Below are 72,089 nucleotides of genomic sequence, written 5' to 3' on the forward strand. Positions count from 1 at the left end.
GCTGCCTCTACTACAGCACCTTCTAGTACAAGCGCTACAACAGCTGCCTCTACTACAGCACCTTCTAGTACAAGCGCTACAACAGCTGCCTCTACTACAGCACCTTCTAGTACAAGCGCTACAACAGCTGCCTCTACTACAGCACCTTCTAGTACAAGCGCTACAACAGCTGCCTCTACTACAGCACCTTCGAGTACAAGCGCTACAACAGCTGCCTCTACTACAGCACCTTCTAGTACAAGCGCTACAACAGCTGCCTCTACTACAGCACCTTCGAGTACAAGCGCTACAACAGCTGCCTCTACTACAGCACCTTCTAGTACAAGCGCTACAACAGCTGCCTCTACTACAGCACCTTCGAGTACAAGCGCTACAACAGCTGCCTCTACTACAGCACCTTCGAGTACAAGCGCTACAACAGCTGCCTCTACTACAGCACCTTCGAGTACAAGCGCTACAACAGCTGCCTCTACTACAGCACCTTCTAGTACAAGCTCTACAACAGCTGCCTCTACTACAGCACCTTCGAGTACAAGCGCTACAACAGCTGCCTCTACTACAGTACCTTCTAGTACAAGCGCTACAACAGCTGCCTCTACTACAGCACCTTCAAGTACAAGCGCCACAACAGCTGCCTCTACTACAGCACCTTCGAGTACAAGCGCTACAACAGCTGCCTCTACTACAGCACCTTCTAGTACAAGCTCTACAACAGCTGCCTCTACTACAGCACCTTCGAGTACAAGCGCTACAACAGCTGCCGCTACTACAGCACCTTCTAGTACAAGTGCTACAACAGCTGCCTCTACTACAGCACCTTCTAGTACAAGCGCTACAACAGCTGCCTCTACTACAGCACCTTCGAGTACAAGCGCTACAACAGCTGCCTCTACTACAGCACCTTCGAGTACAAGCGCTACAACAGCTGCCTCTACTACAGCACCTTCTAGTACAAGCGCTACAACAGCTGCCTCTACTACAGCACCTTCGAGTACAAGCTCTACAACAGCTGCCTCTACTACAGCACCTTCGAGTACAAGCTCTACAACAGCTGCCTCTACTACAGCACCTTCTAGTACAAGCGCTACAACAGCTGCCTCTACTACAGCACCTTCTAGTACAAGCGCTACAACAGCTGCCTCTACTACAGCACCTTCTAGTACAAGCGCTACAACAGCTGCCGCTACTACAGCACCTTCTAGTACAAGCGCTACAACAGCTGCCTCTACTACAGCACCTTCTAGTACAAGCGCTACAACAGCTGCCTCTACTAAAGCACCTTCGAGTACAAGCGCTACAACAGCTGCCTCTACTACAGCACCTTCGAGTACAAGCTCTACAACAGCTGCCTCTACTACAGCACCTTCGAGTACAAGCTCTACAACAGCTGCCTCTACTACAGCACCTTCTAGTACAAGCGCTACAACAGCTGCCTCTACTACAGCACCTTCGAGTACAAGCGCTACAACAGCTGCCTCTACTACAGCACCTTCTAGTACAAGCGCTACAACAGCTGCCTCTACTACAGCACCTTCGAGTACAAGCTCTACAACAGCTGCCTCTACTACAGCATCTTCGAGTACAAGCTCTACAACAGCTGCCTCTACTACAGCACCTTCTAGTACAAGCGCTACAACAGCTGCCTCTACTACAGCACCTTCGAGTACAAGCGCTACAACAGCTGCCTCTACTACAGCACCTTCTAGTACAAGTGCTACAACAGCTGCCTCTACTACAGCACCTTCTAGTACAAGCGCTACAACAGCTGCCTCTACTACAGCATCTATGAGTACAACCTCTACAACAGCTGCCTCTACTACAGCACCTTCTAGTACAAGCGCTACAACAGCTGCCTCTACTACAGCACCTTCGAGTACAAGCGCTACAACAGCTGCCTCTACTACAGCACCTTCTAGTACAAGCGCTACAACAGCTGCCTCTACTACAGCACCTTCGAGTACAAGCGCTACAACAGCTGCCTCTACTACAGCACCTTCGAGTACAAGCGCTGTAACAGCTGCCTCTACTACAGCACCTTCGAGTACAAGCGCTACAACAGCTGCCTCTACTACAGCACCTTCTAGTACAAGCGCTACAACAGCTGCCTCTACTACAGCACCTTCTAGTACAAGCGCTACAACAGTTGCCTCTACTACAGCACCTTCTAGTACAAGCGCTACAACAGCTGCCTCTACTACAGCACCTTCGAGTACAAGCGCTACAACAGCTGCCTCTACTACAGCACCTTCTAGTACAAGCGCTACAACAGCTGCCTCTACTACAGCACCTTCGAGTACAAGCGCCACAACAGCTGCCTCTACTACAGCACCTTCGAGTACAAGCGCTACAACAGCTGCCTCTACTACAGCACCTTCTAGTACAAGCGCTACAACAGCTGCCTCTACTACAGCACCTTCGAGTACAAGCGCTACAACAGCTGCCTCTACTACAGCACCTTCTAGTACAAGCGCTACAACAGCTGCCTCTACTACAGCACCTTCGAGTACAAGCGCTACAACAGCTGCCTCTACTACAGCACCTTCGAGTACAAGCGCTACAACAGCTGCCTCTACTACAGCACCTTCGAGTACAAGCGCTACAACAGCTGCCTCTACTACAGCACCTTCTAGTACAAGCTCTACAACAGCTGCCTCTACTACAGCACCTTCGAGTACAAGCGCTACAACAGCTGCCTCTACTACAGTACCTTCTAGTACAAGCGCTACAACAGCTGCCTCTACTACAGCACCTTCGAGTACAAGCGCCACAACAGCTGCCTCTACTAAAGCACCTTCGAGTACAAGCGCTACAACAGCTGCCTCTACTACAGCACCTTCTAGTACAAGCTCTACAACAGCTGCCTCTACTACAGCACCTTCGAGTACAAGCGCTACAACAGCTGCCGCTACTACAGCACCTTCTAGTACAAGTGCTACAACAGCTGCCTCTACTACAGCACCTTCTAGTACAAGCGCTACAACAGCTGCCTCTACTACAGCACCTTCGAGTACAAGCGCTACAACAGCTGCCTCTACTACAGCACCTTCGAGTACAAGCGCTATAACAGCTGCCTCTACTACAGCACCTTCGAGTACAAGCGCCACAACAGCTGCCTCTACTACAGCACCTTCGAGTACAAGCGCTACAACAGCTGCCTCTACTACAGCACCTTCTAGTACAAGCTCTACAACAGCTGCCTCTACTACAGCACCTTCGAGTACAAGCGCTACAACAGCTGCCTCTACTACAGCACCTTCTAGTACAAGCGCTACAACAGCTGCCTCTACTACAGCACCTTCGAGTACAAGCTCTACAACAGCTGCCTCTACTACAGCATCTTCGAGTACAAGCTCTACAACAGCTGCCTCTACTACAGCACCTTCTAGTACAAGCGCTACAACAGCTGCCTCTACTACAGCACCTTCTAGTACAAGCGCTACAACAGCTGCCTCTACTACAGCACCTTCTAGTACAAGCGCTACAACAGCTGCCGCTACTACAGCACCTTCTAGTACAAGCGCTACAACAGCTGCCTCTACTACAGCACCTTCTAGTACAAGCGCTACAACAGCTGCCTCTACTACAGCACCTTCGAGTACAAGTGCTACAACAGCTGCCTCTACTACAGCACCTTCGAGTACAAGCGCTACAACAGCTGCCTCTACTACAGCACCTTCTAGTACAAGCTCTACAACAGCTGCCTCTACTACAGCACCTTCGAGTACAAGCTCTACAACAGCTGCCTCTACTACAGCACCTTCTAGTACAAGCGCTACAACAGCTGCCTCTACTACAGCACCTTCGAGTACAAGCTCTACAACAGCTGCCTCTACTACAGCACCTTCTAGTACAAGCGCTACAACAGCTGCCTCTACTACAGCACCTTCTAGTACAAGCGCTGCAACAGCTGCCTCTACTACAGCACCTTCTAGTACAAGCGCTACAACAGCTGCCTCTACTACAGCACCTTCGAGAACAAGCGCTACAACAGCTGCCTCTACTACAGCACCTTCTAGTACAAGCGCTACAACAGCTGCCTCTACTACAGCACCTTCTAGTACAAGCGCTACAACAGCTGCCTCTACTACAGCACCTTCTAGTACAAGCGCTACAACAGCTGCCTCTACTACAGCACCTTCTAGTACAAGCGCTACAACAGCTGCCTCTACTACAGCACCTTCGAGTACAAGCGCTACAACAGCTGCCTCTACTACAGCACCTTCTAGTACAAGCGCTACAACAGCTGCCTCTACTACAGCACCTTCGAGTACAAGCGCCACAACAGCTGCCTCTACTACAGCACCTTCGAGTACAAGCGCTACAAAAGCTGCCTCTACTACAGCACCTTCTAGTACAAGCGCTACAACAGCTGCCTCTACTACAGCACCTTCGAGTACAAGCGCTACAACAGCTGCCTCTACTACAGCACCTTCTAGTACAAGCGCTACAACAGCTGCCTCTACTACAGCACCTTCGAGTACAAGCGCTACAACAGCTGCCTCTACTACAGCACCTTCGAGTACAAGCGCTACAACAGCTGCCTCTACTACAGCACCTTCGAGTACAAGCGCTACAACAGCTGCCTCTACTACAGCACCTTCTAGTACAAGCTCTACAACAGCTGCCTCTACTACAGCACCTTCGAGTACAAGCGCTACAACAGCTGCCTCTACTACAGTACCTTCTAGTACAAGCGCTACAACAGCTGCCTCTACTACAGCACCTTCAAGTACAAGCGCCACAACAGCTGCCTCTACTACAGCACCTTCGAGTACAAGCGCTACAACAGCTGCCTCTACTACAGCACCTTCTAGTACAAGCTCTACAACAGCTGCCTCTACTACAGCACCTTCGAGTACAAGCGCTACAACAGCTGCCGCTACTACAGCACCTTCTAGTACAAGTGCTACAACAGCTGCCTCTACTACAGCACCTTCTAGTACAAGCGCTACAACAGCTGCCTCTACTACAGCACCTTCGAGTACAAGCGCTACAACAGCTGCCTCTACTACAGCACCTTCGAGTACAAGCGCTACAACAGCTGCCTCTACTACAGCACCTTCTAGTACAAGCGCTACAACAGCTGCCTCTACTACAGCACCTTCGAGTACAAGCGCTACAACAGCTGCCTCTACTACAGCACCTTCGAGTACAAGCTCTACAACAGCTGCCTCTACTACAGCACCTTCTAGTACAAGCGCTACAACAGCTGCCTCTACTACAGCACCTTCTAGTACAAGCGCTACAACAGCTGCCTCTACTACAGCACCTTCTAGTACAAGCGCTACAACAGCTGCCGCTACTACAGCACCTTCTAGTACAAGCGCTACAACAGCTGCCTCTACTACAGCACCTTCTAGTACAAGCGCTACAACAGCTGCCTCTACTAAAGCACCTTCGAGTACAAGCGCTACAACAGCTGCCTCTACTACTGCACCTTCGAGTACAAGCTCTACAACAGCTGCCTCTACTACAGCACCTTCGAGTACAAGCTCTACAACAGCTGCCTCTACTACAGCACCTTCTAGTACAAGCGCTACAACAGCTGCCTCTACTACAGCACCTTCTAGTACAAGCGCTACAACAGCTGCCTCTACTACAGCACCTTCTAGTACAAGCGCTACAACAGCTGCCGCTACTACAGCACCTTCTAGTACAAGCGCTACAACAGCTGCCTCTACTACAGCACCTTCTAGTACAAGCGCTACAACAGCTGCCTCTACTAAAGCACCTTCGAGTACAAGCGCTACAACAGCTGCCTCTACTACAGCACCTTCGAGTACAAGCGCTACAACAGCTGCCTCTACTACAGCACCTTCTAGTACAAGCTCTACAACAGCTGCCTCTACTACAGCACCTTCGAGTACAAGCTCTACAACAGCTGCCTCTACTACAGCACCTTCTAGTACAAGCGCTACAACAGCTGCCTCTACTACAGCACCTTCGAGTACAAGCTCTACAACAGCTTCCTCTACTACAGCACCTTCTAGTACAAGCGCTACAACAGCTGCCTCTACTACAGCACCTTCTAGTACAAGCGCTACAACAGCTGCCTCTACTACAGCACCTTCGAGTACAAGCGCTACAACAGCTGCCTCTACTACAGCACCTTCGAGTACAAGCGCTACAACAGCTGCCTCTACTACAGCACCTTCTAGTACAAGCGCTACAACAGCTGCCTCTACTACAGCACCTTCTAGTACAAGCGCTACAACAGCTGCCTCTACTACAGCACCTTCTAGTACAAGCTCTACAACAGCTGCCTCTACTACAGCACCTTCGAGTACAAGCGCTACAACAGCTGCCTCTACTACAGCACCTTCTAGTACAAGCGCTACAACAGCTGCCTCTACTACAGCACCTTCGAGTACAAGCGCTACAACAGCTGCCTCTACTACAGCACCTTCGAGTACAAGCGCTACAACAGCTGCCTCTACTACAGCACCTTCGAGTACAAGCGCTACAACAGCTGCCTCTACTACAGCACCTTCTAGTACAAGCGCTACAACAGCTGCCTCTACTACAGCACCTTCTAGTACAAGCGCTACAACAGCTGCCTCTACTACAGCACCTTCGAGTACAAGCTCTACAACAGCTGCCTCTACTACAGCATCTTCGAGTACAAGCTCTACAACAGCTGCCTCTACTACAGCACCTTCTAGTACAAGCGCTACAACAGCTGCCTCTACTACAGCACCTTCTTGTACAAGCGCTACAACAGCTGCCTTTACTACAGCACCTTCTAGTACAAGCGCTACAACAGCTGCCTCTACTACAGCACCTTCTAGTACAAGCGCTACAACAGCTGCCTCTACTACAGCACCTTCTAGTACAAGCGCTACAACAGCTGCCTCTACTACAGCACCTTCGAGTACAAGCGCTATAACAGCTGCCTCTACTACAGCACCTTCGAGTACAAGCACTACAACAGCTGCCTCTACTACAGCACCTTCTAGTACAAGCTCTACAACAGCTGCCTCTACTACAGCACCTTCGAGTACAAGCTCTACAACAGCTGCCTCTACTACAGCACCTTCTAGTACAAGCGCTACAACAGCTCCCTCTACTACAGCACCTTCGAGTACAAGCTCTACAACAGCTGCCTCTACTACAGCACCTTCTAGTACAAGCGCTACAACAGCTGCCTCTACTACAGCACCTTCTAGTACAAGCGCTACAACAGCTGCCTCTACTACAGCACCTTCTAGTACAAGCGCTACAACAGCTGCCTCTACTACAGCACCTTCGAGTACAAGCGCTACAACAGCTGCCTCTACTACAGCACCTTCTAGTACAAGCGCTACAACAGCTGCCTCTACTACAGCACCTTCTAGTACAAGCGCTACAACAGCTGCCTCTACTACAGCACCTTCTAGTACAAGTGCTACAACAGCTGCCTCTACTACAGCACCTTCTAGTACAAGCGCTACAACAGCTGCCTCTACTACAGCATCTATGAGTACAACCTCTACAACAGCTGCCTCTACTACAGCACCTTCTAGTACAAGCGCTACAACAGCTGCCTCTACTACAGCACCTTCGAGTACAAGCGCTACAACAGCTGCCTCTACTACAGCACCTTCTAGTACAAGCGCTACAACAGCTGCCTCTACTACAGCACCTTCGAGTACAAGCGCTACAACAGCTGCCTCTACTACAGCACCTTCGAGTACAAGCGCTGTAACAGCTGCCTCTACTACAGCACCTTCGAGTACAAGCGCTACAACAGCTGCCTCTACTACAGCACCTTCTAGTACAAGCGCTACAACAGCTGCCTCTACTACAGCACCTTCTAGTACAAGCGCTACAACAGTTGCCTCTACTACAGCACCTTCTAGTACAAGCGCTACAACAGCTGCCTCTACTACAGCACCTTCGAGTACAAGCGCTACAACAGCTGCCTCTACTACAGCACCTTCTAGTACAAGCGCTACAACAGCTGCCTCTACTACAGCACCTTCGAGTACAAGCGCCACAACAGCTGCCTCTACTACAGCACCTTCGAGTACAAGCGCTACAACAGCTGCCTCTACTACAGCACCTTCTAGTACAAGCGCTACAACAGCTGCCTCTACTACAGCACCTTCGAGTACAAGCGCTACAACAGCTGCCTCTACTACAGCACCTTCTAGTACAAGCGCTACAACAGCTGCCTCTACTACAGCACCTTCGAGTACAAGCGCTACAACAGCTGCCTCTACTACAGCACCTTCGAGTACAAGCGCTACAACAGCTGCCTCTACTACAGCACCTTCGAGTACAAGCGCTACAACAGCTGCCTCTACTACAGCACCTTCTAGTACAAGCTCTACAACAGCTGCCTCTACTACAGCACCTTCGAGTACAAGCGCTACAACAGCTGCCTCTACTACAGTACCTTCTAGTACAAGCGCTACAACAGCTGCCTCTACTACAGCACCTTCGAGTACAAGCGCCACAACAGCTGCCTCTACTACAGCACCTTCGAGTACAAGCGCTACAACAGCTGCCTCTACTACAGCACCTTCTAGTACAAGCTCTACAACAGCTGCCTCTACTACAGCACGTTCGAGTACAAGCGCTACAACAGCTGCCGCTACTACAGCACCTTCTAGTACAAGTGCTACAACAGCTGCCTCTACTACAGCACCTTCTAGTACAAGCGCTACAACAGCTGCCTCTACTACAGCACCTTCGAGTACAAGCGCTACAACAGCTGCCTCTACTACAGCACCTTCGAGTACAAGCGCTACAACAGCTGCCTCTACTACAGCACCTTCGAGTACAAGCGCCACAACAGCTGCCTCTACTACAGCACCTTCGAGTACAAGCGCTACAACAGCTGCCTCTACTACAGCACCTTCGAGTACAAGCGCTACAACAGCTGCCTCTACTACAGCACCTTCGAGTACAAGCGCTACAACAGCTGCCTCTACTACAGCACCTTCGAGTACAAGCGCCACAACAGCTGCCTCTACTACAGCACCTTCGAGTACAAGCGCTACAACAGCTGCCTCTACTACAGCACCTTCTAGTACAAGCTCTACAACAGCTGCCTCTACTACAGCACCTTCTAGTACAAGCGCTACAACAGCTGCCTCTACTACAGCACCTTCTAGTACAAGCGCTACAACAGCTGCCGCTACTACAGCACCTTCTAGTACAAGCGCTACAACAGCTGCCTCTACTACAGCACCTTCTAGTACAAGCGCTACAACAGCTGCCTCTACTACAGCACCTTCGAGTACAAGTGCTACAACAGCTGCCTCTACTACAGCACCTTCGAGTACAAGCGCTAAAACAGCTGCCTCTACTACAGCACCTTCTAGTACAAGCTCTACAACAGCTGCCTCTACTACAGCACCTTCGAGTACAAGCTCTACAACAGCTGCCTCTACTACAGCACCTTCTAGTACAAGCGCTACAACAGCTGCCTCTACTACAGCACCTTCGAGTACAAGCTCTACAACAGCTGCCTCTACTACAGCACCTTCTAGTACAAGCGCTACAACAGCTGCCTCTACTACAGCACCTTCTAGTACAAGCGCTACAACAGCTGCCTCTACTACAGCACCTTCTAGTACAAGCGCTACAACAGCTGCCTCTACTACAGCACCTTCGAGAACAAGCGCTACAACAGCTGCCTCTACTACAGCACCTTCTAGTACAAGCGCTACAACAGCTGCCTCTACTACAGCACCTTCTAGTACAAGCGCTACAACAGCTGCCTCTACTACAGCACCTTCTAGTACAAGCGCTACAACAGCTGCCTCTACTACAGCACCTTCTAGTACAAGCGCTACAACAGCTGCTTCTACTACAGCACCTTCGAGTACAAGCGCTACAACAGCTGCCTCTACTACAGCACCTTCTAGTACAAGAGCTACAACAGCTGCCTCTACTACAGCACCTTCGAGTACAAGCGCCACAACAGCTGCCTCTACTACAGCACCTTCGAGTACAAGCGCTACAACAGCTGCCTCTACTACAGCACCTTCTAGTACAAGCGCTACAACAGCTGCCTCTACTACAGCACCTTCGAGTACAAGCGCTTCAACAGCTGCCTCTACTACAGCACCTTCTAGTACAAGCGCTACAACAGCTGCCTCTACTACAGCACCTTCTAGTACAAGTGCTACAACAGCTGCCTCTACTACAGCACCTTCTAGTACAAGCGCTACAACAGCTGCCTCTACTACAGCATCTATGAGTACAACCTCTACAACAGCTGCCTCTACTACAGCACCTTCTAGTACAAGCGCTACAACAGCTGCCTCTACTACAGCACCTTCGAGTACAAGCGCTACAACAGCTGCCTCTACTACAGCACCTTCTAGTACAAGCGCTACAACAGCTGCCTCTACTACAGCACCTTCGAGTACAAGCGCTACAACAGCTGCCTCTACTACAGCACCTTCGAGTACAAGCGCTGTAACAGCTGCCTCTACTACAGCACCTTCGAGTACAAGCGCTACAACAGCTGCCTCTACTACAGCACCTTCTAGTACAAGCGCTACAACAGCTGCCTCTACTACAGCACCTTCTAGTACAAGCGCTACAACAGTTGCCTCTACTACAGCACCTTCTAGTACAAGCGCTACAACAGCTGCCTCTACTACAGCACCTTCGAGTACAAGCGCTACAACAGCTGCCTCTACTACAGCACCTTCTAGTACAAGCGCTACAACAGCTGCCTCTACTACAGCACCTTCGAGTACAAGCGCTACAACAGCTGCCTCTACTACAGCACCTTCGAGTACAAGCTCTACAACAGCTGCCTCTACTACAGCACCTTCTAGTACAAGCGCTACAACAGCTGCCTCTACTACAGCACCTTCTAGTACAAGCGCTACAACAGCTGCCTCTACTACAGCACCTTCTAGTACAAGCGCTACAACAGCTGCCGCTACTACAGCACCTTCTAGTACAAGCGCTACAACAGCTGCCTCTACTACAGCACCTTCTAGTACAAGCGCTACAACAGCTGCCTCTACTAAAGCACCTTCGAGTACAAGCGCTACAACAGCTGCCTCTACTACTGCACCTTCGAGTACAAGCTCTACAACAGCTGCCTCTACTACAGCACCTTCGAGTACAAGCTCTACAACAGCTGCCTCTACTACAGCACCTTCTAGTACAAGCGCTACAACAGCTGCCTCTACTACAGCACCTTCTAGTACAAGCGCTACAACAGCTGCCTCTACTACAGCACCTTCTAGTACAAGCGCTACAACAGCTGCCGCTACTACAGCACCTTCTAGTACAAGCGCTACAACAGCTGCCTCTACTACAGCACCTTCTAGTACAAGCGCTACAACAGCTGCCTCTACTAAAGCACCTTCGAGTACAAGCGCTACAACAGCTGCCTCTACTACAGCACCTTCGAGTACAAGCGCTACAACAGCTGCCTCTACTACAGCACCTTCTAGTACAAGCTCTACAACAGCTGCCTCTACTACAGCACCTTCGAGTACAAGCTCTACAACAGCTGCCTCTACTACAGCACCTTCTAGTACAAGCGCTACAACAGCTGCCTCTACTACAGCACCTTCGAGTACAAGCTCTACAACAGCTTCCTCTACTACAGCACCTTCTAGTACAAGCGCTACAACAGCTGCCTCTACTACAGCACCTTCTAGTACAAGCGCTACAACAGCTGCCTCTACTACAGCACCTTCGAGTACAAGCGCTACAACAGCTGCCTCTACTACAGCACCTTCGAGTACAAGCGCTACAACAGCTGCCTCTACTACAGCACCTTCTAGTACAAGCGCTACAACAGCTGCCTCTACTACAGCACCTTCTAGTACAAGCGCTACAACAGCTGCCTCTACTACAGCACCTTCTAGTACAAGCTCTACAACAGCTGCCTCTACTACAGCACCTTCGAGTACAAGCGCTACAACAGCTGCCTCTACTACAGCACCTTCTAGTACAAGCGCTACAACAGCTGCCTCTACTACAGCACCTTCGAGTACAAGCGCTACAACAGCTGCCTCTACTACAGCACCTTCGAGTACAAGCGCTACAACAGCTGCCTCTACTACAGCACCTTCGAGTACAAGCGCTACAACAGCTGCCTCTACTACAGCACCTTCTAGTACAAGCGCTACAACAGCTGCCTCTACTACAGCACCTTCTAGTACAAGCGCTACAACAGCTGCCTCTACTACAGCACCTTCGAGTACAAGCTCTACAACAGCTGCCTCTACTACAGCATCTTCGAGTACAAGCTCTACAACAGCTGCCTCTACTACAGCACCTTCTAGTACAAGCGCTACAACAGCTGCCTCTACTACAGCACCTTCTTGTACAAGCGCTACAACAGCTGCCTTTACTACAGCACCTTCTAGTACAAGCGCTACAACAGCTGCCTCTACTACAGCACCTTCTAGTACAAGCGCTACAACAGCTGCCTCTACTACAGCACCTTCTAGTACAAGCGCTACAACAGCTGCCTCTACTACAGCACCTTCGAGTACAAGCGCTATAACAGCTGCCTCTACTACAGCACCTTCGAGTACAAGCACTACAACAGCTGCCTCTACTACAGCACCTTCTAGTACAAGCTCTACAACAGCTGCCTCTACTACAGCACCTTCGAGTACAAGCTCTACAACAGCTGCCTCTACTACAGCACCTTCTAGTACAAGCGCTACAACAGCTCCCTCTACTACAGCACCTTCGAGTACAAGCTCTACAACAGCTGCCTCTACTACAGCACCTTCTAGTACAAGCGCTACAACAGCTGCCTCTACTACAGCACCTTCTAGTACAAGCGCTACAACAGCTGCCTCTACTACAGCACCTTCTAGTACAAGCGCTACAACAGCTGCCTCTACTACAGCACCTTCGAGTACAAGCGCTACAACAGCTGCCTCTACTACAGCACCTTCTAGTACAAGCGCTACAACAGCTGCCTCTACTACAGCACCTTCTAGTACAAGCGCTACAACAGCTGCCTCTACTACAGCACCTTCTAGTACAAGTGCTACAACAGCTGCCTCTACTACAGCACCTTCTAGTACAAGCGCTACAACAGCTGCCTCTACTACAGCATCTATGAGTACAACCTCTACAACAGCTGCCTCTACTACAGCACCTTCTAGTACAAGCGCTACAACAGCTGCCTCTACTACAGCACCTTCGAGTACAAGCGCTACAACAGCTGCCTCTACTACAGCACCTTCTAGTACAAGCGCTACAACAGCTGCCTCTACTACAGCACCTTCGAGTACAAGCGCTACAACAGCTGCCTCTACTACAGCACCTTCGAGTACAAGCGCTGTAACAGCTGCCTCTACTACAGCACCTTCGAGTACAAGCGCTACAACAGCTGCCTCTACTACAGCACCTTCTAGTACAAGCGCTACAACAGCTGCCTCTACTACAGCACCTTCTAGTACAAGCGCTACAACAGTTGCCTCTACTACAGCACCTTCTAGTACAAGCGCTACAACAGCTGCCTCTACTACAGCACCTTCGAGTACAAGCGCTACAACAGCTGCCTCTACTACAGCACCTTCTAGTACAAGCGCTACAACAGCTGCCTCTACTACAGCACCTTCGAGTACAAGCGCCACAACAGCTGCCTCTACTACAGCACCTTCGAGTACAAGCGCTACAACAGCTGCCTCTACTACAGCACCTTCTAGTACAAGCGCTACAACAGCTGCCTCTACTACAGCACCTTCGAGTACAAGCGCTACAACAGCTGCCTCTACTACAGCACCTTCTAGTACAAGCGCTACAACAGCTGCCTCTACTACAGCACCTTCGAGTACAAGCGCTACAACAGCTGCCTCTACTACAGCACCTTCGAGTACAAGCGCTACAACAGCTGCCTCTACTACAGCACCTTCGAGTACAAGCGCTACAACAGCTGCCTCTACTACAGCACCTTCTAGTACAAGCTCTACAACAGCTGCCTCTACTACAGCACCTTCGAGTACAAGCGCTACAACAGCTGCCTCTACTACAGTACCTTCTAGTACAAGCGCTACAACAGCTGCCTCTACTACAGCACCTTCGAGTACAAGCGCCACAACAGCTGCCTCTACTACAGCACCTTCGAGTACAAGCGCTACAACAGCTGCCTCTACTACAGCACCTTCTAGTACAAGCTCTACAACAGCTGCCTCTACTACAGCACGTTCGAGTACAAGCGCTACAACAGCTGCCGCTACTACAGCACCTTCTAGTACAAGTGCTACAACAGCTGCCTCTACTACAGCACCTTCTAGTACAAGCGCTACAACAGCTGCCTCTACTACAGCACCTTCGAGTACAAGCGCTACAACAGCTGCCTCTACTACAGCACCTTCGAGTACAAGCGCTACAACAGCTGCCTCTACTACAGCACCTTCGAGTACAAGCGCCACAACAGCTGCCTCTACTACAGCACCTTCGAGTACAAGCGCTACAACAGCTGCCTCTACTACAGCACCTTCGAGTACAAGCGCTACAACAGCTGCCTCTACTACAGCACCTTCGAGTACAAGCGCTACAACAGCTGCCTCTACTACAGCACCTTCGAGTACAAGCGCCACAACAGCTGCCTCTACTACAGCACCTTCGAGTACAAGCGCTACAACAGCTGCCTCTACTACAGCACCTTCTAGTACAAGCTCTACAACAGCTGCCTCTACTACAGCACCTTCTAGTACAAGCGCTACAACAGCTGCCTCTACTACAGCACCTTCTAGTACAAGCGCTACAACAGCTGCCGCTACTACAGCACCTTCTAGTACAAGCGCTACAACAGCTGCCTCTACTACAGCACCTTCTAGTACAAGCGCTACAACAGCTGCCTCTACTACAGCACCTTCGAGTACAAGTGCTACAACAGCTGCCTCTACTACAGCACCTTCGAGTACAAGCGCTAAAACAGCTGCCTCTACTACAGCACCTTCTAGTACAAGCTCTACAACAGCTGCCTCTACTACAGCACCTTCGAGTACAAGCTCTACAACAGCTGCCTCTACTACAGCACCTTCTAGTACAAGCGCTACAACAGCTGCCTCTACTACAGCACCTTCGAGTACAAGCTCTACAACAGCTGCCTCTACTACAGCACCTTCTAGTACAAGCGCTACAACAGCTGCCTCTACTACAGCACCTTCTAGTACAAGCGCTACAACAGCTGCCTCTACTACAGCACCTTCTAGTACAAGCGCTACAACAGCTGCCTCTACTACAGCACCTTCGAGAACAAGCGCTACAACAGCTGCCTCTACTACAGCACCTTCTAGTACAAGCGCTACAACAGCTGCCTCTACTACAGCACCTTCTAGTACAAGCGCTACAACAGCTGCCTCTACTACAGCACCTTCTAGTACAAGCGCTACAACAGCTGCCTCTACTACAGCACCTTCTAGTACAAGCGCTACAACAGCTGCTTCTACTACAGCACCTTCGAGTACAAGCGCTACAACAGCTGCCTCTACTACAGCACCTTCTAGTACAAGCGCTACAACAGCTGCCTCTACTACAGCACCTTCGAGTACAAGCGCCACAACAGCTGCCTCTACTACAGCACCTTCGAGTACAAGCGCTACAACAGCTGCCTCTACTACAGCACCTTCTAGTACAAGCGCTACAACAGCTGCCTCTACTACAGCACCTTCGAGTACAAGCGCTACAACAGCTGCCTCTACTACAGCACCTTCTAGTACAAGCGCTACAACAGCTGCCTCTACTACAGCACCTTCTAGTACAAGTGCTACAACAGCTGCCTCTACTACAGCACCTTCTAGTACAAGCGCTACAACAGCTGCCTCTACTACAGCATCTATGAGTACAACCTCTACAACAGCTGCCTCTACTACAGCACCTTCTAGTACAAGCGCTACAACAGCTGCCTCTACTACAGCACCTTCGAGTACAAGCGCTACAACAGCTGCCTCTACTACAGCACCTTCTAGTACAAGCGCTACAACAGCTGCCTCTACTACAGCACCTTCGAGTACAAGCGCTACAACAGCTGCCTCTACTACAGCACCTTCGAGTACAAGCGCTGTAACAGCTGCCTCTACTACAGCACCTTCGAGTACAAGCGCTACAACAGCTGCCTCTACTACAGCACCTTCTAGTACAAGCGCTACAACAGCTGCCTCTACTACAGCACCTTCTAGTACAAGCGCTACAACAGTTGCCTCTACTACAGCACCTTCTAGTACAAGCGCTACAACAGCTGCCTCTACTACAGCACCTTCGAGTACAAGCGCTACAACAGCTGCCTCTACTACAGCACCTTCTAGTACAAGCGCTACAACAGCTGCCTCTACTACAGCACCTTCGAGTACAAGCGCCACAACAGCTGCCTCTACTACAGCACCTTCGAGTACAAGCGCTACAACAGCTGCCTCTACTACAGCACCTTCTAGTACAAGCGCTACAACAGCTGCCTCTACTACAGCACCTTCGAGTACAAGCGCTACAACAGCTGCCTCTACTACTGCACCTTCTAGTACAAGCGCTACAACAGCTGCCTCTACTACAGCACCTTCGAGTACAAGCGCTACAACAGCTGCCTCTACTACAGCACCTTCGAGTACAAGCGCTACAACAGCTGCCTCTACTACAGCACCTTCGAGTACAAGCGCTACAACAGCTGCCTCTACTACAGCACCTTCTAGTACAAGCTCTACAACAGCTGCCTCTACTACAGCACCTTCGAGTACAAGCGCTACAACAGCTGCCTCTACTACAGTACCTTCTAGTACAAGCGCTACAACAGCTGCCTCTACTACAGCACCTTCGAGTACAAGCGCCACAACAGCTGCCTCTACTACAGCACCTTCGAGTACAAGCGCTACAACAGCTGCCTCTACTACAGCACCTTCTAGTACAAGCTCTACAACAGCTGCCTCTACTACAGCACCTTCGAGTACAAGCGCTACAACAGCTGCCGCTACTACAGCACCTTCTAGTACAAGTGCTACAACAGCTGCCTCTACTACAGCACCTTCTAGTACAAGCGCTACAACAGCTGCCTCTACTACAGCACCTTCGAGTACAAGCGCTACAACAGCTGCCTCTACTACAGCACCTTCGAGTACAAGCGCCACAACAGCTGCCTCTACTACAGCACCTTCGAGTACAAGCGCCACAACAGCTGCCTCTACTACAGCACCTTCGAGTACAAGCGCTACAACAGCTGCCTCTACTACAGCACCTTCTAGTACAAGCTCTACAACAGCTGCCTCTACTACAGCACCTTCTAGTACAAGCGCTACAACAGCTGCCTCTACTACAGCACCTTCTAGTACAAGCGCTACAACAGCTGCCTCTACTACAGCACCTTCTAGTACAAGCGCTACAACAGCTGCCTCTACTACAGCACCTTCTAGTACAAGCGCTACAACAGCTGCCTCTACTACAGCACCTTCGAGTACAAGCGCTACAACAGCTGCCTCTACTACAGCACCTTCTAGTACAAGCGCTACAACAGCTGCCTCTACTACAGCACCTTCGAGTACAAGCGCCACAACAGCTGCCTCTACTACAGCACCTTCGAGTACAAGCGCTACAAAAGCTGCCTCTACTACAGCACCTTCTAGTACAAGCGCTACAACAGCTGCCTCTACTACAGCACCTTCGAGTACAAGCGCTACAACAGCTGCCTCTACTACAGCACCTTCTAGTACAAGCGCTACAACAGCTGCCTCTACTACAGCACCTTCGAGTACAAGCGCTACAACAGCTGCCTCTACTACAGCACCTTCGAGTACAAGCGCTACAACAGCTGCCTCTACTACAGCACCTTCGAGTACAAGCGCTACAACAGCTGCCTCTACTACAGCACCTTCTAGTACAAGCTCTACAACAGCTGCCTCTACTACAGCACCTTCGAGTACAAGCGCTACAACAGCTGCCTCTACTACAGTACCTTCTAGTACAAGCGCTACAACAGCTGCCTCTACTACAGCACCTTCAAGTACAAGCGCCACAACAGCTGCCTCTACTACAGCACCTTCGAGTACAAGCGCTACAACAGCTGCCTCTACTACAGCACCTTCTAGTACAAGCTCTACAACAGCTGCCTCTACTACAGCACCTTCGAGTACAAGCGCTACAACAGCTGCCGCTACTACAGCACCTTCTAGTACAAGTGCTACAACAGCTGCCTCTACTACAGCACCTTCTAGTACAAGCGCTACAACAGCTGCCTCTACTACAGCACCTTCGAGTACAAGCGCTACAACAGCTGCCTCTACTACAGCACCTTCGAGTACAAGCGCTACAACAGCTGCCTCTACTACAGCACCTTCGAGTACAAGCGCTACAACAGCTGCCTCTACTACAGCACCTTCGATTACAAGCGCTACAACAGCTGCCTCTACTACAGCACCTTCTAGTACAAGCGCTACAACAGCTGCCTCTACTACAGCACCTTCGAGTACAAGCTCTACAACAGCTGCCTCTACTACAGCACCTTCGAGTACAAGCTCTACAACAGCTGCCTCTACTACAGCACCTTCTAGTACAAGCGCTACAACAGCTGCCTCTACTACAGCACCTTCTAGTACAAGCGCTACAACAGCTGCCTCTACTACAGCACCTTCTAGTACAAGCGCTACAACAGCTGCCGCTACTACAGCACCTTCTAGTACAAGCGCTACAACAGCTGCCTCTACTACAGCACCTTCTAGTACAAGCGCTACAACAGCTGCCTCTACTAAAGCACCTTCGAGTACAAGCGCTACAACAGCTGCCTCTACTACAGCACCTTCGAGTACAAGCGCTACAACAGCTGCCTCTACTACAGCACCTTCTAGTACAAGCTCTACAACAGCTGCCTCTACTACAGCACCTTCGAGTACAAGCTCTACAACAGCTGCCTCTACTACAGCACCTTCTAGTACAAGCGCTACAACACCTGCCTCTACTACAGCACCTTCGAGTACAAGCTCTACAACAGCTTCCTCTACTACAGCACCTTCTAGTACAAGCGCTACAACAGCTGCCTCTACTACAGCACCTTCTAGTACAAGCGCTACAACAGCTGCCTCTACTACAGCACCTTCGAGTACAAGTGCTACAACAGCTGCCTCTACTACAGCACCTTCGAGTACAAGCGCTACAACAGCTGCCTCTACTACAGCACCTTCTAGTACAAGCGCTACAACAGCTGCCTCTACTACAGCACCTTCTAGTACAAGCGCTACAACAGCTGCCTCTACTACAGCACCTTCTAGTACAAGCTCTACAACAGCTGCCTCTACTACAGCACCTTCGAGTACAAGCGCTACAACAGCTGCCTCTACTACAGCACCTTCTAGTACAAGCGCTACAACAGCTGCCTCTACTACAGCACCTTCGAGTACAAGCGCTACAACAGCTGCCTCTACTACAGCACCTTCGAGTACAAGCGCTACAACAGCTGCCTCTACTACAGCACCTTCGAGTACAAGCGCTACAACAGCTGCCTCTACTACAGCACCTTCTAGTACAAGCGCTACAACAGCTGCCTCTACTACAGCACCTTCTAGTACAAGCGCTACAACAGCTGCCTCTACTACAGCACCTTCGAGTACAAGCTCTACAACAGCTGCCTCTACTACAGCATCTTCGAGTACAAGCTCTACAACAGCTGCCTCTACTACAGCACCTTCTAGTACAAGCGCTACAACAGCTGCCTCTACTACAGCACCTTCTTGTACAAGCGCTACAACAGCTGCCTTTACTACAGCACCTTCTAGTACAAGCGCTACAACAGCTGCCTCTACTACAGCACCTTCTAGTACAAGCGCTACAACAGCTGCCTCTACTACAGCACCTTCTTGTACAAGCGCTACAACAGCTGCCTTTACTACAGCACCTTCTAGTACAAGCGCTACAACAGCTGCCTCTACTACAGCACCTTCTAGTACAAGCGCTACAACAGCTGCCTCTACTACAGCACCTTCTAGTACAAGCGCTACAACAGCTGCCTCTACTACAGCACCTTCGAGTACAAGCGCTATAACAGCTGCCTCTACTACAGCACCTTCGAGTACAAGCACTACAACAGCTGCCTCTACTACAGCACCTTCTAGTACAAGCTCTACAACAGCTGCCTCTACTACAGCACCTTCGAGTACAAGCTCTACAACAGCTGCCTCTACTACAGCACCTTCTAGTACAAGCGCTACAACAGCTCCCTCTACTACAGCACCTTCGAGTACAAGCTCTACAACAGCTGCCTCTACTACAGCACCTTCTAGTACAAGCGCTACAACAGCTGCCTCTACTACAGCACCTTCTAGTACAAGCGCTACAACAGCTGCCTCTACTACAGCACCTTCTAGTACAAGCGCTACAACAGCTGCCTCTACTACAGCACCTTCGAGTACAAGCGCTACAACAGCTGCCTCTACTACAGCACCTTCTAGTACAAGCGCTACAACAGCTGCCTCTACTACAGCACCTTCTAGTACAAGCGCTACAACAGCTGCCTCTACTACAGCACCTTCTAGTACAAGTGCTACAACAGCTGCCTCTACTACAGCACCTTCTAGTACAAGCGCTACAACAGCTGCCTCTACTACAGCATCTATGAGTACAACCTTTACAACAGCTGCCTCTACTACAGCACCTTCTAGTACAAGCGCTACAACAGCTGCCTCTACTACAGCACCTTCGAGTACAAGTGCTACAACAGCTGCCTCTACTACAGCACCTTCTAGTACAAGCGCTACAACAGCTGCCTCTACTACAGCACCTTCGAGTACAAGCGCTACAACAGCTGCCTCTACTACAGCACCTTCGAGTACAAGCGCTGTAACAGCTGCCTCTACTACAGCACCTTCGAGTACAAGCGCTACAACAGCTGCCTCTACTACAGCACCTTCTAGTACAAGCGCTACAACAGCTGCCTCTACTACAGCACCTTCTAGTACAAGCGCTACAACAGTTGCCTCTACTACAGCACCTTCTAGTACAAGCGCTACAACAGCTGCCTCTACTACAGCACCTTCGAGTACAAGCGCTACAACAGCTGCCTCTACTACAGCACCTTCTAGTACAAGCGCTACAACAGCTGCCTCTACTACAGCACCTTCGAGTACAAGCGCCACAACAGCTGCCTCTACTACAGCACCTTCGAGTACAAGCGCTACAACAGCTGCCTCTACTACAGCACCTTCTAGTACAAGCGCTACAACAGCTGCCTCTACTACAGCACCTTCGAGTACAAGCGCTACAACAGCTGCCTCTACTACAGCACCTTCTAGTACAAGCGCTACAACAGCTGCCTCTACTACAGCACCTTCGAGTACAAGCGCTACAACAGCTGCCTCTACTACAGCACCTTCGAGTACAAGCGCTACAACAGCTGCCTCTACTACAGCACCTTCGAGTACAAGCGCTACAACAGCTGCCTCTACTACAGCACCTTCTAGTACAAGCTCTACAACAGCTGCCTCTACTACAGCACCTTCGAGTACAAGCGCTACAACAGCTGCCTCTACTACAGTACCTTCTAGTACAAGCGCTACAACAGCTGCCTCTACTACAGCACCTTCGAGTACAAGCGCCACAACAGCTGCCTCTACTACAGCACCTTCGAGTACAAGCGCTACAACAGCTGCCTCTACTACAGCACCTTCTAGTACAAGCTCTACAACAGCTGCCTCTACTACAGCACATTCGAGTACAAGCGCTACAACAGCTGCCGCTACTACAGCACCTTCTAGTACAAGTGCTACAACAGCTGCCTCTACTACAGCACCTTCTAGTACAAGCGCTACAACAGCTGCCTCTACTACAGCACCTTCGAGTACAAGCGCTACAACAGCTGCCTCTACTACAGCACCTTCGAGTACAAGCGCTACAACAGCTGCCTCTACTACAGCACCTTCGAGTACAAGCGCCACAACAGCTGCCTCTACTACAGCACCTTCGAGTACAAGCGCTACAACAGCTGCCTCTACTACAGCACCTTCTAGTACAAGCTCTACAACAGCTGCCTCTACTACAGCACCTTCGAGTACAAGCGCTACAACAGCTGCCTCTACTACAGCACCTTCTAGTACAAGCGCTACAACAGCTGCCTCTACTACAGCACCTTCGAGTACAAGCTCTACAACAGCTGCCTCTACTACAGCATCTTCGAGTACAAGCTCTACAACAGCTGCCTCTACTACAGCACCTTCTAGTACAAGCGCTACAACAGCTGCCTCTACTACAGCACCTTCTAGTACAAGCGCTACAACAGCTGCCTCTACTACAGCACCTTCTAGTACAAGCGCTACAACAGCTGCCGCTACTACAGCACCTTCTAGTACAAGCGCTACAACAGCTGCCTCTACTACAGCACCTTCTAGTACAAGCGCTACAACAGCTGCCTCTACTACAGCACCTTCGAGTACAAGTGCTACAACAGCTGCCTCTACTACAGCACCTTCGAGTACAAGCGCTAAAACAGCTGCCTCTACTACAGCACCTTCTAGTACAAGCGCTACAACAGCTGCCTCTACTACAGCACCTTCTAGTACAAGCGCTACAACAGCTGCCTCTACTACAGCACCTTCGAGAACAAGCGCTACAACAGCTGCCTCTACTACAGCACCTTCTAGTACAAGCGCTACAACAGCTGCCTCTACTACAGCACCTTCTAGTACAAGCGCTACAACAGCTGCCTCTACTACAGCATCTTCTAGTACAAGCGCTACAACAGCTGCCTCTACTACAGCACCTTCTAGTACAAGCGCTACAACAGCTGCTTCTACTACAGCACCTTCGAGTACAAGCGCTACAACAGCTGCCTCTACTACAGCACCTTCTAGTACAAGCGCTACAACAGCTGCCTCTACTACAGCACCTTCGAGTACAAGCGCCACAACAGCTGCCTCTACTACAGCACCTTCGAGTACAAGCGCTACAACAGCTGCCTCTACTACAGCACCTTCTAGTACAAGCTCTACAACAGCTGCCTCTACTACAGCACCTTCGAGTACAAGCGCTACAACAGCTGCCTCTACTACAGTACCTTCTAGTACAAGCGCTACAACAGCTGCCTCTACTACAGCACCTTCAAGTACAAGCGCCACAACAGCTGCCTCTACTACAGCACCTTCGCGTACAAGCGCTACAACAGCTGCCTCTACTACAGCACCTTCTAGTACAAGCTCTACAACAGCTGCCTCTACTACAGCACCTTCGAGTACAAGCGCTACAACAGCTGCCGCTACTACAGCACCTTCTAGTACAAGTGCTACAACAGCTGCCTCTACTACAGCACCTTCTAGTACAAGCGCTACAACAGCTGCCTCTACTACAGCACCTTCGAGTACAAGCTCTACAACAGCTGCCTCTACTACAGCACCTTCGAGTACAAGCTCTACAACAGCTGCCTCTACTACAGCACCTTCTAGTACAAGCGCTACAACAGCTGCCTCTACTACAGCACCTTCTAGTACAAGCGCTACAACAGCTGCCTCTACTACAGCACCTTCTAGTACAAGCGCTACAACAGCTGCCGCTACTACAGCACCTTCTAGTACAAGCGCTACAACAGCTGCCTCTACTACAGCACCTTCTAGTACAAGCGCTACAACAGCTGCCTCTACTAAAGCACCTTCGAGTACAAGCGCTACAACAGCTGCCTCTACTACAGCACCTTCGAGTACAAGCGCTACAACAGCTGCCTCTACTACAGCACCTTCTAGTACAAGCTCTACAACAGCTGCCTCTACTACAGCACCTTCGAGTACAAGCTCTACAACAGCTGCCTCTACTACAGCACCTTCTAGTACAAGCGCTACAACAGCTGCCTCTACTACAGCACCTTCTAGTACAAGCTCTACAACAGCTGCCTCTACTACAGCACCTTCTAGTACAAGCGCTACAACAGCTGCCTCTACTACAGCACCTTCTAGTACAAGCGCTACAACAGCTGCCTCTACTACAGCACCTTCTAGTACAAGCGCTACAACAGCTGCCTCTACTACAGCACCTTTGAGTACAAGCGCTACAACAGCTGCCTCTACTACAGCACCTTCTAGTACAAGCGCTACAACAGCTGCCTCTACTACAGCACCTTCTAGTACAAGCGCTACAACAGCTGCCTCTACTACAGCACCTTCTAGTACAAGCGCTACAACAGCTGCCTCTACTACAGCACCTTCTAGTACAAGCGCTACAACAGCTGCCTCTACTACAGCACCTTCTAGTACAAGCGCTACAACAGCTGCCTCTACTACAGCATCTATGAGTACAACCTCTACAACAGCTGCCTCTACTACAGCACCTTCTAGTACAAGCGCTACAACAGCTGCCTCTACTACAGCACCTTCGAGTACAAGCGCTACAACAGCTGCCTCTACTACAGCACCTTCTAGTACAAGCGCTACAACAGCTGCCTCTACTACAGCACCTTCTAGTGCAAGTGCTACAACAGCTGCCTCTACTACAGCATCTATGAGTACAACCTCTACAACAGCTGCCTCTACTACAGCAACCTTCTAGTACAAGCGCTACAACAGCTGCCTCTACTACAGCACCTTCGAGTACAAGCGCTACAACAGCTGCCTCTACTACAGCACCTTCTAGTACAAGCGCTACAACAGCTGCCTCTACTACAGCACCTTCTAGTACAAGCGCTACAACAGCTGCCTTTACTACAGCACCTTCTAGTACAAGCGCTACAACAGCTGCCTCTACTACAGCACCTTCGAGTACAAGCGCTACAACAGCTGCCTCTACTACAGCACCTTTGAGTACAAGCGCTACAACAGCTGCCTCTACTACAGCACCTTCGAGTACAAGCGCTACAACAGCTGCCTCTACTACAGCACCTTCTAGTACAAGCGCTACAACAGCTGCCTCTACTACAGCACCTTCTAGTACAAGCGCTACAACAGCTGCCTCTACTACAGCACCTTCTAGTACAAGCTCTACAACAGCTGCCTCTACTACAGCACCTTCGAGTACAAGCGCTACAACAGCTGCCTCTACTACAGCACCTTCTAGTACAAGCGCTACAACAGCTGCCTCTACTACAGCACCTTCGAGTACAAGCGCTACAACAGCTGCCTCTACTACAGCACCTTCGAGTACAAGCGCTACAACAGCTGCCTCTACTACAGCACCTTCGAGTACAAGCGCTACAACAGCTGCCTCTACTACAGCACCTTCTAGTACAAGCGCTACCAACAGCTGCCTCTACTACAGCACCTTCTAGTACAAGCGCTACAACAGTGCCTCTACTACAGCACCTTCTAGTACAAGCTCTACAACAGCTGCCTCTACTACAGCACCTTCGAGTACAAGCGCTACAACAGCTGCCTCTACTACAGCACCTTCTAGTACAAGCGCTACAACAGCTGCCTCTACTACAGCACCTTCGAGTACAAGCTCTACAACAGCTGCCTCTACTACAGCATCTTCGAGTACAAGCTCTACAACAGCTGCCTCTACTACAGCACCTTCTAGTACAAGTGCTACAACAGCTGCCTCTACTACAGCACCTTCTAGTACAAGCGCTACAACAGCTGCCTTTACTACAGCACCTTCTAGTACAAGCGCTACAACAGCTGCCTCTACTACAGCACCTTCGAGTACAAGCTCTACAACAGCTGCCTCTACTACAGCACCTTCGAGTACAAGCTCTGCAACAGCTGCCTCTACTACAGCACCTTCTAGTACAAGCGCTACAACAGCTGCCTCTACTACAGCACCTTCGAGTACAAGCTCTACAACAGCTGCCTCTACTACAGCACCTTCGAGTACAAGCTCTACAACAGCTGCCTCTACTACAGCACCTTCTAGTACAAGCGCTACAACAGCTGCCTCTACTACAGCACCTTCTAGTACAAGCGCTACAACAGCTGCCTCTACTACAGCACCTTCTAGTACAAGCGCTACAACAGCTGCCGCTACTACAGCACCTTCTAGTACAAGCGCTACAACAGCTGCCTCTACTACAGCACCTTCTAGTACAAGCGCTACAACAGCTGCCTCTACTAAAGCACCTTCGAGTACAAGCGCTACAACAGCTGCCTCTACTACAGCACCTTCGAGTACAAGCTCTACAACAGCTGCCTCTACTACAGCACCTTCGAGTACAAGCTCTACAACAGCTGCCTCTACTACAGCACCTTCTAGTACAAGCGCTACAACAGCTGCCTCTACTACAGCACCTTCGAGTACAAGCGCTACAACAGCTGCCTCTACTACAGCACCTTCTAGTACAAGCGCTACAACAGCTGCCTCTACTACAGCACCTTCGAGTACAAGCTCTACAACAGCTGCCTCTACTACAGCATCTTCGAGTACAAGCTCTACAACAGCTGCCTCTACTACAGCACCTTCTAGTACAAGCGCTACAACAGCTGCCTCTACTACAGCACCTTCTAGTACAAGCGCTACAACAGCTGCCTTTACTACAGCACCTTCTAGTACAAGCGCTACAACAGCTGCCTCTACTACAGCACCTTCTAGTACAAGCGCTACAACAGCTGCCTCTACTACAGCACCTTCTAGTACAAGCGCTACAACAGCTGCCTCTACTACAGCACCTTCGAGTACAAGCGCTATAACAGCTGCCTCTACTACAGCACCTTCGAGTACAAGCACTACAACAGCTGCCTCTACTACAGCACCTTCTAGTACAAGCTCTACAACAGCTGCCTCTACTACAGCACCTTTGAGTACAAGCTCTACAACAGCTGCCTCTACTACAGCACCTTCTAGTACAAGCGCTACAACAGCTCCCTCTACTACAGCACCTTCGAGTACAAGCTCTACAACAGCTGCCTCTACTACAGCACCTTCTAGTACAAGCGCTACAACAGCTGCCTCTACTACAGCACCTTCTAGTACAAGCGCTACAACAGCTGCCTCTACTACAGCACCTTCTAGTACAAGCGCTACAACAGCTGCCTCTACTACAGCACCTTCGAGTACAAGCGCTACAACAGCTGCCTCTACTACAGCACCTTCTAGTACAAGCGCTACAACAGCTGCCTCTACTACAGCACCTTCTAGTACAAGCGCTACAACAGCTGCCTCTACTACAGCACCTTCTAGTACAAGTGCTACAACAGCTGCCTCTACTACAGCACCTTCTAGTACAAGCGCTACAACAGCTGCCTCTACTACAGCATCTATGAGTACAACCTCTACAACAGCTGCCTCTACTACAGCACCTTCTAGTACAAGCGCTACAACAGCTGCCTCTACTACAGCACCTTCGAGTACAAGCGCTACAACAGCTGCCTCTACTACAGCACCTTCTAGTACAAGCGCTACAACAGCTGCCTCTACTACAGCACCTTCGAGTACAAGCGCTACAACAGCTGCCTCTACTACAGCACCTTCGAGTACAAGCGCTGTAACAGCTGCCTCTACTACAGCACCTTCGAGTACAAGCGCTACAACAGCTGCCTCTACTACAGCACCTTCTAGTACAAGCGCTACAACAGCTGCCTCTACTACAGCACCTTCTAGTACAAGCGCTACAACAGTTGCCTCTACTACAGCACCTTCTAGTACAAGCGCTACAACAGCTGCCTCTACTACAGCACCTTCGAGTACAAGCGCTACAACAGCTGCCTCTACTACAGCACCTTCTAGTACAAGCGCTACAACAGCTGCCTCTACTACAGCACCTTCGAGTACAAGCGCCACAACAGCTGCCTCTACTACAGCACCTTCGAGTACAAGCGCTACAACAGCTGCCTCTACTACAGCACCTTCTAGTACAAGCGCTACAACAGCTGCCTCTACTACAGCACCTTCGAGTACAAGCGCTACAACAGCTGCCTCTACTACAGCACCTTCTAGTACAAGCGCTACAACAGCTGCCTCTACTACAGCACCTTCGAGTACAAGCGCTACAACAGCTGCCTCTACTACAGCACCTTCGAGTACAAGCGCTACAACAGCTGCCTCTACTACAGCACCTTCGAGTACAAGCGCTACAACAGCTGCCTCTACTACAGCACCTTCTAGTACAAGCTCTACAACAGCTGCCTCTACTACAGCACCTTCGAGTACAAGCGCTACAACAGCTGCCTCTACTACAGTACCTTCTAGTACAAGCGCTACAACAGCTGCCTCTACTACAGCACCTTCGAGTACAAGCGCCACAACAGCTGCCTCTACTACAGCACCTTCGAGTACAAGCGCTACAACAGCTGCCTCTACTACAGCACCTTCTAGTACAAGCTCTACAACAGCTGCCTCTACTACAGCACCTTCGAGTACAAGCGCTACAACAGCTGCCGCTACTACAGCACCTTCTAGTACAAGTGCTACAACAGCTGCCTCTACTACAGCACCTTCTAGTACAAGCGCTACAACAGCTGCCTCTACTACAGCACCTTCGAGTACAAGCGCTACAACAGCTGCCTCTACTACAGCACCTTCGAGTACAAGCGCTATAACAGCTGCCTCTACTACAGCACCTTCGAGTACAAGCGCCACAACAGCTGCCTCTACTACAGCACCTTCGAGTACAAGCGCTACAACAGCTGCCTCTACTACAGCACCTTCTAGTACAAGCTCTACAACAGCTGCCTCTACTACAGCACCTTCGAGTACAAGCGCTACAACAGCTGCCTCTACTACAGCACCTTCTAGTACAAGCGCTACAACAGCTGCCTCTACTACAGCACCTTCGAGTACAAGCTCTACAACAGCTGCCTCTACTACAGCATCTTCGAGTACAAGCTCTACAACAGCTGCCTCTACTACAGCACCTTCTAGTACAAGCGCTACAACAGCTGCCTCTACTACAGCACCTTCTAGTACAAGCGCTACAACAGCTGCCTCTACTACAGCACCTTCTAGTACAAGCGCTACAACAGCTGCCGCTACTACAGCACCTTCTAGTACAAGCGCTACAACAGCTGCCTCTACTACAGCACCTTCTAGTACAAGCGCTACAACAGCTGCCTCTACTACAGCACCTTCGAGTACAAGTGCTACAACAGCTGCCTCTACTACAGCACCTTCGAGTACAAGCGCTACAACAGCTGCCTCTACTACAGCACCTTCTAGTACAAGCTCTACAACAGCTGCCTCTACTACAGCACCTTCGAGTACAAGCTCTACAACAGCTGCCTCTACTACAGCACCTTCTAGTACAAGCGCTACAACAGCTGCCTCTACTACAGCACCTTCGAGTACAAGCTCTACAACAGCTGCCTCTACTACAGCACCTTCTAGTACAAGCGCTACAACAGCTGCCTCTACTACAGCACCTTCTAGTACAAGCGCTACAACAGCTGCCTCTACTACAGCACCTTCTAGTACAAGCGCTACAACAGCTGCCTCTACTACAGCACCTTCGAGAACAAGCGCTACAACAGCTGCCTCTACTACAGCACCTTCTAGTACAAGCGCTACAACAGCTGCCTCTACTACAGCACCTTCTAGTACAAGCGCTACAACAGCTGCCTCTACTACAGCACCTTCTAGTACAAGCGCTACAACAGCTGCCTCTACTACAGCACCTTCTAGTACAAGCGCTACAACAGCTGCCTCTACTACAGCACCTTCGAGTACAAGCGCTACAACAGCTGCCTCTACTACAGCACCTTCTAGTACAAGCGCTACAACAGCTGCCTCTACTACAGCACCTTCGAGTACAAGCGCCACAACAGCTGCCTCTACTACAGCACCTTCGAGTACAAGCGCTACAAAAGCTGCCTCTACTACAGCACCTTCTAGTACAAGCGCTACAACAGCTGCCTCTACTACAGCACCTTCGAGTACAAGCGCTACAACAGCTGCCTCTACTACAGCACCTTCTAGTACAAGCGCTACAACAGCTGCCTCTACTACAGCACCTTCGAGTACAAGCGCTACAACAGCTGCCTCTACTACAGCACCTTCGAGTACAAGCGCTACAACAGCTGCCTCTACTACAGCACCTTCGAGTACAAGCGCTACAACAGCTGCCTCTACTACAGCACCTTCTAGTACAAGCTCTACAACAGCTGCCTCTACTACAGCACCTTCGAGTACAAGCGCTACAACAGCTGCCTCTACTACAGTACCTTCTAGTACAAGCGCTACAACAGCTGCCTCTACTACAGCACCTTCAAGTACAAGCGCCACAACAGCTGCCTCTACTACAGCACCTTCGAGTACAAGCGCTACAACAGCTGCCTCTACTACAGCACCTTCTAGTACAAGCTCTACAACAGCTGCCTCTACTACAGCACCTTCGAGTACAAGCGCTACAACAGCTGCCGCTACTACAGCACCTTCTAGTACAAGTGCTACAACAGCTGCCTCTACTACAGCACCTTCTAGTACAAGCGCTACAACAGCTGCCTCTACTACAGCACCTTCGAGTACAAAGCGCTACAACAGCTGCCTCTACTACAGCACCTTCGAGTACAAGCGCTACAACAGCTGCCTCTACTACAGCACCTTCTAGTACAAGCGCTACAACAGCTGCCTCTACTACAGCACCTTCGAGTACAAGCGCTACAACAGCTGCCTCTACTACAGCACCTTCGAGTACAAGCTCTACAACAGCTGCCTCTACAACAGCACCTTCTAGTACAAGCGCTACAACAGCTGCCTCTACTACAGCACCTTCTAGTACAAGCGCTACAACAGCTGCCTCTACTACAGCACCTTCTAGTACAAGCGCTACAACAGCTGCCGCTACTACAGCACCTTCTAGTACAAGCGCTACAACAGCTGCCTCTACTACAGCACCTTCTAGTACAAGCGCTACAACAGCTGCCTCTACTAAAGCACCTTCGAGTACAAGCGCTACAACAGCTGCCTCTACTACTGCACCTTCGAGTACAAGCTCTACAACAGCTGCCTCTACTACAGCACCTTCGAGTACAAGCTCTACAACAGCTGCCTCTACTACAGCACCTTCTAGTACAAGCGCTACAACAGCTGCCTCTACTACAGCACCTTCTAGTACAAGCGCTACAACAGCTGCCTCTACTACAGCACCTTCTAGTACAAGCGCTACAACAGCTGCCGCTACTACAGCACCTTCTAGTACAAGCGCTACAACAGCTGCCTCTACTACAGCACCTTCTAGTACAAGCGCTACAACAGCTGCCTCTACTAAAGCACCTTCGAGTACAAGCGCTACAACAGCTGCCTCTACTACAGCACCTTCGAGTACAAGCGCTACAACAGCTGCCTCTACTACAGCACCTTCTAGTACAAGCTCTACAACAGCTGCCTCTACTACAGCACCTTCGAGTACAAGCTCTACAACAGCTGCCTCTACTACAGCACCTTCTAGTACAAGCGCTACAACAGCTGCGTCTACTACAGCACCTTCGAGTACAAGCTCTACAACAGCTTCCTCTACTACAGCACCTTCTAGTACAAGCGCTACAACAGCTGCCTCTACTACAGCACCTTCTAGTACAAGCGCTACAACAGCTGCCTCTACTACAGCACCTTCGAGTACAAGCGCTACAACAGCTGCCTCTACTACAGCACCTTCGAGTACAAGCGCTACAACAGCTGCCTCTACTACAGCACCTTCTAGTACAAGCGCTACAACAGCTGCCTCTACTACAGCACCTTCTAGTACAAGCGCTACAACAGCTGCCTCTACTACAGCACCTTCTAGTACAAGCTCTACAACAGCTGCCTCTACTACAGCACCTTCGAGTACAAGCGCTACAACAGCTGCCTCTACTACAGCACCTTCTAGTACAAGCGCTACAACAGCTGCCTCTACTACAGCACCTTCGAGTACAAGCGCTACAACAGCTGCCTCTACTACAGCACCTTCGAGTACAAGCGCTACAACAGCTGCCTCTACTACAGCACCTTCGAGTACAAGCGCTACAACAGCTGCCTCTACTACAGCACCTTCTAGTACAAGCGCTACAACAGCTGCCTCTACTACAGCACCTTCTAGTACAAGCGCTACAACAGCTGCCTCTACTACAGCACCTTCGAGTACAAGCTCTACAACAGCTGCCTCTACTACAGCATCTTCGAGTACAAGCTCTACAACAGCTGCCTCTACTACAGCACCTTCTAGTACAAGCGCTACAACAGCTGCCTCTACTACAGCACCTTCTTGTACAAGCGCTACAACAGCTGCCTTTACTACAGCACCTTCTAGTACAAGCGCTACAACAGCTGCCTCTACTACAGCACCTTCTAGTACAAGCGCTACAACAGCTGCCTCTACTACAGCACCTTCTAGTACAAGCGCTACAACAGCTGCCTCTACTACAGCACCTTCGAGTACAAGCGCTATAACAGCTGCCTCTACTACAGCACCTTCGAGTACAAGCACTACAACAGCTGCCTCTACTACAGCACCTTCTAGTACAAGCTCTACAACAGCTGCCTCTACTACAGCACCTTCGAGTACAAGCTCTACAACAGCTGCCTCTACTACAGCACCTTCTAGTACAAGCGCTACAACAGCTCCCTCTACTACAGCACCTTCGAGTACAAGCTCTACAACAGCTGCCTCTACTACAGCACCTTCTAGTACAAGCGCTACAACAGCTGCCTCTACTACAGCACCTTCTAGTACAAGCGCTACAACAGCTGCCTCTACTACAGCACCTTCTAGTACAAGCGCTACAACAGCTGCCTCTACTACAGCACCTTCGAGTACAAGCGCTACAACAGCTGCCTCTACTACAGCACCTTCTAGTACAAGCGCTACAACAGCTGCCTCTACTACAGCACCTTCTAGTACAAGCGCTACAACAGCTGCCTCTACTACAGCACCTTCTAGTACAAGTGCTACAACAGCTGCCTCTACTACAGCACCTTCTAGTACAAGCGCTACAACAGCTGCCTCTACTACAGCATCTATGAGTACAACCTCTACAACAGCTGCCTCTACTACAGCACCTTCTAGTACAAGCGCTACAACAGCTGCCTCTACTACAGCACCTTCGAGTACAAGCGCTACAACAGCTGCCTCTACTACAGCACCTTCTAGTACAAGCGCTACAACAGCTGCCTCTACTACAGCACCTTCGAGTACAAGCGCTACAACAGCTGCCTCTACTACAGCACCTTCGAGTACAAGCGCTGTAACAGCTGCCTCTACTACAGCACCTTCGAGTACAAGCGCTACAACAGCTGCCTCTACTACAGCACCTTCTAGTACAAGCGCTACAACAGCTGCCTCTACTACAGCACCTTCTAGTACAAGCGCTACAACAGTTGCCTCTACTACAGCACCTTCTAGTACAAGCGCTACAACAGCTGCCTCTACTACAGCACCTTCGAGTACAAGCGCTACAACAGCTGCCTCTACTACAGCACCTTCTAGTACAAGCGCTACAACAGCTGCCTCTACTACAGCACCTTCGAGTACAAGCGCCACAACAGCTGCCTCTACTACAGCACCTTCGAGTACAAGCGCTACAACAGCTGCCTCTACTACAGCACCTTCTAGTACAAGCGCTACAACAGCTGCCTCTACTACAGCACCTTCTAGTACAAGCGCTACAACAGCTGCCTCTACTACAGCACCTTCGAGTACAAGCGCTACAACAGCTGCCTCTACTACAGCACCTTCGAGTACAAGCGCTACAACAGCTGCCTCTACTACAGCACCTTCGAGTACAAGCGCTACAACAGCTGCCTCTACTACAGCACCTTCTAGTACAAGCTCTACAACAGCTGCCTCTACTACAGCACCTTCGAGTACAAGCGCTACAACAGCTGCCTCTACTACAGTACCTTCTAGTACAAGCGCTACAACAGCTGCCTCTACTACAGCACCTTCGAGTACAAGCGCCACAACAGCTGCCTCTACTACAGCACCTTCGAGTACAAGCGCTACAACAGCTGCCTCTACTACAGCACCTTCTAGTACAAGCTCTACAACAGCTGCCTCTACTACAGCACGTTCGAGTACAAGCGCTACAACAGCTGCCGCTACTACAGCACCTTCTAGTACAAGTGCTACAACAGCTGCCTCTACTACAGCACCTTCTAGTACAAGCGCTACAACAGCTGCCTCTACAACAGCACCTTCGAGTACAAGCGCTACAACAGCTGCCTCTACTACAGCACCTTCGAGTACAAGCGCTACAACAGCTGCCTCTACTACAGCACCTTCGAGTACAAGCGCCACAACAGCTGCCTCTACTACAGCACCTTCGAGTACAAGCGCTACAACAGCTGCCTCTACTACAGCACCTTCTAGTACAAGCTCTACAACAGCTGCCTCTACTACAGCACCTTCGAGTACAAGCGCTACAACAGCTGCCTCTACTACAGCACCTTCTAGTACAAGCGCTACAACAGCTGCCTCTACTACAGCACCTTCGAGTTCAAGCTCTACAACAGCTGCCTCTACTACAGCATCTTCGAGTACAAGCTCTACAACAGCTGCCTCTACTACAGCACCTTCTAGTACAAGCGCTACAACAGCTGCCTCTACTACAGCACCTTCTAGTACAAGCGCTACAACAGCTGCCTCTACTACAGCACCTTCTAGTACAAGCGCTACAACAGCTGCCGCTACTACAGCACCTTCTAGTACAAGCGCTACAACAGCTGCCTCTACTACAGCACCTTCTAGTACAAGCGCTACAACAGCTGCCTCTACTACAGCACCTTCGAGTACAAGTGCTACAACAGCTGCCTCTACTACAGCACCTTCGAGTACAAGCGCTAAAACAGCTGCCTCTACTACAGCACCTTCTAGTACAAGCTCTACAACAGCTGCCTCTACTACAGCACCTTCGAGTACAAGCTCTACAACAGCTGCCTCTACTACAGCACCTTCTAGTACAAGCGCTACAACAGCTGCCTCTACTACAGCACCTTCGAGTACAAGCTCTACAACAGCTGCCTCTACTACAGCACCTTCTAGTACAAGCGCTACAACAGCTGCCTCTACTACAGCACCTTCTAGTACAAGCGCTACAACAGCTGCCTCTACTACAGCACCTTCTAGTACAAGCGCTACAACAGCTGCCTCTACTACAGCACCTTCGAGAACAAGCGCTACAACAGCTGCCTCTACTACAGCACCTTCTAGTACAAGCGCTACAACAGCTGCCTCTACTACAGCACCTTCTAGTACAAGCGCTACAACAGCTGCCTCTACTACAGCACCTTCTAGTACAAGCGCTACAACAGCTGCCTCTACTACAGCACCTTCTAGTACAAGCGCTACAACAGCTGCTTCTACTACAGCACCTTCGAGTACAAGCGCTACAACAGCTGCCTCTACTACAGCACCTTCTAGTACAAGCGCTACAACAGCTGCCTCTACTACAGCACCTTCGAGTACAAGCGCCACAACAGCTGCCTCTACTACAGCACCTTCGAGTACAAGCGCTACAACAGCTGCCTCTACTACAGCACCTTCTAGTACAAGCGCTACAACAGCTGCCTCTACTACAGCACCTTCGAGTACAAGCGCTACAACAGCTGCCTCTACTACAGCACCTTCTAGTACAAGCGCTACAACAGCTGCCTCTACTACAGCACCTTCTAGTACAAGTGCTACAACAGCTGCCTCTACTACAGCACCTTCTAGTACAAGCGCTACAACAGCTGCCTCTACTACAGCATCTATGAGTACAACCTCTACAACAGCTGCCTCTACTACAGCACCTTCTAGTACAAGCGCTACAACAGCTGCCTCTACTACAGCACCTTCGAGTACAAGCGCTACAACAGCTGCCTCTACTACAGCACCTTCTAGTACAAGCGCTACAACAGCTGCCTCTACTACAGCACCTTCGAGTACAAGCGCTACAACAGCTGCCTCTACTACAGCACCTTCGAGTACAAGCGCTGTAACAGCTGCCTCTACTACAGCACCTTCGAGTACAAGCGCTACAACAGCTGCCTCTACTACAGCACCTTCTAGTACAAGCGCTACAACAGCTGCCTCTACTACAGCACCTTCTAGTACAAGCGCTACAACAGTTGCCTCTACTACAGCACCTTCTAGTACAAGCGCTACAACAGCTGCCTCTACTACAGCACCTTCGAGTACAAGCGCTACAACAGCTGCCTCTACTACAGCACCTTCTAGTACAAGCGCTACAACAGCTGCCTCTACTACAGCACCTTCGAGTACAAGCGCCACAACAGCTGCCTCTACTACAGCACCTTCGAGTACAAGCGCTACAACAGCTGCCTCTACTACAGCACCTTCTAGTACAAGCGCTACAACAGCTGCCTCTACTACAGCACCTTCGAGTACAAGCGCTACAACAGCTGCCTCTACTACAGCACCTTCTAGTACAAGCGCTACAACAGCTGCCTCTACTACAGCACCTTCGAGTACAAGCGCTACAACAGCTGCCTCTACTACAGCACCTTCGAGTACAAGCGCTACAACAGCTGCCTCTACTACAGCACCTTCGAGTACAAGCGCTACAACAGCTGCCTCTACTACAGCACCTTCTAGTACAAGCTCTACAACAGCTGCCTCTACTGCAGCACCTTCGAGTACAAGCGCTACAACAGCTGCCTCTACTACAGTACCTTCTAGTACAAGCGCTACAACAGCTGCCTCTACTACAGCACCTTCGAGTACAAGCGCCACAACAGCTGCCTCTACTACAGCACCTTCGAGTACAAGCGCTACAACAGCTGCCTCTACTACAGCACCTTCTAGTACAAGCTCTACAACAGCTGCCTCTACTACAGCACCTTCGAGTACAAGCGCTACAACAGCTGCCGCTACTACAGCACCTTCTAGTACAAGTGCTACAACAGCTGCCTCTACTACAGCACCTTCTAGTACAAGCGCTACAACAGCTGCCTCTACTACAGCACCTTCGAGTACAAGCGCTACAACAGCTGCCTCTACTACAGCACCTTCGAGTACAAGCGCTACAACAGCTGCCTCTACTACAGCACCTTCGAGTACAAGCGCCACAACAGCTGCCTCTACTACAGCACCTTCGAGTACAAGCGCTACAACAGCTGCCTCTACTACAGCACCTTCTAGTACAAGCTCTACAACAGCTGCCTCTACTACAGCACCTTCGAGTACAAGCACTACAACAGCTGCCTCTACTACAGCACCTTCTAGTACAAGCGCTACAACAGCTGCCTCTACTACAGCACCTTCGAGTACAAGCTCTACAACAGCTGCCTCTACTACAGCATCTTCGAGTACAAGCTCTACAACAGCTGCCTCTACTACAGCACCTTCTAGTACAAGCGCTACAACAGCTGCCTCTACTACAGCACCTTCTAGTACAAGCGCTACAACAGCTGCCTCTACTACAGCACCTTCTAGTACAAGCGCTACAACAGCTGCCGCTACTACAGCACCTTCTAGTACAAGCGCTACAACAGCTGCCTCTACTACAGCACCTTCTAGTACAAGCGCTACAACAGCTGCCTCTACTACAGCACCTTCGAGTACAAGTGCTACAACAGCTGCCTCTACTACAGCACCTTCGAGTACAAGCGCTACAACAGCTGCCTCTACTACAGCACCTTCTAGTACAAGCTCTACAACAGCTGCCTCTACTACAGCACCTTCGAGTACAAGCTCTACAACAGCTGCCTCTACTACAGCACCTTCTAGTACAAGCGCTACAACAGCTGCCTCTACTACAGCACCTTCGAGTACAAGCTCTACAACAGCTGCCTCTACTACAGCACCTTCTAGTACAAGCGCTACAACAGCTGCCTCTACTACAGCACCTTCTAGTACAAGCGCTACAACAGCTGCCTCTACTACAGCACCTTCTAGTACAAGCGCTACAACAGCTGCCTCTACTACAGCACCTTCGAGAACAAGCGCTACAACAGCTGCCTCTACTACAGCACCTTCTAGTACAAGCGCTACAACAGCTGCCTCTACTACAGCACCTTCTAGTACAAGCGCTACAACAGCTGCCTCTACTACAGCACCTTCTAGTACAAGCGCTACAACAGCTGCCTCTACTACAGCACCTTCTAGTACAAGCGCTACAACAGCTGCCTCTACTACAGCACCTTCGAGTACAAGCGCTACAACAGCTGCCTCTACTACAGCACCTTCTAGTACAAGCGCTACAACAGCTGCCTCTACTACAGCACCTTCGAGTACAAGCGCCACAACAGCTGCCTCTACTACAGCACCTTCGAGTACAAGCGCTACAAAAGCTGCCTCTACTACAGCACCTTCTAGTACAAGCGCTACAACAGCTGCCTCTACTACAGCACCTTCGAGTACAAGCGCTACAACAGCTGCCTCTACTACAGCACCTTCTAGTACAAGCGCTACAACAGCTGCCTCTACTACAGCACCTTCGAGTACAAGCGCTACAACAGCTGCCTCTACTACAGCACCTTCGAGTACAAGCGCTACAACAGCTGCCTCTACTACAGCACCTTCGAGTACAAGCGCTACAACAGCTGCCTCTACTACAGCACCTTCTAGTACAAGCTCTACAACAGCTGCCTCTACTACAGCACCTTCGAGTACAAGCGCTACAACAGCTGCCTCTACTACAGTACCTTCTAGTACAAGCGCTACAACAGCTGCCTCTACTACAGCACCTTCAAGTACAAGCGCCACAACAGCTGCCTCTACTACAGCACCTTCGAGTACAAGCGCTACAACAGCTGCCTCTACTACAGCACCTTCTAGTACAAGCTCTACAACAGCTGCCTCTACTACAGCACCTTCGAGTACAAGCGCTACAACAGCTGCCGCTACTACAGCACCTTCTAGTACAAGTGCTACAACAGCTGCCTCTACTACAGCACCTTCTAGTACAAGCGCTACAACAGCTGCCTCTACTACAGCACCTTCGAGTACAAGCGCTACAACAGCTGCCTCTACTACAGCACCTTCGAGTACAAGCGCTACAACAGCTGCCTCTACTACAGCACCTTCGAGTACAAGCGCTACAACAGCTGCCTCTACTACAGCACCTTCGATTACAAGCGCTACAACAGCTGCCTCTACTACAGCACCTTCTAGTACAAGCGCTACAACAGCTGCCTCTACTACAGCACCTTCGAGTACAAGCTCTACAACAGCTGCCTCTACTACAGCACCTTCGAGTACAAGCTCTACAACAGCTGCCTCTACTACAGCACCTTCTAGTACAAGCGCTACAACAGCTGCCTCTACTACAGCACCTTCTAGTACAAGCGCTACAACAGCTGCCTCTACTACAGCACCTTCTAGTACAAGCGCTACAACAGCTGCCGCTACTACAGCACCTTCTAGTACAAGCGCTACAACAGCTGCCTCTACTACAGCACCTTCTAGTACAAGCGCTACAACAGCTGCCTCTACTAAAGCACCTTCGAGTACAAGCGCTACAACAGCTGCCTCTACTACAGCACCTTCGAGTACAAGCGCTACAACAGCTGCCTCTACTACAGCACCTTCTAGTACAAGCTCTACAACAGCTGCCTCTACTACAGCACCTTCGAGTACAAGCTCTACAACAGCTGCCTCTACTACAGCACCTTCTAGTACAAGCGCTACAACACCTGCCTCTACTACAGCACCTTCGAGTACAAGCTCTACAACAGCTTCCTCTACTACAGCACCTTCTAGTACAAGCGCTACAACAGCTGCCTCTACTACAGCACCTTCTAGTACAAGCGCTACAACAGCTGCCTCTACTACAGCACCTTCGAGTACAAGTGCTACAACAGCTGCCTCTACTACAGCACCTTCGAGTACAAGCGCTACAACAGCTGCCTCTACTACAGCACCTTCTAGTACAAGCGCTACAACAGCTGCCTCTACTACAGCACCTTCTAGTACAAGCTCTACAACAGCTGCCTCTACTACAGCACCTTCGAGTACAAGCGCTACAACAGCTGCCTCTACTACAGCACCTTCTAGTACAAGCGCTACAACAGCTGCCTCTACTACAGCACCTTCGAGTACAAGCGCTACAACAGCTGCCTCTACTACAGCACCTTCGAGTACAAGCGCTACAACAGCTGCCTCTACTACAGCACCTTCGAGTACAAGCGCTACAACAGCTGCCTCTACTACAGCACCTTCTAGTACAAGCGCTACAACAGCTGCCTCTACTACAGCACCTTCTAGTACAAGCGCTACAACAGCTGCCTCTACTACAGCACCTTCGAGTACAAGCTCTACAACAGCTGCCTCTACTACAGCATCTTCGAGTACAAGCTCTACAACAGCTGCCTCTACTACAGCACCTTCTAGTACAAGCGCTACAACAGCTGCCTCTACTACAGCACCTTCTTGTACAAGCGCTACAACAGCTGCCTTTACTACAGCACCTTCTAGTACAAGCGCTACAACAGCTGCCTCTACTACAGCACCTTCTAGTACAAGCGCTACAACAGCTGCCTCTACTACAGCACCTTCTTGTACAAGCGCTACAACAGCTGCCTTTACTACAGCACCTTCTAGTACAAGCGCTACAACAGCTGCCTCTACTACAGCACCTTCTAGTACAAGCGCTACAACAGCTGCCTCTACTACAGCACCTTCTAGTACAAGCGCTACAACAGCTGCCTCTACTACAGCACCTTCGAGTACAAGCGCTATAACAGCTGCCTCTACTACAGCACCTTCGAGTACAAGCACTACAACAGCTGTCTCTACTACAGCACGTTCTAGTACAAGCTCTACAACAGCTGCCTCTACTACAGCACCTTCGAGTACAAGCTCTACAACAGCTGCCTCTACTACAGCACCTTCTAGTACAAGCTCTACAACAGCTCCCTCTACTACAGCACCTTCGAGTACAAGCTCTACAACAGCTGCCTCTACTACAGCACCTTCTAGTACAAGCGCTACAACAGCTGCCTCTACTACAGCACCTTCTAGTACAAGCGCTACAACAGCTGCCTCTACTACAGCACCTTCGAGTACAAGCGCTACAACAGCTGCCTCTACTACAGCACCTTCTAGTACAAGCGCTACAACAGCTGCCTCTACTACAGCACCTTCTAGTACAAGCACTACAACAGCTGCCTCTACTACAGCACCTTCTAGTACAAGCGCTACAACAGCTGCCTCTACTACAGCACCTTCGAGTACAAGCGCTACAACAGCTGCCTCTACTACAGCATCTATGAGTACAACCTCTACAACAGCTGCCTCTACTACAGCACCTTCTAGTACAAGCGCTACAACAGCTGCCTCTACTACAGCACCTTCGAGTACAAGCGCTACAACAGCTGCCTCTACTACAGCACCTTCTAGTACAAGCGCTACAACAGCTGCCTCTACTACAGCACCTTCGAGTACAAGCGCTACAACAGCTGCCTCTACTACAGCACCTTCGAGTACAAGCGCTGTAACAGCTGCCTCTACTACAGCACCTTCGAGTACAAGCGCTACAACAGCTGCCTCTACTACAGCACCTTCTAGTACAAGCGCTACAACAGCTGCCTCTACTACAGCACCTTCTAGTACAAGCGCTACAACAGTTGCCTCTACTACAGCACCTTCTAGTACAAGCGCTACAACAGCTGCCTCTACTACAGCACCTTCGAGTACAAGCGCTACAACAGCTGCCTCTACTACAGCACCTTCTAGTACAAGCGCTACAACAGCTGCCTCTACTACAGCACCTTCGAGTACAAGCGCCACAACAGCTGCCTCTACTACAGCACCTTCGAGTACAAGCGCTACAACAGCTGCCTCTACTACAGCACCTTCTAGTACAAGCGCTACAACAGCTGCCTCTACTACAGCACCTTCGAGTACAAGCGCTACAACAGCTACCTCTACTACAGCACCTTCTAGTACAAGCGCTACAACAGCTGCCTCTACTACAGCACCTTCGAGTACAAGCGCTACAACAGCTGCCTCTACTACAGCACCTTCGAGTACAAGCGCTACAACAGCTGCCTCTACTACAGCACCTTCGAGTACAAGCGCTACAACAGCTGCCTCTACTACAGCACCTTCTAGTACAAGCTCTATAACAGCTGCCTCTACTACAGCACCTTCTAGTACAAGCGCTACAACAGCTGCCTCTACTACAGCACCTTCGAGTACAAGCTCTACAACAGCTGCCTCTACTACAGCACCTTCTAGTACAAGCGCTACAACAGCTGCCTCTACTACAGCACCTTCTAGTACAAGCGCTACAACAGCTGCCTCTACTACAGCACCTTCTAGTACAAGCGCTACAACAGCTGCCTCTACTACAGCACCTTCGAGTACAAGCGCTACAACAGCTGCCTCTACTACAGCACCTTCTAGTACAAGCGCTACAACAGCTGCCTCTACTACAGCACCTTCTAGTACAAGCGCTACAACAGCTGCCTCTACTACAGCACCTTCTAGTACAAGCGCTACAACAGCTGCCTCTACTACAGCACCTTCTAGTACAAGCGCTACAACAGCTGCCTCTACTACAGCACCTTCGAGTACAAGCGCTACAACAGCTGCCTCTACTACAGCACCTTCTAGTACAAGCGCTACAACAGCTGCCTCTACTACAGCACCTTCGAGTACAAGCGCCACAACAGCTGCCTCTACTACAGCACCTTCGAGTACAAGCGCTACAACAGCTGCCTCTACTACAGCACCTTCTAGTACAAGCGCTACAACAGCTGCCTCTACTACAGCACCTTCGAGTACAAGCGCTACAACAGCTGCCTCTACTACAGCACCTTCTAGTACAAGCGCTACAACAGCTGCCTCTACTACAGCACCTTCGAGTACAAGCGCTACAACAGCTGCCTCTACTACAGCACCTTCGAGTACAAGCGCTACAACAGCTGCCTCTACTACAGCACCTTCGAGTACAAGCGCTACAACAGCTGCCTCTACTACAGCACCTTCTAGTACAAGCTCTACAACAGCTGCCTCTACTACAGCACCTTCGAGTACAAGCGCTACAACAGCTGCCTCTACTACAGTACCTTCTAGTACAAGCGCTACAACAGCTGCCTCTACTACAGCACCTTCGAGTACAAGCGCCACAACAGCTGCCTCTACTACAGCACCTTCGAGTACAAGCGCTACAACAGCTGCCTCTACTACAGCACCTTCTAGTACAAGCTCTACAACAGCTGCCTCTACTACAGCACCTTCGAGTACAAGCGATACAACAGCTGCCGCTACTACAGCACCTTCTAGTACAAGTGCTACAACAGCTGCCTCTACTACAGCACCTTCTAGTACAAGCGCTACAACAGCTGCCTCTACTACAGCACCTTCGAGTACAAGCGCTACAACAGCTGCCTCTACTACAGCACCTTCGAGTACAAGCGCTACAACAGCTGCCTCTACTACAGCACCTTCTAGTACAAGCGCTACAACAGCTGCCTCTACTACAGCACCTTCTAGTACAAGCGCTACAACAGCTGCCTCTACTACAGCACCTTCTAGTACAAGCGCTACAACAGCTGCCTCTACTACAGCATCTATGAGTACAACCTCTACAACAGCTGCCTCTACTACAGCACCTTCTAGTACAAGCGCTACAACAGCTGCCTCTACTACAGCACCTTCGAGTACAAGCGCTACAACAGCTGCCTCTACTACAGCACCTTCTAGTACAAGCGCTACAACAGCTGCCTCTACTACAGCACCTTCTAGTGCAAGTGCTACAACAGCTGCCTCTACTACAGCATCTATGAGTACAACCTCTACAACAGCTGCCTCTACTACAGCACCTTCTAGTACAAGCGCTACAACAGCTGCCTCTACTACAGCACCTTCGAGTACAATCTCTACAACAGCTGCCTCTACTACAGCACCTTCTAGTACAAGCGCTACAACAGCTGGCTCTACTACAGCACCTTCTAGTACAAGCGCTACAACAGCTGCCTCTACTACAGCACCTTCTAGTACAAGCGCTACAACAGCTGCCTCTACTACAGCACCTTCGAGTACAAGCGCTACAACAGCTGCCTCTACTACAGCACCTTCGAGTACAAGCGCTACAACAGCTGCCTCTACTACAGCACCTTCGAGTACAAGCGCTACAACAGCTGCCTCTACTACAGCACCTTCGAGTACAAGCGCTACAACAGCTGCCTCTACTACAGCACCTTCGAGTACAAGCGCTACAACAGCTGCCGCTACTACAGCACCTTCTAGTACAAGCGCTACAACAGCTGCCTCTACTACAGCACCTTCGAGTACAAGCGCTACAACAGCTGCCTCTACTACAGCACCTTCGAGTACAAGCGCTACAACAGCTGCCTCTACTACAGCACCTTCGAGTACAAGCGCTACAACAGCTGCCTCTACTACAGCACCTTCGAGTACAAGCGCTACAACAGCTGCCGCTACTACAGCACCTTCTAGTACAAGCGCTACAACAGCTGCCTCTACTACAGCACCTTCTAGTACAAGCGCTACAACAGCTGCCTCTACTACAGCACCTTCGAGTACAAGCGCTACAACAGCTGCCTCTACTACAGCACCTTCGAGTACAAGCGCTACAACAGCTGCCTCTACTACAGCACCTTCTAGTACAAGCTCTACAACAGCTGCCTCTACTACAGCACCTTCGAGTACAAGCTCTACAACAGCTGCCTCTACTACAGCACCTTCTAGTACAAGCGCTACAACAGCTGCCTCTACTACAGCACCTTCGAGTACAAGCTCTACAACAGCTGCCTCTACTACAGCACCTTCGAGTACAAGCGCTACAACAGCTGCCTCTACTACAGCACCTTCTAGTACAAGCGCTACAACAGCTGCCTCTACTACAGCACCTTCTAGTGCAAGTGCTACAACAGCTGCCTCTACTACAGCATCTATGAGTACAACCTCTACAACAGCTGCCTCTACTACAGCACCTTCTAGTACAAGCGCTACAACAGCTGCCTCTACTACAGCACCTTCGAGTACAATCTCTACAACAGCTGCCTCTACTACAGCACCTTCTAGTACAAGCGCTACAACAGCTGGCTCTACTACAGCACCTTCTAGTACAAGCGCTACAACAGCTGCCTCTACTACAGCACCTTCTAGTACAAGCGCTACAACAGCTGCCTCTACTACAGCACCTTCGAGTACAAGCGCTACAACAGCTGCCTCTACTACAGCACCTTCGAGTACAAGCGCTACAACAGCTGCCTCTAATACAGCACCTTCGAGTACAAGCGCTACAACAGCTGCCTCTACTACAGCACCTTCTAGTACAAGCTCTACAACAGCTGCCTCTACTACAGCAGCTTCGAGTACAAGCTCTACAACAGCTGCCTCTACTACAGCACCTTCGAGTACAAGCTCTACAACAGCTGCCTCTACTACAGCACCTTCTAGTACAAGCGCTACAACAGCTGCCTCTACTACAGCACCTTCTAGTACAAGTGCTACAACAGCTGCCTCTACTACAGCACCTTCTAGTACAAGCGCTACAACAGCTGCCTCTACTACAGCACCTTCGAGTACAAGCGCTACAACAGCTGCCTCTACTACAGCACCTTCGAGTACAAGCGCTACAACAGCTGCCTCTACTACAGCACCTTCTAGTACAAGCGCTACAACAGCTGCCTCTACTACAGCACCTTCTAGTACAAGCGCTACAACAGCTGCCTCTACTACAGCACCTTCTAGTACAAGCGCTACAACAGCTGCCTCTACTACAGCATCTATGAGTACAACCTCTACAACAGCTGCCTCTACTACAGCACCTTCTAGTACAAGCGCTACAACAGCTGCCTCTACTACAGCACCTTCGAGTACAAGCGCTACAACAGCTGCCTCTACTACAGCACCTTCTAGTACAAGCGCTACAACAGCTGCCTCTACTACAGCACCTTCTAGTGCAAGTGCTACAACAGCTGCCTCTACTACAGCATCTATGAGTACAACCTCTACAACAGCTGCCTCTACTACAGCACCTTCTAGTACAAGCGCTACAACAGCTGCCTCTACTACAGCACCTTCGAGTACAATCTCTACAACAGCTGCCTCTACTACAGCACCTTCTAGTACAAGCGATACAACAGCTGGCTCTACTACAGCACCTTCTAGTACAAGCGCTACAACAGCTGCCTCTACTACAGCACCTTCTAGTACAAGCGCTACAACAGCTGCCTCTACTACAGCACCTTCGAGTACAAGCGCTACAACAGCTGCCTCTACTACAGCACCTTCGAGTACAAGCGCTACAACAGCTGCCTCTACTACAGCACCTTCGAGTACAAGCGCTACAACAGCTGCCTCTACTACAGCACCTTCGAGTACAAGCGCTACAACAGCTGCCTCTACTACAGCACCTTCGAGTACAAGCGCTACAACAGCTGCCGCTACTACAGCACCTTCTAGTACAAGCGCTACAACAGCTGCCTCTACTACAGCACCTTCGAGTACAAGCGCTACAACAGCTGCCTCTACTACAGCACCTTCGAGTACAAGCGCTACAACAGCTGCCTCTACTACAGCACCTTCGAGTACAAGCGCTACAACAGCTGCCTCTACTACAGCACCTTCGAGTACAAGCGCTACAACAGCTGCCGCTACTACAGCACCTTCTAGTACAAGCGCTACAACAGCTGCCTCTACTACAGCACCTTCTAGTACAAGCGCTACAACAGCTGCCTCTACTACAGCACCTTCGAGTACAAGCGCTACAACAGCTGCCTCTACTACAGCACCTTCGAGTACAAGCGCTACAACAGCTGCCTCTACTACAGCACCTTCTAGTACAAGCTCTACAACAGCTGCCTCTACTACAGCACCTTCGAGTACAAGCTCTACAACAGCTGCCTCTACTACAGCACCTTCTAGTACAAGCGCTACAACAGCTGCCTCTACTACAGCACCTTCGAGTACAAGCTCTACAACAGCTGCCTCTACTACAGCACCTTCGAGTACAAGCGCTACAACAGCTGCCTCTACTACAGCACCTTCTAGTACAAGCGCTACAACAGCTGCCTCTACTACAGCACCTTCTAGTGCAAGTGCTACAACAGCTGCCTCTACTACAGCATCTATGAGTACAACCTCTACAACAGCTGCCTCTACTACAGCACCTTCTAGTACAAGCGCTACAACAGCTGCCTCTACTACAGCACCTTCGAGTACAATCTCTACAACAGCTGCCTCTACTACAGCACCTTCTAGTACAAGCGCTACAACAGCTGGCTCTACTACAGCACCTTCTAGTACAAGCGCTACAACAGCTGCCTCTACTACAGCACCTTCTAGTACAAGCGCTACAACAGCTGCCTCTACTACAGCACCTTCGAGTACAAGCGCTACAACAGCTGCCTCTACTACAGCACCTTCGAGTACAAGCGCTACAACAGCTGCCTCTAATACAGCACCTTCGAGTACAAGCGCTACAACAGCTGCCTCTACTACAGCACCTTCTAGTACAAGCTCTACAACAGCTGCCTCTACTACAGCAGCTTCGAGTACAAGCTCTACAACAGCTGCCTCTACTACAGCACCTTCGAGTACAAGCTCTACAACAGCTGCCTCTACTACAGCACCTTCTAGTACAAGCGCTACAACAGCTGCCTCTACTACAGCACCTTCGAGTACAAGCTCTACAACAGCTGCCTCTACTACAGCACCTTCTAGTACAAGCGCTACAACAGCTGCCTCTACTACAGCACCTTCTAGTACAAGCGCTACAACAGCTGCCTCTACTACAGCACCTTCTAGTACAAGCGCTACAACAGCTGCCTCTACTACAGCACCTTCGAGTACAAGCGCTACAACAGCTGCCTCTACTACAGCACCTTCGAGTACAAGCTCTACAACAGCTGCCTCTACTACAGCACCTTCGAGTACAAGCGCTACAACAGCTGCCTCTACTACAGCACCTTCTAGTACAAGCTCTACAACAGCTGCCTCTACTACAGCACCTTTGAGTACAAGCGCTACAACAGCTGCCTCTACTACAGCACCTTCTAGTACAAGCGCTACAACAGCTGCCTCTACTACAGCACCTTCGAGTACAAGCTCTACAACAGCTGCCTCTACTACAGCATCTTTGAGTACAAGCTCTACAACAGCTGCCTCTACTACAGCACCTTCTAGTACAAGCGCTACAACAGCTGCCTCTACTACAGCACCTTCTAGTACAAGCGCTACAACAGCTGCCTCTACTACAGCACCTTCTAGTACAAGCGCTACAACAGCTGCCGCTACTACAGCACCTTCTAGTACAAGCGCTACAACAGCTGCCTCTACTACAGCACCTTCTAGTACAATCTCTACAACAGCTGCCTCTACTACAGCACCTTCGAGTACAAGCGCTACAACAGCTGCCTCTATTACAGCACCTTCGAGTACAAGCGCTACAACAGCTGCCTCTACTACAGCACCTTCGAGTACAAGCGCTACAACAGCTGCCTCTACTACAGCACCTTCTAGTACAAGCTCTATAACAGCTGCCTCTACTACAGCACCTTCTAGTACAAGCGCTACAACAGCTGCCTCTACTACAGCACCTTCGAGTACAAGCTCTACAACAGCTGCCTCTACTACAGCACCTTCTAGTACAAGCGCTACAACAGCTGCCTCTACTACAGCACCTTCTAGTACAAGCGCTACAACAGCTGCCTCTACTACAGCACCTTCTAGTACAAGCGCTACAACAGCTGCCTCTACTACAGCACCTTCGAGTACAAGCGCTACAACAGCTGCCTCTACTACAGCACCTTCTAGTACAAGCGCTACAACAGCTGCCTCTACTACAGCACCTTCTAGTACAAGCGCTACAACAGCTGCCTCTACTACAGCACCTTCTAGTACAAGCGCTACAACAGCTGCCTCTACTACAGCACCTTCTAGTACAAGCGCTACAACAGCTGCCTCTACTACAGCACCTTCGAGTACAAGCGCTACAACAGCTGCCTCTACTACAGCACCTTCTAGTACAAGCGCTACAACAGCTGCCTCTACTACAGCACCTTCGAGTACAAGCGCCACAACAGCTGCCTCTACTACAGCACCTTCGAGTACAAGCGCTACAACAGCTGCCTCTACTACAGCACCTTCTAGTACAAGCGCTACAACAGCTGCCTCTACTACAGCACCTTCGAGTACAAGCGCTACAACAGCTGCCTCTACTACAGCACCTTCTAGTACAAGCGCTACAACAGCTGCCTCTACTACAGCACCTTCGAGTACAAGCTCTACAACAGCTGCCTCTACTACAGCATCTTCGAGTACAAGCTCTACAACAGCTGCCTCTACTACAGCACCTTCGAGTACAAGCGCTACAACAGCTGCCTCTACTACAGCACCTTCTAGTACAAGCTCTACAACAGCTGCCTCTACTATAGCACCTTCGAGTACAAGCTCTACAACAGCTGCCTCTACTACAGCACCTTCTAGTACAAGCGCTACAACAGCTGCCTCTACTACAGCACCTTCGAGTACAAGCTCTACAACAGCTGCCTCTACTACAGCACCTTCGAGTACAAGCGCTACAACAGCTGCCTCTACTACAGCACCTTCTAGTACAAGCGCTACAACAGCTGCCTCTACTACAGCACCTTCTAGTACAAGCGCTACAACAGCTGCCTCTACTACAGCACCTTCGAGTACAAGCGCTACAACAGCTGCCTCTACTACAGCACCTTCTAGTACAAGCGCTACAACAGCTGCCTCTACTACAGCACCTTCTAGTACAAGCGCTACAACAGCTGCCTCTACTACAGCACCTTCTAGTACAAGCGCTACAACAGCTGCCTCTACTACAGCACCTTCTAGTACAAGCGCTACAACAGCTGCCTCTACTACAGCATCTATGAGTACAACCTCTACAACAGCTGCCTCTACTACAGCACCTTCTAGTACAAGCGCTACAACAGCTGCCTCTACTACAGCACCTTCGAGTACAAGCGCTACAACAGCTGCCTCTACTACAGCACCTTCTAGTACAAGCGCTACAACAGCTGCCTCTACTACAGCACCTTCTAGTGCAAGTGCTACAACAGCTGCCTCTACTACAGCATCTATGAGTACAACCTCTACAACAGCTGCCTCTACTACAGCACCTTCTAGTACAAGCGCTACAACAGCTGCCTCTACTACAGCACCTTCGAGTACAATCTCTACAACAGCTGCCTCTACTACAGCACCTTCTAGTACAAGCGCTACAACAGCTGGCTCTACTACAGCACCTTCTAGTACAAGCGCTACAACAGCTGCCTCTACTACAGCACCTTCTAGTAGAAGCGCTACAACAGCTGCCTCTACTACAGCACCTTAGAGTACAAGTGCTACAACAGCTGCCTCTACTACAGCACCTTCTAGTACAAGCGCTACAACAGCTGCCTCTACTACAGCACCTTCGAGTACAAGCGCTACAACAGCTGCCTCTACTACAGCACCTTCGAGTACAAGCGCTACAACAGCTGCCTCTACTACAGCACCTTCGAGTACAAGCGCTACAACAGCTGCCTCTACTACAGCACCTTCGAGTACAAGCGCTACAACAGCTGCCGCTACTACAGCACCTTCTAGTACAAGCGCTACAACAGCTGCCTCTACTACAGCACCTTCTAGTACAAGCGCTACAACAGCTGCCTCTACTACAGCACCTTCGAGTACAAGCGCTACAACAGCTGCCTCTACTACAGCACCTTCGAGTACAAGCGCTACAACAGCTGCCTCTACTACAGCACCTTCTAGTACAAGCTCTACAACAGCTGCCTCTACTACAGCACCTTCGAGTACAAGCTCTACAACAGCTGCCTCTACTACAGCACCTTCTAGTACAAGCGCTACAACAGCTGCCTCTACTACAGCACCTTCGAGTACAAGCTCTACAACAGCTGCCTCTACTACAGCACCTTCGAGTACAAGCGCTACAACAGCTGCCTCTACTACAGCACCTTCTAGTACAAGCGCTACAACAGCTGCCTCTACTACAGCACCTTCTAGTACAAGCGCTACAACAGCTGCCTCTACTACAGCACCTTCGAGTACAAGCGCTACAACAGCTGCCTCTACTACAGCACCTTCTAGTACAAGCGCTACAACAGCTGCCTCTACTACAGCACCTTCTAGTACAAGCGCTACAACAGCTGCCTCTACTACAGCACCTTCTAGTACAAGCGCTACAACAGCTGCCTCTACTACAGCACCTTCTAGTACAAGCGCTACAACAGCTGCCTCTACTACAGCATCTATGAGTACAACCTCTACAACAGCTGCCTCTACTACAGCACCTTCTAGTACAAGCGCTACAACAGCTGCCTCTACTACAGCACCTTCGAGTACAAGCGCTACAACAGCTGCCTCTACTACAGCACCTTCTAGTACAAGCGCTACAACAGCTGCCTCTACTACAGCACCTTCTAGTGCAAGTGCTACAACAGCTGCCTCTACTACAGCATCTATGAGTACAACCTCTACAACAGCTGCCTCTACTACAGCACCTTCTAGTACAAGCGCTACAACAGCTGCCTCTACTACAGCACCTTCGAGTACAATCTCTACAACAGCTGCCTCTACTACAGCACCTTCTAGTACAAGCGCTACAACAGCTGGCTCTACTACAGCACCTTCTAGTACAAGCGCTACAACAGCTGCCTCTACTACAGCACCTTCTAGTACAAGCGCTACAACAGCTGCCTCTACTACAGCACCTTCGAGTACAAGCGCTACAACAGCTGCCTCTACTACAGCACCTTCGAGTACAAGCGCTACAACAGCTGCCTCTAATACAGCACCTTCGAGTACAAGCGCTACAACAGCTGCCTCTACTACAGCACCTTCTAGTACAAGCTCTACAACAGCTGCCTCTACTACAGCAGCTTCGAGTACAAGCTCTACAACAGCTGCCTCTACTACAGCACCTTCGAGTACAAGCTCTACAACAGCTGCCTCTACTACAGCACCTTCTAGTACAAGCGCTACAACAGCTGCCTCTACTACAGCACCTTCGAGTACAAGCTCTACAACAGCTGCCTCTACTACAGCACCTTCTAGTACAAGCGCTACAACAGCTGCCTCTACTACAGCACCTTCTAGTACAAGCGCTACAACAGCTGCCTCTACTACAGCACCTTCTAGTACAAGCGCTACAACAGCTGCCTCTACTACAGCACCTTCGAGTACAAGCGCTACAACAGCTGCCTCTACTACAGCACCTTCTAGTACAAGCGCTACAACAGCTGCCTCTACTACAGCACCTTCGAGTACAAGCTCTACAACAGCTGCCTCTACTACAGCACCTTCGAGTACAAGCGCTACAACAGCTGCCTCTACTACAGCACCTTCTAGTACAAGCTCTACAACAGCTGCCTCTACTACAGCACCTTTGAGTACAAGCGCTACAACAGCTGCCTCTACTACAGCACCTTCTAGTACAAGCGCTACAACAGCTGCCTCTACTACAGCACCTTCGAGTACAAGCTCTACAACAGCTGCCTCTACTACAGCATCTTTGAGTACAAGCTCTACAACAGCTGCCTCTACTACAGCACCTTCTAGTACAAGCGCTACAACAGCTGCCTCTACTACAGCACCTTCTAGTACAAGCGCTACAACAGCTGCCTCTACTACAGCACCTTCTAGTACAAGCGCTACAACAGCTGCCGCTACTACAGCACCTTCTAGTACAAGCGCTACAACAGCTGCCTCTACTACAGCACCTTCTAGTACAAGCGCTACAACAGCTGCCTCTACTACAGCACCTTCGAGTACAAGCGCTACAACAGCTGCCTCTACTACAGCACCTTCGAGTACAAGCGCTACAACAGCTGCCTCTACTACAGCACCTTCTAGTACAAGCTCTACAACAGCTGCCTCTACTACAGCACCTTCGAGTACAAGCTCTACAACAGCTGCCTCTACTACAGCACCTTCGAGTACAAGCTCTACAACAGCTGCCTCTACTACAGCACCTTCTAGTACAAGCGCTACAACAGCTGCCTCTACTACAGCACCTTCGAGTACAAGCTCTACAACAGCTGCCTCTACTACAGCACCTTCGAGTACAAGCGCTACAACAGCTGCCTCTACTACAGCACCTTCTAGTACAAGCGCTACAACAGCTGCCTCTACTACAGCACCTTCTAGTACAAGCGCTACAACAGCTGCCTCTACTACAGCACCTTCGAGTACAAGCGCTACAACAGCTGCCTCTACTACAGCACCTTCTAGTACAAGCGCTACAACAGCTGCCTCTACTACAGCACCTTCTAGTACAAGCGCTACAACAGCTGCCTCTACTACAGCACCTTCTAGTACAAGCGCTACAACAGCTGCCTCTACTACAGCACCTTCTACTACAAGCGCTACAACAGCTGCCTCTACTACAGCATCTATGAGTACAACCTCTACAACAGCTGCCTCTACTACAGCACCTTCTAGTACAAGCGCTACAACAGCTGCCTCTACTACAGCACCTTCGAGTACAAGCGCTACAACAGCTGCCTCTACTACAGCACCTTCTAGTACAAGCGCTACAACAGCTGCCTCTACTACAGCACCTTCTAGTGCAAGTGCTACAACAGCTGCCTCTACTACAGCATCTATGAGTACAACCTCTACAACAGCTGCCTCTACTACAGCACCTTCTAGTACAAGCGCTACAACAGCTGCCTCTACTACAGCACCTTCGAGTACAATCTCTACAACAGCTGCCTCTACTACAGCACCTTCTAGTACAAGCGCTACAACAGCTGCCTCTACTACAGCACCTTCGAGTACAAGCTCTACAACAGCTGCCTCTACTACAGCACCTTCGAGTACAAGCGCTACAACAGCTGCCTCTACTACAGCACCTTCTAGTACAAGCGCTACAACAGCTGCCTCTACTACAGCACCTTCTAGCACAAGCGCTACAACAGCTGCCTCTACTACAGCACCTTCGAGTACAAGCGCTACAACAGCTGCCTCTACTACAGCACCTTCTAGTACAAGCGCTACAACAGCTGCCTCTACTACAGCACCTTCTAGTACAAGCGCTACAACAGCTGCCTCTACTACAGCACCTTCTAGTACAAGCGCTACAACAGCTGCCTCTACTACAGCACCTTCTAGTACAAGCGCTACAACAGCTGCCTCTACTACAGCATCTATGAGTACAACCTCTACAACAGCTGCCTCTACTACAGCACCTTCTAGTACAAGCGCTACAACAGCTGCCTCTACTACAGCACCTTCGAGTACAAGCGCTACAACAGCTGCCTCTACTACAGCACCTTCTAGTACAAGCGCTACAACAGCTGCCTCTACTACAGCACCTTCTAGTGCAAGTGCTACAACAGCTGCCTCTACTACAGCATCTATGAGTACAACCTCTACAACAGCTGCCTCTACTACAGCACCTTCTAGTACAAGCGCTACAACAGCTGCCTCTACTACAGCACCTTCGAGTACAATCTCTACAACAGCTGCCTCTACTACAGCACCTTCTAGTACAAGCGCTACAACAGCTGGCTCTACTACAGCACCTTCTAGTACAAGCGCTACAACAGCTGCCTCTACTACAGCACCTTCTAGTACAAGCGCTACAACAGCTGCCTCTACTACAGCACCTTCGAGTACAAGCGCTACAACAGCTGCCTCTACTACAGCACCTTCGAGTACAAGCGCTACAACAGCTGCCTCTACTACAGCACCTTCGAGTACAAGCTCTACAACAGCTGCCTCTAATACAGCACCTTCGAGTACAAGCGCTACAACAGCTGCCTCTACTACAGCACCTTCTAGTACAAGCTCTACAACAGCTGCCTCTACTACAGCAGCTTCGAGTACAAGCTCTACAACAGCTGCCTCTACTACAGCACCTTCGAGTACAAGCTCTACAACAGCTGCCTCTACTACAGCACCTTCTAGTACAAGCGCTACAACAGCTGCCTCTACTACAGCACCTTCGAGTACAAGCTCTACAACAGCTGCCTCTACTACAGCACCTTCTAGTACAAGCGCTACAACAGCTGCCTCTACTACAGCACCTTCTAGTACAAGCGCTACAACAGCTGCCTCTACTACAGCACCTTCTAGTACAAGCGCTACAACAGCTGCCTCTACTACAGCACCTTCGAGTACAAGCGCTACAACAGCTGCCTCTACTACAGCACCTTCGAGTACAAGCTCTACAACAGCTGCCTCTACTACAGCACCTTCGAGTACAAGCGCTACAACAGCTGCCTCTACTACAGCACCTTCTAGTACAAGCTCTACAACAGCTGCCTCTACTACAGCACCTTTGAGTACAAGCGCTACAACAGCTGCCTCTACTACAGCACCTTCTAGTACAAGCGCTACAACAGCTGCCTCTACTACAGCACCTTCGAGTACAAGCTCTACAACAGCTGCCTCTACTACAGCATCTTTGAGTACAAGCTCTACAACAGCTGCCTCTACTACAGCACCTTCTAGTACAAGCGCTACAACAGCTGCCTCTACTACAGCACCTTCTAGTACAAGCGCTACAACAGCTGCCTCTACTACAGCACCTTCTAGTACAAGCGCTACAACAGCTGCCGCTACTACAGCACCTTCTAGTACAAGCGCTACAACAGCTGCCTCTACTACAGCACCTTCTAGTACAAGCGCTACAACAGCTGCCTCTACTACAGCACCTTCGAGTACAAGCGCTACAACAGCTGCCTCTACTACAGCACCTTCGAGTACAAGCGCTACAACAGCTGCCTCTACTACAGCACCTTCTAGTACAAGCTCTACAACAGCTGCCTCTACTACAGCACCTTCGAGTACAAGCTCTACAACAGCTGCCTCTACTACAGCACCTTCTAGTACAAGCGCTACAACAGCTGCCTCTACTACAGCACCTTCGAGTACAAGCTCTACAACAGCTGCCTCTACTACAGCACCTTCTAGTACAAGCGCTACAACAGCTGCCTCTACTACAGCACCTTCTAGTACAAGCGCTACAACAGCTGCCTCTACTACAGCACCTTCTAGTACAAGCGCTACAACAGCTGCCTCTACTACAGCACCTTCGAGTACAAGCGCTACAACAGCTGCCTCTACTACAGCACCTTCTAGTACAAGCGCTACAACAGCTGCCTCTACTACAGCACCTTCTAGTACAAGCGCTACAACAGCTGCCTCTACTACAGCACCTTCTAGTACAAGCGCTACAACAGCTGCCTCTACTACAGCACCTTCTAGTACAAGCGCTACAACAGCTGCCTCTACTACAGCACCTTCTAGTACAAGCGCTACAACAGCTGCCTCTACTACAGCACCTTCTAGTACAAGCGCTACAACAGCTGCCTCTACTACAGCACCTTCGAGTACAAGCGCTACAACAGCTGCCTCTACTACAGCACCTTCTAGTACAAGCGCTACAACAGCTGCCTCTACTACAGCACCTTCTAGTGCAAGCGCTACAACAGCTGCCTCTACTACAGCATCTATGAGTACAACCTCTACAACAGCTGCCTCTACTACAGCACCTTCTAGTACAAGCGCTACAACAGCTGCCTCTACTACAGCACCTTCGAGTACAATCTCTACAACAGCTGCCTCTACTACAGCACCTTCTAGTACAAGCGCTACAACAGCTGGCTCTACTACAGCACCTTCTAGTACAAGCGCTACAACAGCTGCCTCTACTACAGCACCTTCTAGTACAAGCGCTACAACAGCTGCCTCTACTACAGCACCTTCGAGTACAAGCGCTACAACAGCTGCCTCTACTACAGCACCTTCGAGTACAAGCGCTACAACAGCTGCCTCTACTACAGCACCTTCGAGTACAAGCTCTACAACAGCTGCCTCTAATACAGCACCTTCGAGTACAAGCGCTACAACAGCTGCCTCTACTACAGCACCTTCTAGTACAAGCTCTACAACAGCTGCCTCTACTACAGCAGCTTCGAGTACAAGCTCTACAACAGCTGCCTCTACTACAGCACCTTCGAGTACAAGCTCTACAACAGCTGCCTCTACTACAGCACCTTCTAGTACAAGCGCTACAACAGCTGCCTCTACTACAGCACCTTCGAGTACAAGCTCTACAACAGCTGCCTCTACTACAGCACCTTCTAGTACAAGCGCTACAACAGCTGCCTCTACTACAGCACCTTCTAGTACAAGCGCTACAACAGCTGCCTCTACTACAGCACCTTCTAGTACAAGCGCTACAACAGCTGCCTCTACTACAGCACCTTCGAGTACAAGCGCTACAACAGCTGCCTCTACTACAGCACCTTCGAGTACAAGCTCTACAACAGCTTCCTCTACTACAGCACCTTCGAGTACAAGCGCTACAACAGCTGCCTCTACTACAGCACCTTCGAGTACAAGCTCTACTACAGCTGCCTCTACTACAGCACCTATGAGTACAACCTCTACATCAACCGAATCTACTACAGCATCCACAAGTACAAGCGCTACAACAACTGCCTCTACCACAGCACCTACGAGTACAAGTGCTACAACTGCTACCTCTACTATAGCACCTTTGAGTACAAGCACTACAACAGCTGTCTCTACTACAGCACCTATGAGTACAACCTCCACAACAACTGCATCTACTACAGCACCCACAAGTACAAGCGCTACAACAACTGCCTCTACTACAGCAACTACAAGTACAGGCACTACAACAGCTGCCTCTACTACAACATCTACAAGTACAAGTGCTACAACAACTGCCTCTACTACAGCATCTACAAGTACAGGAACTACAGCAGCTGCCTCTACTACAACATCTACAAGTGCAAGTGCTGCAACAACTGCCTCTACTACAGCAACTACAAATACAAGCACTACAACAGCTGCCTCTACTACAACATCTACAAGTGCTGCAACAACTGCCTCTACTACAGCACCTTTGAGTACAAGCTTTACAACAACTGCATCTACTACAGCACCCACAAGTACAAGCGCTACAACATCTACAACATCTACAACATCTACAACCAGTACACCAACCGCCTCCAATATAACATCTACAACCAGTACAGCAACCGCCTCCAATATAACATCTACAACCAGAACACAAACTGCCTCCAATTTAACATCTACAACCAGTACACCAACCGCCTCCAATATAACGTCTACAACCAGTACACCAACCGCCTCCAATATAACATCTACAACCAGTACACCAACCGCCTCCAATATAACATCTACAACCAGTACACCAACCGCCTCCAATATAACATCTACAACCAGTACACCAACCGCCTCCAATATAACATCTACAACCGGTACACCAACCGCCTCCAATATAACATCTACAACCAGTACACCAACCGCCTCCAATATAACATCTACAAGTACAACCACTACAGCAAATGCCTCTAATACAGCACCTACAAGTACAACCAATACAACAACTATCTCTAATACAGCAAATATTACCTCTACAGCAACGTCATCTCCAACACCCATAACAATAATAACTAGTAATAGTACTGTAACTACCAGAGGAACCCCTACCATCAATACAGTCATAACCACAGTAGAATCTGTCTCCAGAACAACCAGTGATAGAGTGAATTCAAGTACAAGCTCATTATTGACAATGTCCAATGATGTTCCAGACCTAAGTACCACAGAGGACAGTAGCACCACAAAAGAGACATCCGAGAAATCTCTTATGACAACCACCATAAGCAATACTGAAACACCACTATGTAAGTTATACCTACCTACTAAAGTAATGTTTGAAAATATTCTGAGCCCCATGAGTTAGTCAGTAAGAATATCTTTATATGGAGTATGTAGTATAGCGTTAGATTCTAGGCTGTTCTGTAGACGTTTTATGTGTATGTGTATCCAACATTTGTTTTTAGTTTTGGATAAAGTAGGGAAGGGATTACCTAGTGAAATAGTTGGTAAGGTTGGTATAAAGACACCTTACAATCTAGTTCAACCAGTTGACACCACTAACTGTTGAACGGAGTTCCACATGTTTACTACTCTAGCAGTAAAGAACCCTTTACACAGCTTAAGATTAAACCACTTCTCATCCAACTTCATTGTGTAGCCATGTATCTTCTTTAGAGACCTTGGATTAAATAGTTTGCTCACAATAATATCGTTCTCCATCTTCAGGAAGAATATGTTAAATGCTTGCAGTCATTCCTCATAACCATGGCCTTCCATTCCCCTTATTAGTCTTGTTGCCCTTCTCTGAACTCTTTCCAGTTCAAGCACATCCTTCCTAAGGATCAGTGACCAAAACTGGATAGCTAAAACCATTGTCAGATTATTTTTGCTGTCTGTATCCACAGGGGAGATTTCTCTTGACTTCCTGTCCTAGAGATGCAACAAGAAATGAGAAGATATTTTTACAGAGCGGTTGGAAATTCTTCACATAGACAGCTGTAACGGGAACAGGAACTATTATAATATTTTATTTTTCAATGGATATTTTTGTTGTGTTTACCAATTGAAAGATTTCCTTTCATCTCTGGTGGCATCTCTAAAATGTTAGATTTCCCATAGTTTTCTGTCTCGGTGACAATGATCACCAGGATGAACAGAGTTAATAAATCAACATACCCGGGACACAGACAACAATACAAACTTGACAAAGGATATAATTCTCTCACACCCAAAATATCCATTACAAAATTATAGTTTGAGTGAGAAATACAGCCAATTTTGGCCTAGGCGAGAAATACAGAAGCTTTGCCTGCCCCTTGCTCGCCCTCAACCTCCTGGGGCATGTTATATGTTGCAGTAGGCTGTGGGACCAATGTGAAAGCACAACATGATCTTCCTTGTGCACAGTGGGTGACCAGCTGTGAAGCAGCAGTAAGTCACAGCCGGCCCCCACAGAGAAGCTGGTGGGGCTGGGATCTGAAGTCCGATGGAGAACCAGCCCAGTTGAAGACAGCGCTGGATTCCTGGACTGGTAAGTTTCTTTTTTTTAAATTTGAACCAACATTTGTCTTTAAAGATCTATTCTAAATACAGTTTGTGGATCGTAAAGTGTTATCATAAGGCAAAGATTTCCAGGTGTTGGTTTTGGATAGACTGGTGAGGGTTGAGGACCTCCGTTGGGTTTTTAATGCTGTCTATCTCCCAATGGGGAGATTCACCCTCTCTATTTATCCTGGTGACCACAGTCTCTGGTACAGAAAGTTGTAGGAAGTCCTAAAGTATATACTTGACCCTGGAAGGGAGGATGAAGGGAAATCTGATTCAATGGCAATTCTCCACAAAGGGAAATGTCCTAGATTTAGAAAGATTTACATTTACTTTCTTTTGTGTCTCCAGGGTCACAGACGGAAAAAAAATACTAACAGGTTCCCTTCTATATTCCAAACGTAAAATAACTAGAGATACACTTTAAAGGAAATCTGTATTGAAAGGATATAGAGATAGCATTGCCAATTCCTCCATCTGAACATTCTAGTTGCTGCATTTTTGTGCTGGTAACAATTCTTTTAGAGGCATTGATCTGGAAAAAGCAAGGCTTTTTTTCAGCTGGAACTTGGCTGAATTCAGTTCCACCACCTCTGGCTCAGGCGCTCTGCTCCTTGCTCACCACTATCACTTGTAAACACAGAAGTCCAGCTTTTGTGTTTACAAGTGACAGCTTGTCCCCCAGCGGCTCCCACAAATCTGATCTCCTGAGGAGATCCCACTGAGTGCAGGATGAGGACAAGGTAGATGTTGGTTCCTGGGGTGCAATGTGGATGCCCAACTGGATGTTCTTCCTGCAAATGAAAGAGGTGAAGTCACCTACAGTGTATGGGGAGGTACTAGAGCCAGCTGGATGTATCATCTTAATACAGCAACAAAAGTAAGACATGTGGAAGATGGTGGAGCTTTTAAGGAGGGGGCGGAGAAGATGGAGGCAGTGAGGGGGGAGTTGTATGCAGAGGTCAGAGCTGAGGAGGGGTGAAAATAAGATGTGGATGGAGGATGCAGAGGAAAGCAGTTGTAGAAGAAGGCTAAACTCTGCACTCTGTATGCAGTGCACCCCCAAACTTTGCACTATGTACGTAAGACACCCCTGAACATTGCACTCTGTGTGTAACCCCCCCGAACTTTGCACTCTGTATGTAATGCACTCCTGATGTTTAATGACCCTTTAAGACCCTCCCACTGTTAGTAAAATTTGACCACACCCACTATTTGATGCGGTTTTGAGGGTTTGTGTGGGAGCAGGGGGGTCTTGGGGGTCATGGTTGAGTTCCTGCACCTATTTTCTGAGAAGAAAAGCCCTGGGAAAAAGTATGTAGATAGGTCACTTTGACTTTCTAATCTGCAAATCTATAAGATCAAAGGCAACCCAAGGATGTGTAATAAAAGCTTCTTTTTTGGCGTGAGCAAATCTGGTTGAGTTAGTTTCTATCTTTATAACCAAAAATGGCCAATGGCCATTTGGAATATAAAGGAGTGAACCATGTCAACCAATGCCAACTAAGGGGGTTATTTACTAAAAACCAGAGAGTACATAACATGGTGCAACTCTGCAGATTAACCAATCAGCATCCAGGTTTTATTGCCAAAGCTTAATTGAACAATCTGAAGTTACAAGATGATTGGATACCATGCACAGCTGCACCAGATTCTGAATGTACCGGTTTTAGTAAATCCCCTCCTATGTGTAGCCAGTTCCAGACCTACAGTGCTCAGACAGCACTCTCCAGATCTTACCTAACTTTTCTCTGCTGCAGTTAAAGGAATAATGCCTGGCCAAGGACTGCCCCAGCCAGTGATTGAATAGAAAGCTCTTCCATCCTCTCAGGCAATTCTATATGCCCTCTGCAATGTAATGAACCCTAATTGGCTTCCAGTGCTGCTTTTTCTCATAATATGCAACGTTTGAGCCACAATACGCCTGTATGGTTGCTTTTTAATAAGCCTGTATTTTCTATTCTTTTCCTCTAGCATGCCAGAATGGAGGTACCTATGTTGCTGGCAAATGTGAATGTTCAAAACATTTTGAAGGAAAATTGTGTGAAATTATAAGAAACATTATAGATGTTGGTAAGTGTAGAAACAAAGAGGATTATTATTTAAAGTATATCTAACTTTGAAGGTATAGTCACATATACAGTTACCTAGTGCAGCTGAAGTCCCTATTAACTTTGCAGAGCACCGTTAGCATTTAATAGCAGACATTTCCAGGAAAATTCCAACCAGATCCTATGTTCACTCTGATTAGAAGAATGGTGCTAAATCATTCTACCCCCAACCTTTTTCTCACCACTGGCCCCTCGATGTGATGCGCAGATTCACTGGCGTATACAGAGGCACAGGGCCAGCTCTCACTGCACTACTTATCTCCAGCGCTGTCTCTTGTAAAAACTTCTCTTAACCACTAGATGGAGCCAATCTCTTCAGCTTTCTCTTGTGAGCCAGGATATCAAAGACCCTCCCCCTGGGGGCTCATTATCAGGCCCCCTGAAATCACAGGAGAGTGTTACCCCATTCCACTCCATCTTTGCCTAGCCCTTCACCTCTCAATGGGATGAGTGGCTTCGGTGGCCAATAGTGAGAGAAAGGGGCTAGCTCCCACTGCAATATGATTCCTACTCCCAATGCTGTCCCCTACAGAAAGCTCATTCTGCCACTAGATGGTGCTGCTGTATTCAGCTTTCTCCTGTTGGCCCAGGGTTTCAAAGAGTTTCCCCCTTGGGGTCCATCATCAGGCCACCCTGGACACACAAGAGACTGCTACCTCATTCCATTCCATCTTTGCCTCACCCTTCACCCCTCAATAGGATGAGTGGCTTCAGTGGCTAATAGTGAGGCACAGGGGCTAGATTCCACTGCAATATGATTCCTACTCCCAACGCTGTCCCCTACAGAAAGCTCTTTCTGTCACTAGATGGTGCTGCTGTCTTCAGCTTTCTCCTGTGAGCCCAGGGTATCAAAGAGTGTCATCCTTGGGGTCCATCATCAGGCCACCCTGGACACACAAGAGACTGATACCTCATTCCACTCCATCTTTGCCTTACCCTTTACCCCTTAATGGGATGAGTGGCTTCAGTGGCTAATAGTGAGACACAGGGGCTAGCTGCCACTGCAATATGATCCCTACGTCCAGCACTGTCCCCTACAGAAAGCTCTTTCTGTCACTAGATGGTGCTGCTATCTTCAGCTTTCTCCTGTGAGCCCAGGGTTTCAAAGAGTCTCCCCCTTGGGGTGCATCATCCGGGCCACCCTGAACATACTATAGACTGCAACCTCATTCCACTCTATGTTCGCCTCACCCTTCACCCCTCAATGAGATGAGTGGCTTCAGTGGCCAATAGTGAGACACAGGAGCTAGATCCCACTGCAGTATGATTCCTACTCCCAATGCTGTCCCCTACAGAAAGCTCTTTCTGCCACTAGATGGTACTGCTGTCTTCAGCTTTCTCCTGTGAGCCCAGGGTTTCAAAGAGTCTCATCCTTGGGGTGCATCATCTGCCACGGTGGACACACAAGAGACTGCTACCTCATTCCACTCCATCTTTGCCTCACCCTTCACCCCTCAATGGGATGAGTGGCTTCAGTGGCCAATAATGAGACACAGGGGCTAGCTCCCACTGCAATATGATCCCTACTGCCAACGCTGTCCCCTACAGAAAGCTCTTTCTGCCACTAGATGGTGCTGCTGTCTTCAACTTTCTCCTGTGAGCCCAGGGTTTCAAAGAGTCTCATCCTTGGGGTGCATCATCAGGCCATGGTGGACACACAAGAGGCGGCTACCTCATTCCACTCATTATTTGCTTCACCCTTCACCCCTCAATGGGATGAGTGGCTTCAGTGGCTAATAGTGAGACACAAGGGCTAGCTCCCCCTGCAATATGATCCCTACCTCAAGCACTGTCCCCTACAGAAAGCTCTTTCTGCCACTAGATGGTGCTGCTGTCTTAAGCTTTCTCCTATGAGCCCAGGGTTTGTGACCCGGAACACAATAGAGTCTGATGGGCGCTCAGCCATTAAGGGAGTCAGAGAGGCGGGCTGATGAGGTCACGACCTCTGACTCAGCCAATCATTGATAGAATACATCACTTTCTCTGAATGGCTGAGCGCCAATTCAGCAGACTCTATTGTGTTCTGGGTCAGAGACATCAAGCTCTTGGCTCGGACCGGAACACAGTGTTGTATGCTGTATGTATCCTCCACTATGTACAGTTTATACAGCACATCCAGCGTCCTTAGATGTCAGTGAGGGACATCGATCGTTTGGGCCAGCTTGGCTCAAATAACTATGTAAAGTGAAACAAAAGATGGAGTTCAGCTGTGAAGAGTAACTCCAATTTTGTTGAGAAGAAAAATTCCCGTTTGAGTGATCTATATACATTGCAAGGATTTTCACAAACTGTTGCAGATTCCTACCTTTTATTATTCTGCAGAAATATCTGTTTGTATGTCTGTGTCCATGTGCAAAGTGAATGTGAATGAGAGTGATTTTATAAGTATCGATCAGCTGCTGAACCTGCAGGGCTCCAATGGGGAAAGTGGCAGGGTCTGCATCCCTTTAGATATGATTTCCCTTTATCACCAAAAATACAACGTTTGTTTCAGGGGATGCCTAAAATCTGAATGGTATCTTATTGCAGACCTCTGGGAAAACCAGTGGGCCAATCACGCAAGCAAAAAATTATATTGGGGGGGGGGGGGTGCTCTGTGCACCATCCATGTACAGAACACATCCAGGTTGCTATACTCCATTTTACACAAAATTACAGAGCTGCAGGTTGAAAAAGAGAGGTTATTTTTAATAACATTCAATTACAATATGACTTGTGTTAAGACTGTATATGCTATATTCTTTTTTTTTTTTTTTCCCATGAGAGTGGAGTTACCATTTAGAGTGTTACTAAACCCAAGACCCTGCATTCACTATATCCGGTCTCCCCAGGACCCTGCATTCACTATATCCGGTCTCCCCAGGACCCTGCATTCACTATATCCGGTCTCCCTGGACCCTGCATTCACTATATCTGGTCTCCCCGGACCCTGCATTCACTATATCCGGTCTCCCTGGACCCTGCATTCACTATATCTGGTCTCCCCGGACCCTGCATTCACTATATCCGGTCTCCCTGGACCCTGCATTCACTATATCTGGTCTCCCCGGACCCTGCATTCACTATATCTGGTCTCCCCGGACCCTGCATTCACTATATCCGGTCTCCCCAGGACTCTGCATTCACTATATCTGGTCTCCCCGGACCCTGCATTCACTATATCCGGTCTCTCCAGGACTCTGCATTCACTATATCTGGTCTCCCCGGACCCTGCATTCACTATATCCGGTCTCCCAGGACCCTGCATTCACTATATCCGGTCTCCCCGGACCCTGCATTCACTGTATCCGGTCTCCCCGGACCCTGCATTCACTGTATCTGGTCTCCCAGGACCCTGCATTCACTATATCTGGTCTCCCAGGACCCTGCATTCACTATATCTGGTCTCCCCGGACCCTGTATTCACTATATCTGGTCTCCCCGGACCCTGCATTCACTATATCCGGTCTCCCCAGGACTCTGCATTCACTATATCCGGTCTCCCCGGACCCTGCATTCACTATATCCGGTCTCCCCGGACCCTGCATTCACTATATCTGGTCTCCCCGGACCCTGCATTCACTATATCCGGTCTCCTCAGACCCTGCCTTTACTATATCTGGTCTCCTCAGACCCTGCATTCACTATATCTGGTCTCCCAGGACCCTGCATTCACTATGTCTGATCTCCCCAGACCCTGCATTCACTATGTCTGATCTCCCGGGACCCTGCATTCACTATGTCTGATCTCCCCAGACCCTGCATTCACTATATCTGGTCTCCTCGGACCCTGCATTCACTATATCTGGTCTCCCCAGACCCTGCATTCACTATATCTGGTCTCCCTGGACCCTGCATTCACTATGTCTGATCTCCCCAGACCCTGCATTCACTATATCTGGTCTCCCCAGACCCTGCATTCACTATGTCTGATCTCCCCAGACCCTGCATTCACTATATCTGGTCTCCTCGGATCGTGCATTCACTATATCTGGTCTCCCCGGACCCTGCATTCACTATATCTGGTCTCCCCAGACCCTGCATTCACTATATCTGGTCTCCCACAGTACACAGAACATGGAAATGCAATTATTGTAGTAAATATAAACTGCTAAATACCTTTTCTCATTGGCAGTCTTGTGACTTCTATCAGTGTCCAGCAGAGCATTAGCTAAAACTTATAGGAGGAGTTTGTTTTCTGCTCTAGGAGGATACAGAACCCATGAGCTCTGTCTGGGTAGTGCTGATTGGCCCTGTGCTGATTACATGCACTCTTCCAAGAAAAAAAAAAACCTCTCTAGCAATACACACAAAACTGAGCATGTGCAACATGCCTACAGTTCAGTCTGTCTTACCAGGAGATAAGAGGTGGTCGCTTAAACAAGGGGAGGAGCAGGGAAGACAGGATCAAACAGCCTTTTTACACAATGCAGAGGATTAACCCCTTAGGTTCCACAGTGAGTATAACAAGCATGCTTTACTGCATATACAGACTGATTGTACTGTTGTGGGTTTAGTAACACTTTAAGGGAGACTGGCAGAATCAAGAGCTAGGAAAGAAGGGTCTTATTTATTGGCAGAAGTCATTGTAAGTGCTTGAAAAGTGGTTGTTGTTTTTAGCCTGGAGTTCTTTTGGTTCTTTACCAAAATCATTACAGCGGCTAAATGGTTAGCACTTCCACCTGGCAGTACTAGGGTTGTCGGTTCAAATCCCAACCACAGCACCACCTGCCTGGAGTTTGCATGTTCTCCCTGTGCCTGCGTGGGTTTCCTCTGGGTACTCCGGTTTCCTCCCACACTCCAAAGACATGCTGGTAGGTTAATTGGCTCCTGTCTAAATTGTCCCTAGTATGTGTATGTATGAATGTGAGTTAGGGACCTTAGATTGTACACCCCTTGAGGGTTAGGGACTGATGTGAATGTACAATATATATGTAAAGTGCTGTGTAACTTGATGATGCTAGCAGGGGCGGACTGACCATTTGGAAACTCATGGCACTGCCCGAGGGCCCCGGGGTCAGTAGGGGGCCCCATGAGATGCCCCTGGGACCTTTTTCATAGGCTTTTTTGAGTTTGGGCAAGGACACATGGGCCCCATGATCCCCTATTGCCCGGGGCCCCATGATTTGTCAGTCCGCCCCTGGATGCTATATAAGTACCTGAAATAATAATATCTATATCATTGTAGCGGAAACCACCACTGCAGGTGTGAATGTAGTCCTGAGATTCACCAACAAGGAATTTACTGAAAATCTGACAGATAACACAACTGAGGAATATAAGGAGTTTGCAGACGGCTTCAGAAAAAATGTAAGTGGATTACAGCCTGTATATAAAGAGGACCTGTCATTAGAAGTCACATAGGTAGGGGGCACCTAAGCATGACCACATGTCATTGAACTTTGTAAACTGTATCTAAGCCTCAAAAACAAAATATTGTACATTACAGCTTTCCAGTCCTTCCTTTTTTATACCTGATGATCCTGCCGCCAACACACCGCCCCTACCGCCGCCTACAGTTTATTTACACAATTGCCTTGAAAAAACATTCCTGAAAAGTCATATAATTTACAGCTTAGGAAATGCTATCATGGTCTCTGGCTATTACGTGCCTTGTGGGTGTCTGATGTCATTGGAGATTGCAGAAAGTCTTTTATATTATTATTAGAAGTAGTAGTAGTATTATAAGAGCAAGTTTGCCTCTATCTATATAATTATAATATGACTTTTCGAATTACAAATTTTACATAGAAACACACTTTAGAGACTTTTTTCTTATGGCCCCTTTCACACGGGCGTTCCATTTCTATCATCAGTTCAGTCATGTTTGTTCCAAGAAAAAATGGATGTGAATGTACAATATGTATGTAAAGTGCGGCATAAATTGGCAGCGCTATATAAGTACCTGAAATAATAATATAGCAATTTTTCATCAGTTTACATCCGTTTTCGTCCGTTTTTCATCCATTTTTGTCCGTTTACATCCATTTTCCATCTATTTACATCCGGTTTTGTCAGTTTACATCCATTTTTCATCTGTTTACATCCTGTTTTGTCAGTTTACATCCATTTTCATCTGTTTACATCCGTTTTCGTTCGTTTTTCATCCATTTTTGTCCGTTTACATCCGTTTTCCATCTGTTTACATCCAATTTTGTCCGTTTACATCCATTTCCATCTGTTTACATCCTGGTTTGTCAGTTTACATCCATTTTTCATCTGTTTACAACAGTTTTTGTCCGTTTTTCATCCATTTTTCTCAGTTTACATCCGTTTTCCATCTGTTTACATCTGGTTTTGTCAGTTTACATCCATTTATCATCTGTTTACATTCTTTTTGTCCGTTTACATCAATTTTCCATCTGTTTTCGTCCGTTTTTCATCATTTTTGTCCGTTTACATCCATTTCCATCTGTTTACATCCGGTTTTGTCACTTTACATCCATTTTCATCTGTTTACATCCGTTTTCGTTCGTTTTTCATCCATTTATGTCCGTTTACATAGGTTTTCCATCTGTTTACATCCGATTTTGTCCGTTTACATCCATTTCCATCTGTTTACATCCGGTTTTGTCAGTTTACATCCGTTTTTCATCTGTTTACATCCGTTTTCGTCCGTTTTTCATCCATTGTTGTCCGTTTACATCCATTTTCCATCTGTTTACATCCGGTTTTGTCAGTTTACATCCATTTTCATCTGTTTACATCCGTTTTCGTTCGTTTTTCATTTGTTTTTGTCCGTTTACATCCGTTTTCCATCTGTTTACATCTAGTTGTGTCCGTTTACATCCATTTTCCATCTGTTTACATCCTTTTTGTCCGTTTACATCCATTTTCCATCTGTTTCCATCTGTTTTCGTCCATTTTTCATCCATTTTTGTTCGTTTACATCAGTTTTCCATCTGTTTACATCAGGTTTTGTCAGTTTACATCCGTTTTTCATCTGTTTACATCCGTTTTCGTCCGTTTTTCATCCATTTTTGTCCGTTTACATCCATTTTCCATCTGTTTACATCCGTTTTTGTCAGTTTACATCCATTTTCATCTGTTTACATCCGTTTTCGTTTGTTTTTCATTTGTTTTTGTCAGTTTACATCCGTTTTCCATCTGTTTACATCCGGTTGTGTCCGTTTACATCCATTTCCATCTGTTTACATCCTGGTTTGTCAGTTTACATCCGTTTTTCATCTGTTTACATCCATTTTTGTCCGTTTTTCATCCATTTTTGTCCATTTACATCCGTTTTCCATCTGTTTACATCCTGGTTTGTCAGTTTACATCCATTTTTCATCTGTTTACATCCATTTTCGTCCGTTTTTCATCCATTTTTGTCCGTTTACATCCGTTTTCCATCTGTTTACATCCGGTTTTGTCAGTTTACATCCATTTTCATCTGTTTACATCCATTTTCGTTCGTTTTTCATCCATTTTTGTCTGTTTACATCCGTTTTCCATCTGTTTACATCCGGTTTTGTCCGTTTACATCCATTTCCATCTGTTTACATCCTGGTTTGTCAGTTTACATCTGTTTTTCATCTGTTTACATCCATTTTCGTCCGTTTTTCATCCATTTTTGTCCATTTACATCCGTTTTCCATCTGTTTACATCCGGTTTTGTCAGTTTACATCCATTTTCATCTGTTTACATCCGTTTTGTTTGTTTTTCATCCATTTTTGTCTGTTTACATCCGTTTTCCATCTGTTTACATCCGGTTTTGTCAGTTTACATCCATTTTTCATCTGTTTACATCTGTTTTCGTCCGTTTTTCATCCATTTTTGTCCGTTTACATCCGTTTTCCATCTGTTTACATCCGGTTTTGTCAGTTTACATCCATTTTTCATCTGTTTACATCCGTTTTCGTCCGTTTTTCATCCATTTTTGGCAGTTTACATCCATTTTTCATCTGTTTACATCCGTTTTTGTTCGTTTTTCATCTATTTTTGTCAATTTACATCCGTTTTCCATCTGTTTACATATGGTTTTGTTCGTTTACATCCATTTCCACCTGTTTACATCCTGGTTTGTCAGTTTACATCCGTTTTTCATCTCTTTACATCCGTTTTTGTCCGTTTTTTATCAATTTTTGTCCGTTTACATCCGTTTTCCATCTATTTACATCTGGTTTTGTCAGTTTACATCCATTTTTCATTTGTTTACATCTGCTTTCGTCCGTTTTTCATCCATTTTTGTCCGTTTACATCCGTTTCCATCTGTTTACATCCTTTTTGTCCGTTTACATCCATTTTCCATCTGTTTACATCCGGGTTTGTCAGTTTACATCCATTTATCATCTGTTTACATCTGTTTTCATCAATATGTGTCCGTTTACATCAGTTTTCCATCTGCTTACATCCGTTTTTGTCCATTTACATCCGTTTTTCGTCGGTTCTGTTTTTTTGAAAGGAAGAAAAATAAGACTTTTTTCTGTTAAAAAAAACAGATGTTATCAGATGCGGATGGTAACCTGTTCTGTGCCACCCTATATTAGAAATACTGCTACAGAGCGGCACAGGTGTGCTAAATCACATACAGTGAAGGAAATGCGTATTTGATCCCCTGCTGATTTTTAATGTTTGCCCACTCACAAAGAAATGAGCAGTCTAAAAATCGAATGTTCGTTGTATTGTAACACTGAGAGACAGAATAGCAACAACAAATTCAGCAGAAATGCATGTCTAACAAATGATGACTGATCTGCATGTTCATGAGGGAAATAAGGATTTGATCTCCTTCACAAAACATGACTTAGTACTTGGTGGCAAATCCCTTGTTGGCAATCACAGAGGTCAGACGTTTCCTGGAGTTGGCCCCCAGGTTTGCACACATCTCAGGAGGGATTTTGGCCCACTCCTCTTGGCAGATCTTCTCCAAGTCATTAAGGTTTGGTGGCTGATGCTTGGCAACTCGAACTTTCAGCTCCCTCCGCAGATTTTCAATCAGATTAAGGTCTGGAGACTGGCTAGGCCACTCCAGTACCTTAATGTGCTTCTTCTTGAACCACTCCTTTGTTGCCTTGGCCATGTGTTTTGGGTCATTGTCATGCTGGAACACCTATCCACGACCCATTTTCAATGCCCTGGCCGAGGGAAGAAGGTTCTCACCCAAGATTTGAGGGTACATTGCCCCGTCCATCGTACCCTTGATACAGTGCAGTTGTCCTCTCCCCTTAGCAGAAAAACATTCCCAAAGCAGAACGTTTCCACCACCATGTTTCACAGTTGAGATGGTGTTCTTGGGGTCATAGGCAGCATTCCTCCTCCTCTAAACATGGCGAGTTGAGTTGATGCCAAAGAGATGGATTTTGGTGTCATCCGACCGCAACACTTTCCACCAGTCCTCCCCTGCATCCTCCTCTGTATGTTAAGACACTCACATTCACATTCATTAGATCCAATTTCAGGCATGATTTCAATTTCCAAATCGCACCTGAAATCGCGGCAGTGTGACCGGGGGCTTATACAAGAACAACTTCTGAAATTGCATATGTTAAGACACTCACATTCATATTTATTAGATCCAATGTCAGGTACGATTTCAATTCCAAAATCGCACCTGAAATCGCGGCAGTGTGAACCAAGGCTAACACACCGGGGTGTCTAGCTCTTGTTCACACTGAATGCACCATTGCGCTACTTCACTTCAATTTCAAAGCTGCAGGTCGTGCGATTTGTTCCTCCAGTTTTACTGTGGCTTGTAACTTTATTTAGTCACATTGCCGCGATTTCAGGTGCGATTTGGGAATCTAATGAGTGTGAATGTGAGTGTCTTAACATACACGATTTGCTAATGTGCAATTTTTAAAGTAGTTCTTGTATTACGTATTCTGCATTTTGTTGCGATTTCACATACATAGACTACCATAGAAATTGCACTGCAAAACGCAATGAAAAATGTAAGAAATCTTTGGGATATCTTCAGAAAATGCGGAAAACAAAACGCACAATTTTTAATCGCATCCAGTGTGAACCAAGCCTTACTTTTTCTGCAGTTTGTTGCAATTTCACATAGACTACAATAAAAATCGCACTGCAAAACGTAATGAAAAACACAAGAAATCATTGGGAAATCTTCAGAAAATGCAGCAAACAAAACAAGCGATTTTAAATCGCATCCAGTGTGAACCAAGCCTTTTCTGCAGTTTGTTGCAATTTCACAGATAGACTACAATAGTAATCGCACTGCAAAACGCAATAAATCATTGGGAAATCTTCAGAAAACGCGGTGAAATCAGAAAACAAAACTATTTTAAATGGCATCCAGCGTGAACCAAGCCTTAGTGCCCAGTCATACCAGTGCAATTTCAGGTGGGATTCGCAAACTGAAATCGCACCTGAAATCATATCTAATGAATGTGATTGTCAGTGTGGCAAAGGTGGCAAACAAAACACGCAA

The 72,089-nt window shown here is 48.8% G+C and overlaps 1 protein-coding gene across 1 annotated transcript; it reads left to right on the plus strand.

Annotated features, from left to right (window-relative positions):
- The first annotated feature begins 27,070 nt into the window (after positions 1-27,070).
- LOC149453961 (uncharacterized) lies at positions 27,071-58,033 on the plus strand. The gene is made up of 14 exons (XM_089687995.1): positions 27,071-27,074; positions 29,292-29,930; positions 30,412-33,789; positions 33,955-34,929; positions 35,830-39,927; positions 41,374-42,699; positions 48,094-49,209; positions 50,404-50,511; positions 51,370-52,737; positions 54,310-54,879; positions 55,097-56,109; positions 57,065-57,137; positions 57,181-57,305; positions 57,359-58,033. The coding sequence occupies exons 1-14, from the start codon at positions 27,071-27,073 to the stop codon at positions 58,031-58,033; spliced, it is 15,468 nt and encodes a 5,155-aa protein (XP_089544121.1).
- The last annotated feature ends 14,056 nt before the right edge of the window (positions 58,034-72,089 follow it).

The sequence above is a fragment of the Staurois parvus genome, unplaced genomic scaffold (assembly GCF_062004578.1).
Source record: "Staurois parvus isolate SC_StPar_1 unplaced genomic scaffold, SC_StPar_1.0 ptg000444l, whole genome shotgun sequence".
In the NCBI taxonomy this organism is placed as follows: domain Eukaryota; kingdom Metazoa; phylum Chordata; class Amphibia; order Anura; family Ranidae; genus Staurois; species Staurois parvus.

Bases quoted from the DNA above. Each gene is read 5' to 3' on its own strand.
- LOC149453961 (XM_089687995.1), top strand. The intron at 56,110-57,064 runs CAACAGCTGCCT...AGCACCTATGAG, and splicing joins ACCTTCTAGTGCAAGCGCTA to TACAACCTCTACATCAACCG. The intron at 57,138-57,180 runs GCACCTACGAGT...CCTCTACTATAG, and splicing joins CAACAACTGCCTCTACCACA to CACCTTTGAGTACAAGCACT.